Below are 71763 nucleotides of genomic sequence, written 5' to 3' on the forward strand. Positions count from 1 at the left end.
TAAATCTTCGGTCTTCATTCGAACGAAGCACCCTTGCCAACTTCGGTCGATCTTCATCGATGCTTGAAAAAGGGGCTTTGCTGGCTCGGCGATTGAGCTTTATTAGTCCTCCTCGGAAAATTCGGGGACTGTATATGCGGAGCAAGTGGTCGAGGGTGAACCGACAAGACTCAGTGTTATTCGGAAAGTAATGGAGGAGGATCACGATCCCCAAAGAGACGGGTGAATTTACCCAAGGCACACATCGTATCTCTTGCAAAAGTCCAAAACAACCGGGTTTAACAGGCTCAGTGTGAAGGGATAAGTGTAAATACTTAAATACCCCTTCACATGAGTGGTGATGTCGTCCTCAGGCCCGGGGACTACCACATCCTTACCTTCCCAGTTATAGTTCTCTCGGACAATGGGAAAGGTATCTTCGGTGACAGAGCATATATACCTCGATGCCCATTCACCTCGGTCGTGTTTGGACAAGGCCTTCTCGACTTTGAAGTCGTCTAAGGTCGAGCATCCCCCGAGAATGAAGCTCTTTATGGGGGGTTCTGGAGCCAATTCAGTGGCAACCACCTCAGGAGCAACCTCCTCGGGAGCAGACGTTTCGAGAACAACCACTTCAGGAGCGGCTGCCTCGGTACTTGTGGCGGGGTGAGAAGATGAAGAGGCAGTCTATTGAGGAACTGATTTGGAAGTTTTAGCCATTACCATCTGAGAAAGTTATGAAAATTTATAGAAAAGGTAAGAAGGTTTGAAGGAAAAAATTTGAAGGTTTAAGAGAAGAGTATGAAGATTTGAAGGTAGGATGAAGATATTGGTAAGAACATAAGAACAAATATGAAGATTTGAAGATAAAAGATGAAGATATGAAGGTTTGAAAGAGTTAGTAACAGCTAGAAAATCCGAAGGTGGAAGCTTAGATCGGAAAGTGGAAAAAGAGCAAAGGGTAGAAACTTTTGTAAGGGAAGTACGCGACGTTTCGCATTCAGGGGCAACCAGCCGATGGTTGACACGTGTCCGAAGCCAGAACGACATGACTAATGGGACGTTTCAGCTTATTTGTCATTTCGGTTGTAATGTACGAAGGAAGGAACTTGGGAACATCTATCATTTTCTATCATTTCGGCAAACCTACCCTCTGAGAAACGAGAGGACTATGTGTATACGGGTAAAATTGGGGTAACCTATACCCCGATTTTTTGGTGGGTCAAACGAAGCAAAAGAGTGATTATATGGGGTCGGAATCAAAGCCGGGACGCCTCGTACTAAGGCCCGAACAGAGTGGTCGCCACTGGGCTTGATAGGATATTACTTCTCTAATCCCGGAATGAGCTATGAGACCTCGAAAAATACGATAACGGTTACACACGACCAACAGAGGGTCGCGATATCCGCACCCATCGAATATCACAGCGCAAATCTCGGCCCGTATCGGCAGCGGATCAATGATTAACAAAAAAAGAAGATTTTTTACCTTCTTATAATTGTACTAGGGGTAAAACTCTCATACTATATAAATAGGGGTAATTTTTATTTAATGAACATATTGTAACACGCATATCAAGGCAATAAAATTTATTTTCTCCATCTTCTAGCTATTGAAAAGTTCTTATTTTAATCATAGTTCTTCATAAGCATCCGGCTTTGAATCGAGGGTCCGGTCGAGGGCGAAATCATTGTTAAGCTAAAATTTGAGTCTGGATTCAAAGTCACAACTGGTTTGGTTATTTACCTCATCTTTTATTCGTTTATCTAACATTCTTGATTACTTGTGTTGAATCAATCCACATATCCTTAAAATCGCGTACAAATTTACTTGTTATCCATTTTAAGGCTAAACAATTGTAACATCAAAAATTTCACCAAACATAAGAAATAAATTTACAATTTTGTAAAAACTGCACCAAACTCTAAAAATAGACCAAATATTATATTAAAAAAAACTACACCGCCAAATATAAGTACATGTTAAATCATTTTTTCAAGTTCCTGTTGTATCAGTGTTTATTAAATGTTTTATATAGACAGAAAATGCTCACTTTTAACAAATTTAATTAAATCTGTTTAAAGATATATTTAAGGAACAATTTTAAACCTACCCCAAAGGAATACTTTTTTCATTTTCTCCTTATGGATACGTCCCGCATGGATACCACGTCATTAAGAAATCAACTTTTTCAAAGTCATACCAAAACATTCCCTCAAATTTTTAAAGATTTGAGTTATAAGAGTATTATATTCCCTCAATGACTTGTTAATCGGTAATTGTGAGTTGTGATCTCCCTTTGATTTTAAATGGTCCGATAGCGATTAACTCAATTAGTCCCTCAAATTTTCTTTCTCCTTATTGCCAATTTGTACTCCACGACTTTTATACCCAGTCACTTCATATTTGCCAAAAGCAAAAATTGGATGCCAATTGTTCTCTTTATGAAGCGAACAAACTAAGAGCCTCTTTGGTCAAGTTTTTGGTAGGCCAAACATATTTTTTCTGTCAGAAAAAAGTATTTTTTTTACAAATTTGATGTGTTTGACTAAAATGGAAAAGTACTTTAGAGCAATAGTAGAAGCAATTTTTTAATTTTTGGGAAAAAACTACAAATTCTAGCTTTTTCCAAAAAACTGAAACTGAAGCAAAAGCAAAAAATTAATTGTTTTAAGACAAAAGTATTCTTAATATAAATTTATATTTTTCAAATTATCCTTCAATAATATTATTTTTTTCATTTCCTTTTTTGTTTTTACCATTCCTTTTTTTTCTAATAGCATTTTATTCTTTTTCTCCTATTCTTCTTTGAAATAGTCTCTCTACTATAAATAGATCTATTCTTTTATATAGGATTAATGGAGCAATTTTTAAATTTATATTGAATGATTATATTTTGATATATTTAAATCATCATGTAAACAGTAAGTAATACCGGATACCTAATATTATTGCTTTGGATAATTATTATATTAATAAAATATTTCATATATATTTTTACTTTATATTTTATATTCCAATTAAATAAAAAGAAAAATTAATTAATTTTTTATAATAAATATTTAAATTTATTTCTCTCTTTCAAATAATATACTACTTGTAAACTAAATATGTATAGTCTTTTTCGTAATTTGACACCAAAAGTACTTTTTAAAAAAATTGTCCAAACACAATTTGCTTATTAAAGTACTTTTCAAATGAACTGGCCAAACAAAAATTATAATTTTCCAAAAGTATTTTTTCTAAAATGTATTTTTGAGCAAAAGTCTTTCTCAAAATAAATAATTTTTGGCAACTTGATCAAACATGCTCCAAGAAAAATATAAAAATCATGACGTGCATGAGTGAAGCAGCGCAATTAGTTTAGATTGTTAACAGTTAGCTTGGTAACAACAATTACCAGAAGTACGCAGTTATTTAGTGGCTACATCTACTGAAATTAATTCTGCTAAGGCTGCTAGTACGTGTAATTTTTACTTCCACTAGCAACGAATGAGTACAACTTTGAATGCTTGTACTCCTTGACCACTTTTCTTTGTGACTTCATGTAATGAACTTCTCAAACAACACACTTACAAATAGGAATTGTCAATTGATCTTTCATTAACGGAAACTCAGTATATAGAATTAGAGAATAATGAGATAGACACTAACATAACAAGGATAGTAACAAAAAGAAAGTAGGGGGAGAGACACAGACATAGAGAGAAATAGACGTGGGAGAGAGATGAAGTTTCTACAATATTCAGTCTACCTACATAATGTACGTACTTTGCTATTTAACTAATTCCCTCAACCAGGGTCCCAACTTAGACTAATAGTCTTTGGGGATGCCTTGTTGTTCTCTTGCTTCTAGACTGGCCCAATACTTGTATTCTCAGTTGGCCCAACACCTATCTCAAGCCCAACTTTATTTTTTATCATAACATTACCCCCTCCTCAATAAGAACCTCGTCCTCAAGGTTCGAGTCAAGAACAATGTCAATAGTGTGCTCACCAACAATTGTCTCAATAACCAAGTTTTCTCTCTGGCCAAAAAATATATGTCACACAATATAGTTGTTGCATCAACAAGCATGTAAACATTAATTAGGCATTGTCCTTCGTTGAGGCATCCGAAGAAAACACAAAAAATTTCCCAACACAATGACAGCAGGTGCAGCTATCTTAACTTCAATCCATGTTACCTCAAACCTTCCATGTATTACGTTCTCAAGTACGGTAGTAGAAGTTAATGCAAGTTCTAGGTTCATAAGACCAATTTGATACCACAACCATCTCAGTTGTAGTGTCCTTATGTCCACAATGTCTAGCAAAACTTTAGCATGTGGTCCTGGATCATAGGGGCAAAGGTCGATAATAGAGTACGTTACATAGGTACCAAATGGTATGTCTTTGTGTTCCTCATAACCGTTGCCATCAAAGATGTATGTGAATGAGCTTGAATGGAGTACTGCACATGCTATCAACGACTTGCAACCTTGTTTTGTTTGGCTCTCAGTGGACATCGTCAGTATTAGTAAATTGAGCACACTTATAACCTGCTCGGGATGCATCAGACGTTTCATGTTGATTAACACATGATTTATCATATTGTTGGCGTAAGTGTGGATGTTGTCTAAAGTAGTATCAAGACCATTATATTCGCCCTTTGATGGCTTGCTTGATGTAATTACCGTAACAATAATTTTAGTGTTATTCGGAGCAGTCTTTGCACAGTAAACAGTGACCTCAAGTGCATCACTATTCTTAAGCATCCCGAAATCAAGCATTTTCTTTGCTTCACCTCCCGCATCGGCTGGCTGAAAAACCAAAAGTGTAGTCCATTGCAATTCATCATATTGTTCCTGAAGAGTCGTCGCAGCACCGAAAAGCATAGCAACATGGGTGTCGTTTCCACAAGCATGCCTAAATGAGAATTCTAGAGACTCTCGTATGATGTACAAAAAAGACTTTGAAAAGTATCACTGCTTTCAACACCCGATTAAACTCGGCCTACACAGTCACGATGATATAATCATGCAACTAAACACATGTTTCATTGCACAGCTCATTCAAACAGTTTACGGGCATCTGATGCAACTAAAAGACTAATATGATGATATGTGCAACTTGAATCATTCGTAAATCTATGTCCAGGGTCGACCCAATTGCAAGAATTCCTCAAGGTTGAAGTTGTGAACTTATCAGGCTCTAAGTCGCCCGAAGCATCACAAAATACACAATACTTTATGACATAAGGGATGTGGTAAGTAAATTAGAACCAGGATCAAATGGAAACACTAATCTGAATTGAGCATGTGGTAATAAGTTTAGCGTGATCATGTCCACTTAAATAATGAAATATACCTTTGTTGAGACGTTGGGCGTGACTGCAAGTAGAAGGCACAATTGGCCGCGCTAGTGGATTATCAAATATGATGTAGTTATTGTAATCACACTTGACTACGGAAACTGTTTGAAACATTTTGTCAAACACATGGGTTTCGGGTTTGGCTGAATGATTCTTCAGTGAATCGTCTTTTATATCAATCTTCCTATCGGGTATTTCAGCCAACACCTTGCAAGCATAGCTTTTTGAACTTTTCTCCTCGTCAATTTCAGTTTCCACCATCTCAATAAGTATGTCAGAATTATCCGCAAGGCTGGAGCGTCCATTGTCCAAATTAGAACCAATCTCTGTTGCTGATATCTCTTTCTGTTCATGCTTATTTTCCAAAGACACAACCACATTCTGATGTGCAGAAGCTTCGGGGATCGTCGTGGAAGAGGCAGACAACTTGTTCTCGAGTTTTTCGCAAAAAATATCCTTGAACTATGGCTCAAATTTAAGGTACATCCCTGTGTTACTAAAGTAAATAAAAAATATCCCTTAACTAATCTAGAAGTTGCAACAACTATTCTTCCATTTAATTTTTGTCAATAACTAACAATATCAACCAAAACATATGTCAAGCACGTGACTTTCCCCAAAATTTTCTTGTTCTATCCCTCCCTTTGTATTCAACCTTCAACGAAGCAAGGCTTTGAAAAATTAAAATATTTAATTTGTTCATTCTAAACTCCAACTCTTTCATAGTTTTATGTCATTAAAACTGAAATAGCTATTGTTTTGACACAATTTGCCTTTCTAAGCTCTAGTTACGTTTCATGAAAAAAGTAAAATTAAAGTCAAGTCCATAATATTTCTCTTCTTTTTTATTCCAACAGTGTTTTAATTGGTTAATGTAGTTGACTAGTGGGATTAGTTTAGTTTTTGTTCTCTACATATTCTTCATCTTGAAAGAGATTATTGTCTTTGTTGAGGAAATCTAGAAAATAACTATACAATAATTAGGATCTGCTAAGTCAGGGATGCCACTTACCTGTTTTGGTAAAATGCTTTATGCATGTTCTGTGTGAATTTCAAGTCACATTATTCAGTGAACTAAATTTAGCATATTTTAGTTCGTTTATGTAGTAGACTTCTAGTTGTATGATTTGACTCAAAAAAACCTTCATCTTATCATAATCTTTAAATTCTAAACATACCCATAAAGTTGAAGTACTGCAGAAAGTAATATAAAATTCACTGAGTTGTTTCCATGATAAATCAGCACCAACATGTGGTGATTAAAAGCTCTGGGCATTGCTTTTGACTAGGAGATTGAGGGGGAAGTCACATGTTTTAATTTGGTTTAGGAGAATAACCTGCTTTAATATCTTCTTCGTCAGACACTGCTTTATATTATTTTTTATCAAGTTCAAAATGAAAGAAAGTTTAGTTTTGAAGTCTTAGTTTCATGAAGCTGGAAGATGGTCGGGCTGAGGGTCACATTTGGGAGATTGAGGGTTGAAGTTAGGTGTGTTGGTTTATGTTGTTAGTTTCTTGACGGAAACTAAACGGAAGGATGGTTGTTGCAACTTCTGAAATAGTTAAGGGATGTTTTTTGTTCAATCTAGTAACATAAAGATGTACACTAGGTTTGAGCCATAGTTGAGGGATGTTTTTAGCCAAAAACTTGCTTGTTCTCAATGTTACCGAGAATTCTCAGCATACGATTGTTATTGTCCCTAATCGCCATCATTAGTCCCTGGATGACATCGAGGTGATAATTGATAATAGTAGAAGAGTAGAGAGCCATGGAGTCCAAATCAATGAAAGCACCAATGTAATGAACTTCCCAAACAATACACTTACAAATGAGAATTGTGAATTGATCTTTCATTAATGGAAACTTAATACATAAAATTAGAGAATAAAAAGATAGACATTAACATAACAAGGATAGTAACATAAAAAAAAGTAGGGGGAGAGACAGAGCCACAAAGAGAAATAGACGTGGAGGAGAGACCAGAGAGAGAGGAAGTTTCTACAATATTCAGCCTGCCTACATAATGCACGTACTCTGCTATTTAACTAATTCCCTCAATCAGGGTCCCAAACGTAGACTAATAGTCTTTGGGGAGGCCTTGTTGTTCTCTTACTTTCCCAGACTGGCCCAATACTTGCATTCTTAGCTGGCCCAACATTTATCTCAAGCCAGCTTCATTTTCTATCATAACATTTCAATTTTGCGGGGTTATCTTCCTTAATTTTCTGTAATTTTTATTTTTAAACTATAACCTTTTTTAACTCAAATGAAATGCCACGCTGTCCTAATTAAATCAAAATGAATCGGATTTACCTTATGCATAAGTGTATGATTTATTTTTGCCCTTATACTATGTGTATGATTTATTTTTCAGTTATATTATGCTACATATGTTAATTAAATCAAACTGGCTCATGTTTACCCCTACACATAAGGGTATGATTCAATTTTGGCCTTATAGTACGTGTAAATCTGATCCATTTTTATTGGTTCAATTAGGACAAATGACATATCATTCGGGCTATAAATACTAATTGAAAATTAATTAAAAATTAAAAATAAGATTCGTAAGACTAAAAAGACAATTTTGAGCCACTTTGATAACTACAGGGATATATCCGAGCCAAGTTTTAACATAGGGTAAAGTCATTCCATTTCGTATTGTTCATGAACACTTTGACTCTTGCCGTTGTTTGCTATGGGAGCTATTAGGATTACCTACTGTCTGAAACTCAAAGATTAAAGGGACTCTAAGACATTGTCAAGAAATTCGAGTCTTAGTTACAATCATTTGTAACTGAGATGAACAAGGCATTCTATAAGAATGACACATTGTTCAAATTATTCAATTCCAACTATCTAGTCATTTATAACAATTATGTACAATATTGAAATCGTTGAAAAAAGTTTCGCTCGGTTGGCCTTCCTACTTGCGATGGGACGAATGTGATTTCCCTCAGTTTGTATGGGTGGCATAGCCCGTTGCATAAGTCCTCCCCCCTCTTAAAGCGTTGAATAGAGAGATAGGATATTCTAAAGATAGTTGTTGAGGAAGCATCTAATTTCTAACTACGAGTCCATTTTCAAGCTAACTGAATGCCTATCTGTTGTTAGTTTTATTCAAGAGAGTAGCAAGTGTTGGCTTGGGGCTCAGAGCTCCTTAAGCTTGCGTTCGACCTTGGTTTCGGGGTTGGTTCCTAGGCCCAGCTAACAATAAACTACAACACTAGATCTCCATCGGATAATGCCCTAAAAGAAAGACTGGTGATTCATCGATGCCAAGGTTGAGGCTCCTTTACAAGCTCAAGAGAAGAACAAGAGGAATCCTTGCTTCATAACATAGGAACACGAGCTACAAGAGCGGGTTACTAAACCATTCGAGATGTAAAAAATGGATCCTCGCTCTCGACACCCTCCCCCTTGGGCATAGCACCTTGCGAACACCTCAGTACATATCACCAAACAAGATATGCTAGCATTGAAATCAGAAAAAAACATTGATTGGTTGAATCATGCTTCGATTAACTTCTAGCTCGGTAACAAGAGAGAGGCTAATCATAAAAAATAAGTAAGAAAAGGCTGAAAGAGGACTGGGGAGCCTCTCGAAGTCTCCGATCTTACATATGGTTAGGCTGCAATTCCTTCGCTTGTGAAGAAGCTTAGCTAGCCCAACATGATCACGAACGAAGACAGAGAATTGCGTAGATAAGAGGACGAAACGAACCACTTGTCCTGATCGTAACGATTGAAGAAAGACGTTTTGACTTTGTCTCCCGGGATCCATGTCCATTGAGAGCTTTTTTCCACGTTGACTTGCTTTGTCTTGCTTACCGGCTTTGAACTTTTCTCCAAAAAAAGGGACTGACTCTAAGGATGCATATATTTAAGTAATCAAACTAACATGAGGAAAGATCACAGCTGGTCTAGGAGCCGAAAAAGCTCAACTGACTTAGTGTTAAATACGTTCACGAATAATATTACTAATTTTGTCAGCTCGAATGTGTATCTCCAAAATATTTGGAGATAAATACCAATTAGAAAGTCTGAGACGACCCATAAAGCACTTGATCATATCATGATATGATTTGTAAACCTACTTGGGTCTTGTGTATTTACTTGTAAGAACAGAATTCTTTGTTTTGTAATGGATAGTTGCAACTCCGTAAAAAAGAATTCAGTCAAATTTTTCTTTAGATCCCTTGTTTCACTCCGATAGTAGTATTGATCGTGTCACTGCAGAGATTTTTATTAACGCCTTCCGCTTGTAGACAGACAGAAAGCAGAAAGGGAGCCCGAGATGCTGATCCGCAGCGAGGCAGGCCCATCTCAAAAGGTTATGTCCATTTTGGTATTCATGGTTCGGTTTGGATCAGTTTTTCCCTAAAAAGAAACCAAACCAAGTAAGTCAGTTTTTCAAATATTGGAACCAAACCAAACCAATTAAGCTGAATTTTTATTGATTCGGTTTTTGTTGGTTTTTCGTTTTTTTCGGTTATTTATTATTTTTTTCTTAAATATGAGACATACACTACCAAACACATATTCTGGCGACTACATTTTTAATGTAACATCTATCATTTATCAAGATATATTGATGATAATTAAATTAAATAGTGATGAATAATTTAATTACTCAATTAAAAATTGATTATTTTTAACATGAAATAAATTTTTATACTTAGCAAAAGAAAAATACCAATCAAACTAGAATGTAAAAGCAAAGAATTAGATTATTATAATAGCAAAGAACTATACTAAAAATAAAAACTACTAATATGTACCATAAAATTTTAGAAACTTTATATAAAAAAATTTAAAAACACACATATATATATATATATAAGTGTAATAATAAATTTAAATAATTACTTCTATAATTGGTTTGGTTCGTTTTTTTTCCGGCTATTTTTTGATAAAACCACAACCAAACCAAATTTGATCAGTTTTAAAAATTCAAAATTAAAACCAAATCAAACCTAAAACGATTTTTTTGGTCGGTTTGTTTTGATTTTTCGGATTTTTACAAACACACGTAGGAAAACCTATAAGTTTTTTCCTGAATGACTTAAGTAGCGGAGCTATATATAAGTGGAATCCCCAAAAGGTATTCAACTGTTACGCGTGTTGTACTTTCAGGCAAATAGGAAAAAAGCCTTAAAGCGCAGCAGCAGAGGCTTGAACAGTAAATAGGGAGCAGAGGCGGGAAAACGTGAGTAGAGCAAGACACAGAGATGAAGGAAGAGAGAGCGGCGAAAGGCGGAGAACAGCGGTCGGTGGACGAACGTTACACACAGTGGAAGTCACTGGTTCCTGTTCTCTACGATTGGCTTGCTAACCACAACCTCGTTTGGCCTTCCCTCTCCTGTCGGTTCGTATTTACGCACATTCCCACTCTTCTCTCTTTCTAGGGTTTCGTTACACCGTTTTTGTTAACCCGTACTCCCTTTTGTCTATGCATTATGCGTTTTGAACTGCCCATTGTTGGTTGACGCATTTGTTAATACTCTTGCTCTGTAGGTTTCTTAAAATTCTTTGCTCTGTGCAGGTGTGTGTGAGTTGGGGTAGGGGGTAGTGCTTCAGGAAGCTACTTCATGAATAATTCAATGTTTAAACTTTTCATGTAAGGCTGTAACCTAGAATTCCAAGTGAAAATCATTATTAAGGGTCTATAAATGACTTTACTAAATCATCTAAGTAGTCTTCTCTTAGTTCGAGGACAAGAGAGGATGTGGGTAGACGGAGAGGTGAAGTATACCTATGTTCTTGTGCAATGTTTGACGGTTGAAGTCTTCTCTTGGTTCATCTGTTGTTGGAATGCAGGTTGTCTGGCATATTTGATTGCTGATTCTTGCCGTTAGGTTTATATATTATTTCTCTCTTTGTTGATGTGTCCGTTTTGATCTCTCTTTAGAGATTCAATAGTTTTACTGAGATTGCAGCTTCTTCATGTAGATGGAATTGCTTCTTTGGTTGCTTATCTGTAGATACTAATAACTGAAAATTACTGCTTCTCTCTTTCAGGTGGGGTCCCCAGTTTGAGCAAGCAACTTACAAGAACCGCCAGCGCCTCTACCTTTCTGAGCAGGCAAGTTTATCATTTCACTTCATTTAATTAACTTGTCATTTATATGTTACATTTTAATGATGAAAATATGTTAGATTAGCCTTGATAAATATTCTTATAAATAAGGTTAGTAAGTAGCGAACAGGAAGCGTCAAGAATACTTATTTGTTCGGTTGTTGCTTTAGAATCCTTAGTTGGTGTGGTAGTTATTGTTATTATCCTTTCAGTTCAATCATCTCATTATTTTCTTACATCACTGCTAAATGTCATCTCTATTCTCATCATAATCTTTATTTGGATCCTATTATTCCTCTCCCCTGCAGACTGATGGCAGCGTTCCAAATACGCTTGTCATAGCTAATTGTGAAGTTGTCAAACCTAGGGTTGCAGCAGCACAACACATATCTCAGGTGTTCTCCATGTGCATAGATACATGCCCTTCCTATTTCTTCCTCCACCTCTTCACTTTTTATGATCTTGGTTGTCTATCTTTCAGTTCAACGAAGAAGCACGTTCGCCTTTTGTAAAGAAGTACAAAACTATTATTCATCCGGGTGAGGTACATCTTTCTTTGGCCTATCTTATTATAAGATTCAAACATGAAATTTTCTCTTTCTGGTTTATTTCATTATTAGATTATACTGTTAAGATTTTGTGTTACACTAGAATACAGGCAGTGCACTTGAGGACTTCTGCTGTTCAGTTAGTATAATTTCCTGAATGGTTATTTTCCGCTGGTAGCTTGTCTCATCACTAATGCAGCTGAGTGTTTAATGCATTTTGTTTTGTCATCTAGAATTATTACCAAAATATTTGAAATTAGGTGCTTTATATGGAAATTTCTCACATGGTTTTATACTTAATTCCTGTTTTAGATTCTGGATTAATGTTGACTGTTAATTACTCACTCTTGCATAGATATCTTTGGAGGAAAAATTGGTGAAACATATTGTAGCAAGCCAAAAAATAATTAAATTAGAAACATACAGCATAAACCAAACCAGGTGTTGTTTCCCAACACAGATAATCTGGCGTCATAAATTTTGAAGTGGACTTAGAAGAGTTTCAATTCAAAAGGATTATTAGTGCCTATAGGCCCCAAATTCTGGTTACATTATTTTAAACTTCTGATAATACATTTTTCCCGCTCATTTAGAGGGAAAAATTATTTTCCATATAGAATGTTTCCAATGTATTTGTGCAACTTTTTTGTTCTTAATGATTCTTTTGGTGTCAGTGGAACTTTCTCAAGATAAAATGAATTGATCACTGTATCTTGCTGAATCCTTACAATTATACTAATTGTTCTCCTTTCTTATACTCACTATAAGAATGGTAAATACTTGACCCTTGTTGCTTAAGAACATCAATTACAGAAGCACTCATAACATGGAATTATGTACTTGAAATACTATAATCTGCTTTAACAAATCTGGTAGCATTCTATAATATGATTTCAGGTGAATCGAATAAGGGAACTGCCTCAGGATAGCAAGATTGTGGCCACACACACTGACAGTCCTGATGTAAGCATCTGCTTCTGCATATTTCATTTTCCTTTTGTAGCCCTATTCATACAAGTTGGTTTCCACCCTTATGGCTGCTGTTTCTTTTTAGTAACCTTTGAAAACTTTAAGTTGACCTTGGAAATTTTGGAATCAGGTTCTTATTTGGGATGTTGAGTCTCAGCCTAACCGTCATGCTACCTTGGGCGTAAATAATTCTCGACCGGACTTGGTGGGTTTTTTAACGACAGGTTCAGTTTTCCAACTTTGTATCTTATAAGTAGTAACTGATAGTCTATATCTACCTGCAGATATTGACTGGACATCAAGACAATGCTGAATTTGCGCTCGCTATGTGCCCTTCTGAGCCTTTCGTGCTCTCTGGAGGTTGACCGACCAGTCATTGAATGTTCTCTTCTTTCAAGGATTTTGTGATTGCTTCTATTCCAATTAGCAGCTCATGGTTAACTGCATGTTTATTAACGGATAATGTGTCGTTTTATAATTGGTAACCAGTTGGTGGTCTTCAGATATTTTCTATTCTTTTTAGCTTATTTCCTAAGTGACATGTTCTGGTCGTTGGTGGCAGATGGTGATAAAGCCACCGAGTCATATGGTTTTTGCAACTTATTCCTTAGATAGCAATTTTCAGCTACCAAGGTAGTCCACATTATTCGTTATGAAACAATTCCTTCTTTTTGACGCCTGAGTTGATTTAGTGGTGTATTCCTTCTGGCTAGGTAAAGTGAGACCAGTATAGTGCGACACTTTCAACCCCATAATTTCGTTTCAAAGAGTAACAATGTATGACAGTACCTAGTTGGCACAAAATCTAATCAGGGTAGTTGTTGATAAGTTAGTTTGATGAAGAACATCATATTATGGTTTAAAGTTGAATTATAACTTTGTATGTTCTGAAAGATTTAAGAGTTTTATGGTATATTATTCTTTCTAGAAGTGTGTCGCATGAATTGTGTTGGAGGGGCTATAATACTTTTCCTTAATGGAGATCTATAGTTAACTTAGGGGAAAACTTTTGGACCACATCAGAGTTCAGCCTCTTACTGTCATTGATGCCTGCAGTCAATTAATATTACCTCCTTTAGTTCTTACCTCAGATATTTTTTTAACTTTTCGAGCTTGTGTATTATAAAGCTCATGCACTCATGGGTTAATTGTTGCAGGGAAGGACAAATCGGTTGTTCTCTGGAGCATTCATGACCATGTGTCAACATTAGCAGCAGACCAGGGAGCTACAAAGTCTCCTGGATCTGGAGCAAGTAACTCGAAACCTTCTGCAGAAGGCCCTACTGTTCAAGCTCGAGGTATTTTCCAAGGACATGATGATACCGTAGAAGATGTTCAGTTTTGCCCTTCCAGGTAGCTCATGTTTATCACATCTCACATATTGTATAAGATGTTGAGTTTAGCCCTTCAGTGTAGTTGTGAGACTTGATGTTGTTTGGGGTTAACACTGTCAAAACGTTTGTGTAATGTGACCTTGATTGAAGATGAGATAATACTTGTTTGAGCTGTCATGTCACATATCAAACTTCTTTTCTTCTGTATTATGTCTTATGAGTTTCAAAGTTAAGCCGTTCTATTCCTTTTTCCTCTTTTTTCCCATGGATGAAGTAGCTTTCTGACCACTTTTCAAATAAAAGATAAAGAGAAAAAAGAACAGGGAGGAAAGAAAAAAAAAGTTATTTGTTCATCTCTTATCCTGGCTTCACGTATCCTTACTGGATTCCTTTTTTTTAAATAAAGTGCACAGGAGTTTTGCAGTGTTGGAGATGATTCCTGCCTAATACTGTGGGATGCAAGAACTGGTTCTTCTCCTGCTGTCAAGGTTGTAATCATTGTTTTTGCTCAAGCACTTAGTAACTTATCTTGTTTTCTACATTTTCTCTTTGTGGATAAGTGGAGAACTTCTCTTGATTTGTGCTTATATTAAAAAATGACTTCTCCTTATTTCTAGTGAAATCATACTAAAGATCTCTGGCCTCTGTGCTTGTGTGTGGGGAGGTCAGGAGGGGGTTTCTGTCATATTGCCTGTTCTTCATATTGTAGTTTGTTATATCAGATAGGTAGGCAGTAAATATTTTAGTTTGCAACACATATAAAATTGAAATATTAGAGGTGGGGAGACAATGAGCCAGATATGGTTGTACAGATAAGGCATTTGTGATTGACCTTCCGGTGTCTTTTCGTCAACTGGATCCTATCTATCTATGTTGAAATGCTTTAGTAATCTGTTGTCTTTGCAGTTATTTTTGGTTGCTTCTGGTCATTGTTCCTTCAATATTTTTTTGTGGCACATTATATGAGAAAAACTTGTTTTCTGAAACGTGTTCTTGAGTTTAGTTAAGCTTGAGAGTAGTAAATCTTGGCGAAATGTGGTAGCAAGTAGCAGTAGGATTTAGGAAAAATGGTGATGGATAATTGTTATAAGGTGGTGATAATTCTTAGATATTGGTAAGTGCAAGTGAGTTTGACTAGTTAGAGGTTGCTGTAGAAAATGACTTATGGCCTTAATGGATGTAAAACATTTTTTCTTTGGCCCTATTTAAAGCTGATTAATCATTTCAAATAGGATTCCACCAAGTAAACTTCAGTTCTGTACGACATTTATATTACTTATTATTAGTCTTTCCATTAACATATCTGTTCTTTATGCATTCCTTGAAATGTCTCCTTTCTTTTTCTAATCATTATTATTACTATAATCGTTGCTATATTATTTCTGTTTCTTTGGTCATAGTCATGTCTCTGATTGGACTTTGGATCTGATAATTTTCCCTGCAGGTAGAGAAGGCTCATAACGCTGATCTTCATTGTGTTGATTGGAATCCTCACGATGTAAATTATATTTTGACTGGGTAATGATTGCAAATGTTCGTCCTGTTGAATTATGATGTTTAAGTAGGTTGATCCTGAGACAATACATTAATCTTTCTGCAATATTTATGTGGTGTCGATCCTTGTTTTTCCCCTTTATGTGAATGTATGGTTCCATGATTCCATGAATTTTTTTCAATTTCTGTGGAAGCCTTAAGATTATAGCTATGCCTCCTTCAGGTCGGCAGACAACACTGTTCGCATGTTTGATCGACGAAACCTCACTTCTGGGGGAGTGGGATCGCCTATACATATCTTTGAGGGCCATACTGCTGCTGTGCTTTGTGTACAGGTCTGAGAGTAACTGACATGCTTGCTTGCTTTTGCTGTCCACCCTTATTTATGTTGATAAGGTAACCTATTTGCATGAGACCTGCACTGGCGTTTGATAAACAATTTCTATTCCAGTGGTCCCCAGATAAATCATCAGTCTTTGGAAGTTCTGCAGAAGATGGTATCCTGAACATCTGGGATCATGAAAAGGTTAGAGATCCTTTCCTCTCTTGTGTTTCTTTTGGGTGTGTTGGGGGGTGGGGTGGGGGGGTCAAAGAGATGAAAAGGTGGGACTTTGCCGAAAGGCAGATAAATGTATCTTTTCCTCTATTTTTTTCTTCAAAATTTTGGCAGCTCAAAGAAATATCTTTTGAGGGGAAAAGCTAAAGATTGTTAGTTCTTTTTGTATTTCAATTTAATTGCTTATCTTCTTATATTTTTTTCCTTTTCCTCATGAACCATATGCTAAGGAAGTTCTTCTAGTTAATGACACAGATCAAGTTGATTTTGTCTTTGAAAATCACTTCTGTGACTTGCATAAAGTAATAAAAATATATTATCCAATGATTCAAATAAGTAGAGATAGTATGCATAAAACCAATTAGGGTCTAAGTTTGGCAATCAAGTTAGAAATGACTGCGATTTTTTGGGTACCATTTAAGCTCCTTTTTGTTTTCCTAGTAAGGCATCATTTCTACAAAGTAGTGGTTAGACTGACTGTGTTGTATGGGCAGAGTGCTGGCCAGTCAAGAACTCCCATGTCCAGAAGATGAAAGTAACTGAAATGAGGATGTTGAGATCTAAGTTGCTCGGACTCTTCACTTTCAGTGCCGCACCCGTGTCGACACGACGTGGGTGTGGGTATGGGTGTGGGATCCGTGTCGGATCTGGTCAACCGATTTTGGGTACTTTGACCAAAATCAACGGAGAAATTTGGGACAGATACTATGATTTTGGAAAACAAATCAAAAGCTAGGGTGATATGGAAGAAAATGGAATACCTTGTATATATAAATTTCTATGTCATTTCTTTTCCTTTTATCTCCTTCTAAAATTCTACTCTTGTTCAATATTTTCTCCTTCTCGGAATACCTTGTAAATTTTTCACATGTCTCATAATTTAGACATATTTTTATAACTCTATTTTTAAATAATTGAATTATTTTTAGCCGAATCTCCGCACCCGTATCCGTACTTGGATCCGTACCCCCAAATCTTTAAATTTAGATCATGAAGGATCTGACCTCTAGATCTGCACCCGTATCGGACACCCACACCCTAGTCCGAGCAACTTAGGTTGAGATGGATGTGTGGGCATGCTAGGTAAGATAAAATTAGGAATGAAGTTATTCGGGACAAGGTGAGAGCGGTCCTCGTGGAGGATAAGATGGTTCGGGCATGTTAAAGGGAGAAGCACATATGCCCCAGTCAGGAGGTGTGAGAGGTTGGCCATGGGATAAGAGGAAGAGTATAGGTAGGCCAAATAAATCTTGGGGAGAAGTGATCAGGCGGGATATGGCGCAACTTGAACTAACCGAGGACATGACCCTTGATATGAGGGTGTGGAGGTTGAGAATTAGGGTGAAAGGTTAATAGGTAGTCGAGCGTTTCCCTTTGTCTTCCTTAGTTCAATAGTATTAGTGTTAGTATTGTATCATTTTATCCTTAGATTGCTATTATTACATATCCTGTATTGTTATTACTTGCTCGGTACTTCTTTTATCTTTTCTTTTGCTATCTTGGTTTCAGTTTTCTAAATATCTTGTATTGTTGTTATTTGCTATCAGTGCTTCTTTCATCTTTTCTCTATTGGAAACAACCTCTCTGCCCTTACAGGGTAGGGGTAAGGCCGGATACATCCACCCTCCCCAGACCCCACTTGTGGGAATACACTGGGTTGTTGTAGTAAGGCATCATTATTTGTTAGGTTAACAATAGTAGTAAGCCTTTTCTTTTTGGAATTATCCATTGATTGACATCGTTAACAAGGTTATAGCTTATGATTTTCTTCATTCAGGTGGCAACATTGTTATGATTTAAGGATTTTGTTTCTATTTAACATTTAAAAGAAATTATACTTCATTGTTAGTAGTTTCAATGAAAATTATTTTCTCGCAGATTGGTAAGATGGAGGACTCTGCTGGTAGAAAAGCTTCAACATCTCCTCCTGGCTTATTTTTTCGTCACGCTGGACATAGGTATAAGTTTGCAGTTTGATTATTTTATATTAAATTTTGTTTGCATGGTTCTAGTTCTCTTTTCCTTCTATGTCCATGAGAAATTGAACAAAAGGCTGCTGAATTAGCCTATTTCTTGCGTGTACCAATTGAAGTATTTTGAGAAATTGAGATATCAGTATCAGGAAACAATATTCTGAATTTCTTCATTCGAAGTGAATTCTTAGCTTTTTTCTAGATTCAAAGACTAACCACAAAATCATAAAGAAACTTTTAGAGTTATAAAATATTTATTTTTGAATTTTCCATTTTATTTTCCGAGTTCCTTAATAATGGGCTCAAAAAAGGAAGGGCGTTTTCGGGGAGAACCAAAGTGAAGTTCAGCTTCCATTCCCCAAACTGTTAAAAAACAAAAATCATCTTTTTGTTTTTTCTTTTTCATTAGCTCTTCACGGGAGTACAATTTAGATATATGCCAAGGTTTCAGACAAAAAGGAAATAATATTTCGATCTGAATGCCCTCTCCTGCTTGCTCTTGGCCTTGGTTGCTTAGAGACATTCCTTTAGTTCGTCTTAGAGAATGGAATTCCTAATTCCGTTTTCGTCTGCTTTTCTCGAGAATGTGAGACTGCTCACCTCAGTAATCGTGTTGTCCGCTCTTTTCATTGATTGTACAGCTTTCTCTAAACAAGGAATTTCTAGGGAGTCCTCCCATTCGGCTGAAGGAGCAATGGCTTTTGGTTTTGAACTCGCTATACCAATAGTTCTGTGGTATTTACAAATCTTTTTTGTCGATAACCTCAGACCAATCAATCGAATATTGATTAATACGTAATCGATCGAACACTACTTGAAAACGGCTCCTATTAATCAAGGAGATACCTCCCTGACCCTATTCAGTTGCCAAAGATGACCCCTTGTCTTGAGCTATGTATAGGTTTTTGTATCATAAAAACCTTTGTTTTCTATTATAAAGAGACTGAAATCCTCTTCTACTTCTCTGCTGTGTTTTACGTAATCAATATTTGTTGTTTCTACCTCTAGTTTATACTAAAAAAGAGCTTGTTGAATCTTGGGGATGTGCTTTTGTTGGCAAATCTCTTTAAGAGACATCTCCGTTACTCACCTCAAGCTTCACCGATTAGTATGATTCTCCAACATAGGCTTTTTCATATAAATTGTAGATCTCACCATGTCCACGCGAAATTGCACTAGGCCGATGGTGGCTGGTCACTAGACTGTTTTTTGTTTGCTGTTGATGTAGAAACCAGAGCGACAGTATAGCTTCTCTCTCTAACTATCCAACTCTGAAGGTAAATAATAAAAATCTAATGGTGGATATAATTAAGAGCAGAGTCAATTCTCCTTTCTCTCTTTCGTTAGGGAAGTTCAGAGGGTTATCACTTTTATTTATGCCTGCTTATTAAAAATGAAAGAAAATCACGTATATTTATGCCTTTGAAGTTAAGCAGAGAGCATCTGAATTTCACTTATGCCATGTATCGGGTTCTGACTTTGTGGATGAAAATAGGGATAAGGTGGTTGACTTCCACTGGAATGCAGCAGATCCATGGACCATTGTTAGTGTCTCAGATGATGGTGAAAGTACTGGCGGAGGCGGTACATTACAGGTAACAGCCAAACTTGTTTATTATATTCATACTGAATCGACCAACAGATGCATTAAAAAATGCTCAGTATCTGATTAAACTAAAATCTGAACTACACTATTCCAGTTTCACCTAGGCTTCAATAGTTCTATGCTGTGTTTATTAAATTGTAAATGATGATTGGTCGTACAGTAGGTTCAGCCAAGCTTGACTTAAGCCTGAATCCTGATAAGGTTGAATGGTGCCTGCTTTTCTCTGTGAAAAGTTATGATTTTTGATAGTCTTTCGCCTAAAGGTCCTTCACGATCGCTACCAAAAGGCCATGATTTACCCGATGTTGATTTTGCCCTTTAAATGCCAAGCCCTAAATATATCCAAGAACCGGCAGCTATGATTTACCCTATGTTTATTTTGCCTTTTAATGCAAAGCCCTAAATATATCCAAGACACATGAAAAAACATAATGTGCAATAGTGCATTATCATCTTTCGTTGACATTTTTTAAGTCTCATGGTTCAACCTTTTGCAGATATGGCGAATGATTGATCTCATTTACAGACCCGAAGATGAGGTTCTCAATGAACTAGAGAAGTTCAAGTCTCACCTGCTCACTTGTTCTTAGTATCTTCACGTAGGCGAAGGCGCTGCTGTTGCAACCATGTTAACGAAAAAAACTAACGCCAACCTATGAATTTGCTGAGTCGCTCAAATGGCTAGGTTTTGTTAATTATGTATTGAATCCTTAATTATATCTGCTCATTGACTTAAAGATTATGACACACCTCCTTTGTATGGAAAGCTGAGTGACTTCTGGTAATGTTGATAAGACACCCATTCCAAAACTGGAATACTCCACTCTGGTGTTTGGTTTTTGAGAAAAAGAATTTCCATGGTCTTTCTTTCTAAAGTTCCAATCCAAACGCTAAGAGAAGTGTGAAATTTCAATGGCTAAAAAGAAAGTTGAGAACTAATTACCGCGACTCAGAAATAAAGTTGAATCTATAATGTAAGTGTTATAACTTAATTCATCTCTCTAATCCTTTTGTTAGATTTTCCAAAAGAGAACATAAGCTTTGGTAATATCAACTTGTAAAATTGCGTGTTATTTCAGAGATTAAATTTTATGTTTCATACATCTTAAGTTTTTACTGAATAAATTCTTTTAACCATTACCATATTGTTTTTTTGAAGAGTGAGGGCAAGTTACCCGCACTTGATAAGACATTTCCATTTTACGTTCTAGTTATCAGCTTAACAAAATGTCTAAGATAGTTGATTAATCAGGCTAGCTTGGTTGGGTTGAAATTCAATGTACATGTTTCCTTGTTTTGGAAACTCGGGTTCGAAATTATCATCAATATCTTGCAGGATTGAATAATGCAAATGTTATATATTGGTTCTTGGTACTCAAAATTTCACATAAAAATAATAAATGACGCATCTTATTTATTCATTTTTTTCTGACTTTGAGGGTGTATTGGTAAACTAACACAATTGATTTTGGTCAAACAATTATAAGGGACAAACCCCTTGTAAAATAAGTTAATACTCTCCCAGCTTTGTCTCATATGACAATATCTGTTAGAATATATAGTTTAAGATGTTAATTTGACTTGTATATTTTATTTGTTTAAAATATTACAAATATGGTTGAAAAACGTTAGCTCAACAAAACATCATATATTAAAATTAAAATTTAAGATTTGAGTAGTTAAAATTGTTTTTGAATTACTGAGAATTATGATACTTTAGTTATATATACTAGTATACTACTCCATTCGTTCACTTTTACTTGTTCAATATTTTAAAAATAGATTTTCACTTTTACTTGTCACTTTTAGCATATCAAAAGAAGACGATTTCTTTTTTTCTGTTATACCCATGATATTAATTACTCATTTTAAATTATTTTCTCAAATTTATTAAAAATATGTATCAATTAATATGAGTATTATTGTAAATTATGTACTTTATTTATTATTTTTTAAGGAATGTTCAAAGGGTACACCGGATAAGTAAAAGTAAATGGAGTGAATAATAAAATAATCAATGGAAAAACATTCAGATATTCCAAAAAAGAAAGTGTAATAATTTGAAAAAGGAAATAAAAGGGGCGGAATTATGAACAGAACCTGGAAATAGGAAATCGTTTTTCGTTGCATAAAAGCTTCTAATTTGTTCCCAGTTCAGTCTTCTCTCTCATTTGGCGTAACGAGAACTGAAGATGGGTAGACGAAGATCGGTGCAGATCAGTTCCATCTTCATTTCTCTTGTGTTCCTCATCTCCTCTGCTAATTCCTTCTATCTCCCCGGTGTTGCTCCTCGCGATTTTCAAACTGTATGCTCTATCTATACCTTCCTTTTTCTTCTTTCTCTATCTCTCTTTCCTACAAAATAATTGAATCTTTTTAGCTGGATTCTAGTTTTTATGAACATATATTGTGTGATTTAGAACCTTTATAAATCTTGGAGGTTTAGTAATTTCTGTAGTATTACATCCTTGTTCAGTTGTTGTGACTGAGAAGGGCTTGGATCTGTTGATTTTGACCCAATGGTGAAGTTTTAGGAGATAATATACCCTGTTTGATTTGGGTTTTTTTCTTTTTTCTCTCTCGTGTAATGGGTATTGATCAATGATGGATGATCTCTTTTTGTTGATAGGCCAATCTCATTTCTGGTAATCAAAGTGCTTTGAGTGAATGCATATAAACGTGAATAGAAATGATTGATTCCTTATCTGTATTTTTCAGCTTAGTTAGCTTGTGTGAACTTAACAGAGAAATGTAGAGTGTATGTTAGCTCTGGAGTTCTTATTTTAAGAGAGGAAGAGGCTGTGAAGACCTTAATCTTAATCAAAAGATCATTCATAGTGTTGTTGCCTTTCCATGTGTCTAAGCCTTGGCAGACAAAGTTACCCGGTACCTCTGCTAGTGAGAAATAGCAGGTACCCGGTGGTGGAGACGGATGCAATGTATTGTTACCGGGTTCAACTGAACCCAATACTTTTGACGCGAAGCATAAAATTATGTGTAAAAATTCACTAAAATTACAATAAATTGTAGGTATAAACCCATAATTTTAAAAATATAATGGTTCAATACTAAGAACCTTAAAGGCTGAACTTATAGAGCTTACATGTTGGATTCGCCTCTGTGCGGTAGAATAGTCATATGCACAAGCTGGCCTAGACCCCATCATCATAAAAAAGAAAAAGGTCATCCCTAGTGTTGCTTTCGCAGTTGAGCTACCTGACTCAAAAATTGAAGTTTTTTGACGAATTTCTAATGGTTTAAGCATAGAATATTATGAAATTGTATACAAGAAATTGTTGGGCTATCACTTTCTTAACACTTTGGACTGGCTGCTTGGAGTAGAATAACCAGAAAAGAAAATCAGCTGAAATGTACTGTTTTTGCTATGTTCTAGCGTTGGTTTTTGGGATTTCTTCTATTGTTTCAAAAATGAAATTGATCTGACAACTCTATGGATCCTGCTGCTACCTCTGTCATGTTTGATTGTTCTAACTAGCTTTCTTTTTCGACAGGGTGATCCCCTTAATATCAAAGTGAACAAGCTGTCATCTACAAAAACACAACTTCCCTATGATTACTACTTCTTGAAGTACTGCAGACCTACCAAGATTTTGAATAGTGCCGAGAATTTGGGGGAGGTTCTTCGAGGGGACCGCATAGAGAATTCAGTTTATACTGTAAGGAGATCTTCTCTTTCTGTCTAGTCTGATAACTGTCAAAGGATAAAAAAGAAAGAATTTTTTGTGTAATACGTGCTTATGTGTATACTTGCTGAGTATATCTGTATTTTTGAATTGTTTACAGTTCCAAATGAGACAAGAACAACCATGTCAGGTGGTTTGTAAGCAAAAGCTTGATGCTGAATCTGCAAAGAACTTCAAGGAAAAGATTGATGATGAATACAGAGTTAATATGTAAGATTAAATTGAATATACTCTTGTCCCCTAAGAATTTTGTTTGATCCTACCTTGCATGATTTTTGGGTCATGTTTTGCGCGTGTATTAAACCATAGAGCTAATATGTAAGACAACTTAGTCCTCCTGTACATGACTTCTTCCTCATATTTTTGCACCTGAATTAAGATTCAACACCGAATATTCATCTGATGCTGCAGGATTCTAGATAACCTTCCAGTTGCTGTTCTTAGACAAAGGCTGGATGGAATTCAATCTACCACTTACGAGCATGGTTTCCGTGTTGGGTTCAAGGGGAATTATGCTGGGGTTTGTGCAGTCTGTGAATTGCAATAGATTGATGGTTTAATCCTCACAAATTTAGTCTAACTGTTTTTGCATTCTCTTTCTGGTAGAGCAAAGAGGAGAAATATTTTATCAACAACCACTTGAGCTTCCGAGTCATGTACCACAAGGATCCTGAAACTGATACTGCGCGTATCGTTGGTTTTGAAGTGACGCCAAACAGGTTTCAGTGTTTTACACCAATGCCTTGTGTCTTTTTTTTTTTTTTTTCGTTCTCTTCTGACTTGATTTTATTGAACCAATCATGAGTACAAGGAGTCTTTTTCTTTATTTTTTCGCTCTCTTCTGACTTGATTTTATTGATAGCATCAATCATGAGTACAAGGAGTGGGATGACAAGAACCCTCAGGTGACGACGTGCAATGAGAATACAAAAAATTTAGTCCCAGGTAGCACTGTTCCCCAAGAAGTAGATGCAGATAAGGAGGTTGTATTCACCTATGCCGTTTCTTTCAAGGTATTCTCTTATTGAACATTTGTCCTTCCTATGCCAGGCTTGAGACAATTATTTTTTGTCTGTAGATATCTTAGTTACTATTATTATTCTTCCTTAGGAAAGCGAGGTAAAATGGGCTTCTCGTTGGGATACATACCTGCTCATGAATGATGATCAGATTCACTGGTTTTCCATCATAAATTCCCTGATGATTGTCCTATTCCTTTCTGGTATGGTTGCGATGATCATGATGAGAACTTTGTACAGAGATATTGCAAACTATAATCAATTGGAAACACAAGATGAGGCTCAGGAAGAAACAGGATGGAAACTTGTTCATGGGGATGTTTTCCGCGCTCCAATTAATTCTGGTTTATTGTGTGTTTATGTCGGAACTGGTGTCCAAATACTTGGAATGACACTTGTGACAATGATCTTTGCTCTGCTGGGTTTCTTATCACCCTCGAACCGCGGTGGGCTTATGACTGCTATGGTTCTACTATGGGTTTTCATGGGCTTGTTAGCTGGCTATTCTTCTGCCCGTTTCTACAAAATGTTTAAAGGAACAGAGTGGAAAAGGATTACTTTGAAAACTGCTTTCATGTTCCCTGGAATACTTTTTGCCGTCTTCTTCGTGCTGAATGCTCTCATCTGGGAAGAGCATTCTTCTGGAGCATTGCCATTTGGGACCATGTTGGCTCTAGTGTGTTTATGGTTTGGGATTTCGGTACCTTTAGTATTTGTCGGCAGTTACCTCGGTTACAAAAAACCAGCCATTGAAGACCCTGTTAAGACGAACAAAATCCCTAGGCAAGTACCAGAGCAAGCATGGTACATGAAACCAGCCTTTTCGATACTTATCGGGGGAATTCTTCCATTCGGAGCTGTTTTCATTGAGCTATTCTTCATCTTGACGTCCATATGGCTGAACCAGTTCTACTACATCTTTGGCTTTCTCTTTATAGTTTTCCTCATCTTGATAATCACATGTGCAGAAATAACTGTTGTGCTCTGCTACTTCCAGTTGTGCAGCGAAGACTATAACTGGTGGTGGAGAGCTTATCTTACAGCTGGATCCTCCGCTTTATACTTGTTTCTCTACTCCGTTTTCTATTTCTTCACCAAGTTGGAGATCACAAAGCTGGTGTCAGGCATATTGTATTTTGGTTATATGTTGATTGCATCGTATGCCTTCTTTGTGTTAACAGGAACAATTGGCTTCTATGCTTGCTTCTGGTTTGTTCGGAAGATCTACTCCTCAGTGAAGATTGATTGATCGACAGAAAGAACTCATAGTTTGTTATTAGAAGATTGACTGATGATGCTGAGATTAGGAAAAAAGCAGTAAAGATTCTGGCTTATAGCACAGTGGCCAAAGAGTGAGTTTTCGGCCTGATATGACAGTTCAGTCTTCTGGTATTAGCTTAGAGTGTGGCTTGTAACTTTCATACCATCGTTATATTTCTATATTTCTAATTGTACTTTTTAGAAATGCATCTGGTTGGTCCTAGTAAAAGAAGTTTTGGCAATTTCAATATCTATGATGGTGTATATATGAATTTGTGCGTGGCTGCTTCCCTTTGAAGCATAGAGATATATACCATAGCACTTTCTAATTTAGACAACTTGCTGTCCTCAGTATTATTACAGACATCAAGTAAAATTGCCTACAAGCCATGCAGTTATATGTGATGTTATTTACTGCGTCTATTTCCTGTTCAAAGAAAGGTGTCATCTTCCCTAACAGAATGCAAAGATGACACTTTTTTAGGCATTATAGGGTTTAAGATTTTTGTTATGTTCAAAGAAAAGTGAAATGGCATATTCTTATCTTAGGTAATCAAGCTTTTATAGAAGTAGCATATGCTCATTCCTAAAGATTTCCCCATAAAAACAGAATATGCCTTTATTAAATTAGTCTTTTGACATGATAGAGAAACTAATGTGAGTCAAGACGCTATGATCTGCGATGTAAAATTCTGGGACACATTCAAAGTTGGATAAACTAAAAAACTTAATTAATTATACCAGTCATCTCTTTGAAATATAATTGAATTACTCAATACTACTAAACGTGTTCTCTCTACTTCCTCAGTTGTTGAGTCAATTTGTTCAAAGTGCGTTGGGTAAAAACTAACTAAAATTATGATTTGCTATCGGAAAAAGTAAAGCATTTAGTTGGTAAGATGACAAAACAAGTTTGAATTTTAATTCTCATGCGAGAGATGTCGATCTTGATCCAAACCTTTGTATATGTTTATAGGAGAATTTCATGGTATAACATGTTTGGTTTCAAGAAAACTATTTTTTACTTTCTTGGGCAGGATTAGTGGTGGTTTAAAATCCTACTCATAGTTCACTGAAATGCAACTGGTACCTAAATGACTAGGACATATACACCACTTATTTGCATATATCTAATAAATACATAAAACATCCTTTACACCTACTCTTATCACTCAACCGCAGTTAATTAATACTATATATTTCCATCACTTAATTATGATCAACTAATATAGTTTAATATAAACACGTTAGTAAAAATTGTTTTCCATGACTAGGTGTTCAGTCCCATTGAATTCATAGCCCAACCATAGGAACAGGAGTGCAAAATGGAAGGAAAAGAACAAAGATGCAGCTATAACTGTTGTTAGCATATAGACTTTTCAAAAGCCAAAGCACTGTATATGCAGGGAGCATTGAATGTATACCTAGAAAAAACAAAAAATTGTTAATGGCTATTATTCAGTCCAAAATCAACCCAAGAAGCACAGGCACCTAATAAAAAATTTCCTGTACTAGGCATGATTTTGATATCAAGATGTACATACTGCCATTAGTGTATTCACCAAAACTAAAGCTAAAAATAAATCCTCAGCCGGCGTATGCTTTCGTTCTCCCATTCCTCTGCCTGCAAGTCAAAATGATATATCTAGTTAGCAATCTCAAGCAGTGTGGATACAACATATAGTTTACACAGAGCATAGATATAAGCGTGGAAAATCACTTATTTTTTTAAAAATAGTAAATTAAATGGATGCACATGTAAGAACCTAAATGTTAAACCCATCAAATTTAAATCTTGGATCCTTGTGGTCTCAAGAACATGGATGAAGAGGAGGTGGCACTGACCAGAAAGCGTCTTTCTTTTCTTGTGCTAATAACTCTTCAAAAGAAATATCAGGCAACTCAGCATCTGTGGTTTCGACTAGTTTATTGGATTTTGCTTTCATTTCCATGTCTGCACCAATTTCAAGCATCTTCAAGAAAAAAGAAAAAAAGAGGTTAACAGAAAGCAATAGAGTACTGGAGTCAATTATAGTAGCCTCAAGGAATCAACTTTTCAAGAAGAGATTTTAACACGACATAAGGGAAAAAAGAAAAAAGAAAATAGCGAGAGAATGAGACAAAATCTAGAAGAATTGATGATTCTCCATCCTTCCTGAAGCGTTGAGATCAAAAGTTTATCCATTTTATGGATGGAATGTTCATGTTGAATTTGCAACGTGATAGCTCAGTACTATTGTACCTTTTTGTATGCTGGCGAGAGCTTCAGCTGTTGTTGCAGCCAATTATATACAAAAGCATCCTCTTCCAGTCGCTTCTGTTCTGATTCTAGCTTGTATATCTTGAAAGTCATAAACCTTAGTTAATATTTTTTAATTCGGGATGAGTGAGAAACAGTTTTTCAACTCAAGCAAAAATTGATGAAAGGGAGATGCCCACTACCTGCTGCCGTAGTCTAACAAAGGAAGATCTGTCAGCCTTAAAGAGTAAGGCCTTTGTTATTGTGAATCTTCGTTGAATGATCTCTGACCTGTTCAGGAATAACAAATTTAGTTACTAATAGAGATGATACTCTCTCTGATCTCTGATCTTCGTTGAAAAGGCCATTTGGGAACTGAAAGGCACTTTTGGAAAAGATATTTCAAATTCATAACTTATAAGAGGGGATGAATCAAGCTATTGATCTTGGTAATACTCATTTAAATATTCAACATACTTGTACTTATCGCAAAAAGAAAATAAATATTCAACATACTTGTGTTGTAGCTCACTCCTTGCTTCAACCAAACAATTAACAAATTGACCAACCTGCATCATTAAGGCATAACATGATACAAGATTTAGGATTCTAAAAGATCTGAACGAGAAAAGCCAATCCAAACATTTAAAACGAAAGAATGAAAATTGTAACATGCATCGGAGAATTGCATTCACTTAGTCAAGCTGGCGTATATTCCATTATGTCTGCTTAGTGAAATAAAAATTTTAACTTTGCATTTGAATATTGATAGAAGTAGGAGAGCAATGGTGAATAAGGTTATGTCCTTCATACATATATATAGAGGACTATATGATCACATGCAACCAAGGATCCTTGACTAAAGTTTATTCTTCCAAATCAGTTAATTAACTACATAATGTATCTTCTGTTTCATTGATCATTTTCAAAACATAATTTTCCTCCAAATGGTGATAAGTCGTCGGATCCACACACATTGTACATGCTGATAGTTGACAGAAAACATGGCGAAACAAAGTGTTCTCACTGAGCACTAACTCAGTAGTTAGTTGACACATTTTCTGCATATCCTAACACTTCACTCAAATCAGCAACAAACTCACAAACTTCAGTGAAAAGCTAATACTCGACAAAGTATCGAGATCATTTTAAGTCAATTTCTTAAATCCTACATAAAGTGGATACTCGCTCAATGCACATACACCTGTAAAAAAATTTGAGTAATTTTTTTAATTGACAATCATTACCAAGGGGTTATTGAAAGATTACAAAAAAGTGTGGAGTAGACCCCTCCTATAGGTTAAAGGAGTCTAACAAGATCGTAGACCCCTCCTATAGGTTAAAGGAGTCTAACAAGATCGTAGACCCCTCCTATAGGTTAAAGGAGTCTAACAAGATCATTCTACGTGCTATATCAGTTACAATGCTTCGTCTACTCCAGAAGCATGGATTTTGGAGAACTTTACAAAAAATAAGGTGTTTCTTTTCCCACATATCAGATCAGTTCTTGTTCCTTTCTAACAAATTGTCCAGATAATACATAGTGGAGCTGTCCTCCAGCTTTGACTCTGGGGATCTTATTATCTGTTCTTTTTACCTGCTAGATGTTGATTAGTCCTTTCAAGTCTTCTTGAATCAACCACTTGACTACAAAATTTTTATTTTTATTTTTGATAACTAACTCCAAAAGTATTCATAAACATTGACTAAATATTCCAACTTCTTCTGCAATGTGATAGAAGATGGTTAATTGACTCAGTACACCTAAACAACATCTTTCACCTACTTTCTCAAATTAATATATTCCTTCCAACTAATCCTGTTATACGTGTCTACGTGAAACCAAACTGATCAGCCTCAAGAGACTATAAAATCTTTAGTTTTTTTTATTTTTGATGATGGCGGTGCCTGGACCAGTGTGCACCTCGATTATTCCACCGGGTACCTACTACCTCCACCAGCACAAGTACTAGGTAACGCGGCCCACCAAGGACTAAAAAGAATCTTTACTACCATGGAAAATGTTTAATTCTGTCTTAAGTACAAGAAAATAAAATGGTTAAAAACGCGAGCAATCTATTATCTACTTGCCAACAGCTTTTTCTTTGAAATCGGAGACTGTTCCAATTTCCTACTGAGATAGGCAAGCGGTCAGAAGCAGGAAGCATATGAAAGAGCAGTAAGAGCAAGATTAAAGTGTCCTCTTGGATAAGAAGACCTAAAATACCAGTCAAGGGCTAAAAAGGCGAGCAATCTATTATCTACTTGCTGGCAAAAAATCATTCTACTAACTCCACAATGTATGGCAAGTTTTAGCCTTATTGAAAGTTAAAATTAAGCTGCTTGGTCTTCAACCATAAAGAAAAACATATTCGCGTTAAAGTTTGAAATGCAGATATCCTCCAGGATGGAGATCTCCAACATCTCAAAAAGGACGCGGATATAGAACAAAAGGGAGGTCAAATTGCTGAACAATCAAAATCTCAATACAAACATCACACAGGAGCTATCTAAGTCTCCAAAATTTATAAAAATGGTACCTTTAGTCATGCATACGAAGCACAACATCCCAATTTAACAAACACCACATAAAGAAGCAATCTTTACTAAAACACAAAGATGCCATATACTACACAAAATTAATAACAAAAAAGAGATATGAATATAGAACAAAAGACACGTCAAATTGCTCAACAATCATAATATCAATACAAACATCACACAGGAGCTATCTAAGTCTTCAAAATTTATAAAAATGGCACCTTTAGTCATACATACAAAGGACAATATCCCAATTCAACAAAACCAAATCAAGAAGCAACCTTTACTAAATTTCAAATATGGCACACACTATACAGCATTAATAAATAAAAAGAGAAATGAAAAGAAATAAAACCTGAGCCAGAGTCAGTCCATTAGACTCGTGAGACTTAACAAGCTCATCGTAATGCTGCTTAATTTTTCTCTGAGTTGCACTACTCGACTTCGTAAAAGGGTATAAAAATACCAACTCCTCTTTCTCCTTAACAACCCCAGAATCTTTCTTCGTCTTCACCTCCTCTTCACTATTCGAATCGGGTCTCTTCTTCTTGACCCGTTTCTTTTTCTTCGTTCTCTCCTTATCATCCTTATCCGCATCAAGACCAGATTTATCAATCTTATTCGGGCTATCATCATTACCCAATTCATTGGAAAACAGTTTGGCCCATTTAGGTGAACTGGAAGGTAAGATCTCAAGAAGAATTGAATGGGTCAAATGGGTCGGGTCAGATTGATGGGTAACTTCATCTTCTTTAGATTCCTGTAAAGATAAGTTTTTTTGAACTAATTTAAGCTGTTGATGGGTTTCATTAATTCTTTTCTTAGTGAGTTTAGAGTAAAGAAAAAAAACGAGAATAGTAAGTGAACAAAAAGAGAAAGTGAAGAAAAACAAGAGAAAAGGAGATAACAGAGATTTAAAATGCTGTTGTTGATTATGACTGTGACAGCAGAGAGGAGAATTTTTTGGGAAAGAAGAAGAGATGAACAGAAAATTAGGAGTGGCCGCCATAGGAAGAAGGCGTCATTAACAGAAGAAAAAAACACAGTCACACAGTAGAACACCACCTGGAGTGAGTTTTTTGGATATAGCAGAGAGTCTTATAATAATATACGTAACCAGTTACTTCTAAAACACTGACTCCATCTTTTTAGTGAATCTATCTATATATCTATCTTGTTTTTGTTTTGTATTTAGCACTTTTACATATTCTATTCTAACTGCTTTACTTACTTATATCTTTTTTAAAGGTATTATTTGTAATTCTGTGACTACTTGACAATTCCACAAAATTTAATTTTAAAAAAAAGGTTTTTCCTGCAGCCTTTTTTTTCCTTATTCTGCAGCTTTTGTTTTTTAGGTCTAAGGTCCTTTTAAGTAATCCAAGGTCTTTTTTAACAGGAGAGGTATTTTGGGATCTAGGTTTTAGGTTTTTTTTTCTTTCTTTTTTCTATTTTTTGGGTTAAATTCTCAAAAATGTTTTGTTAACATAATTGAGAAGCAAAAGGCTGAACTTAGAATGCACTTTTTGACATAACGTTTATTGTTAAAAGGTTAATGGACTTCTGAGTTGTGATTTTACTCAACAGATTTTCTTAAGCTTCAAAATACTTAATCATAAGTGAGAGATTGCAAAATTAATATTTTTAAACTTCAATAGGAAGATTTTCTTTCAGAGAAGAAAGTAACCGAAAGCCCTCTTTGACCAAAACGTTCTCATATTCTTTTTTTTAGAATTCCTCAATAGATCACATAATTTTTTTTTATTTTTAAAATACGAAGTCAATGTTGTGTAGATTGCTATAACTGTCAAATTTGAAATTTGTAGGGTGAATTCAATGCCCAGTTGATGTCAATATGACATATGCTAACATTTAGAATCCTAGGAGTATTTATTTCTCCTACATCTTCTTCGTGACAATTGAGAAAGGGCCAAATTAGCATATTAATGTAACTTGCTCCCAACAATTAATTGATCTTTAAGAAAAGATTAGCTTTCAAGAAGTTAAAGCTTTTTTCTAAATTATCCGGTGTTTACATTAAACAAATAAATGCAAGACACGTTTTTCATTAAAAAATTTTTTTAACTTAACCATGGTCAAGTGATATATATTTTCATTTTAATTTTAGCTGCTTAGGTTAAATTGCTTAATTTGATATAGACACCAAAGAGCAACAGCAGGTCACGTGTTTTAATTTATTAATTTGTTTACATGTCAGCAAAAGAATGCAAGACAAGAAAGGTAAAGCAGTGAGCAAAATGCTGAGAACAATTGAGCAAGATATAGTAAACATCTATTCAAGAGACCTTGATGTTATTTTACATCATAATAGTAGTAGCATTTTGCAGCTACAAAGCGATGAAAGATTGCTTTTTTACATAGATAATAAAATGCTGAAATTCCTGAAACCATAAGACTTGCAAATTCTAACAATAGCAATATTTGCACATGGACTAATCAAGAATCAGTCTCGATGTGCCAGCTTGCGCGCACCTTGACTATTCCACCGGAATCTGCTGCCTCCAACCAGCACAGTCTAGACGTGCACTCGAACCAATGCCTATACACTTGTTTTACAGTTGCAGACAAACACCAACATATATGTACAGAATCTTGGGCCAACCATCTATGCAATTCATATGAGCTTCAAATGAAAAGGTGTGTTGCATATCTGTACAACTTCACCCCCATCAAAGCCAAATTCTTGGACTTGTATTGGCTCTTCAAAAATCTTTTCAAAAAGTGAATAACCTAAATTTCAAAAAGTTAATATTGCTATCATAGTACTTGAGAAAAATACTTGAGCCCCAATTTTATTTGTTTAATCCTCAGTTTCATCAACTGCAAACAACCTCAACTGAGAGTTTCTTCATAACATGTGGACATGGATCACCTCCAAAGATCTCTGGTGTCACAGGTACTGAGCACGAATTTTGCCCAATGCAATACTGGAAATAAGAGGAGAGTAGTTCAATTAGGTCTCTACAAAAGCTAACTACTCAAGAAATGAAAAGAAACAGTCTTCTAATATAGAGTAAGATTTGAAAATACCCTTTCAAAAGCATCATATGAGTGAAAAGCATGGCAGCTTCCTTCGCGGAAACTTCCACAGACCCCCTGTGGTGTTCCAAAACTTGCAAATTTGATTGAAGAAATCTTCTGACCAGAAGCGCACGAGAGGTGAGCTTTAGGCCTGAGTGGTCTGTCGACTTTACCAGATGCTTGCATTTGCCAATTAACCAACTGTGGTTGCCATTCATTTATATCTGCACAAACACTTGCTACTTCTCTTTTTACCAAAGAGATTCCATGAGGCTCTCCTCCCCATTCCTCAAATAAAACTAATAAATTTCCAGTAGGATACAGCCAAGACCGGGGAACATGATACCTGAATTATAATTCATAGTTAAGTTAGAGCTTCTTGTTACATCTGAGGAAACTTCTTGTTACATCTGAGGAAAATGCCACAAGGTTTGCCATTACTTACCATCGTTGTGAAGCCTCTCCGCAGTTACTTAGGCACTTTTTCTCATCAAACCAGCCTGCATAGTTACAGGCACCACAGTTGCCAGATGCTTTATATCCAGGCCAGTAGCGTCCAATGCTTTGACCATTTATCCATACTTGGCCTTTGCCCATGGTATTCAAGTCTAAAGCCAAAGGATCGTTTCCAGCTGGAGCATTGAAAGTAGTCTGTATACATAACACAGAGTCAATGGAAAGTTTACATACTCTTTTCAAGGCCAATAAATTTGAAAGGAAGAGTCAATTATTCTTATCTTGCAAAGGAATGGCTTTTAATGTGCAAATATACAATGAAGTTGGTATATAGGAAGATTGAAGTACGAGGTATGAGGTACGCACCTTGTACCATGTGAGCGGCTGTCTTTGAGCCACAAAAGAGCCCTCGACCCACTCAACTGACGAGCTACCACTAAGTGAATGAAGGCTCAAGGCTTCTCCTTTCAGACCAACCTGGTTAAGAAAAATGTGAGAGTTTAGATAAACATGCAATGAAGCATCCAAGTTATGTTTTAGAACATCTTATAAAGACAAACCTTGTAAGACCATTTCTGCCATGTTAAATCTCTTTTCCCCTCATTAAGACCACTAAGCGAAACTGGACCAAGTACACCAGCATTCCATGTCTCAAAATGTGGGCCGATATTCTGCATTTTGAGCACATGTAGAAGGAAGCCAAGTGAGCACATACTAAAATTAGCAGTCAAAATCAGTTTATATGTGTGCACTCTGTAGAGAAATGGAACAGGGGCACGTGTTCGACTTATATGCATATAAATAGAGAGAGAGAGAGAGAGAGAGAGAGAGAGAGAGAGAGAGAGAGAGAGAGAGAGAGGACAAACCGGAAGACCAACAGCAATGCTCAGCAAAGAAATCTTGTTAACTCCTGCTCTCAGATTTACAGCTTTACTGAAAGTTAGTTTTGGTTTTTCTAAACTTCCATATGCAGTTCCTGCAAGAAATTGGAGAGGAGAGATGTTAAATGACAAAAGCCACTATGTGCCACGGTGATGGGGGCTTTAGTTTCTTATTATTATGCAAACTGTTTAATTCATTATATGTTCTTGAACAGACCAAATAGCCCTCAGCTTTTTGAATTTTTGTACAAGAGAAACTCTACAGCAAAGATATAAACTGAAATAATGATTCAAAGTTGTAAATCACGTCAAATACAAATCGTCATGCCACATACCTGCTAATTGACCATTCACAAAAACATGCAATGCATGGCCAGCTGACATGATTGTAAGCCAGGGCCATTTTCCACTTCTCAAAAATCCTTCTCTTGAATCAATCTTGACACTGGGAACACAGACAAACAATCATAAACATGTGCCGGAGCCAACATAATTCCAGTGTACCTAAGTTTTTCAATTTAATATGTGAAGAGGCTGACAGAAGCTACATAAGCACTTACTCGGTTGAATACCACAAATAATCAGACACATCTCTTGTGGTATTTATCTGCTCCAATAACCCAACAACCGTAAAACTACTGTCTTCATAAGATGCTGTCTCTTCATTGAATGAATGCCAAGAAAATCCTCTGCTGACTGGTGTCATCTTCATCTGAGCGCTTTGAGCACCAATCTTCACATTGAAAAAATAGTGCTGTCACTATGTTGTTTCTGGTGGTAGATTAAAGGCAATCTCATTTTCATATTCTTTCTTCTTACCCTTGCTGTATTAAATACAGTGTTCTTGCAGTCGGGAAGAATGCTGATTGACCATGGTGGCAAGTTATAATGCCTGTTTGCAAATGCAACTGTAGCAAAAGAGTGTTGGTTGTAGTTTGCAAGGAATGCAGCACAACCGCCAGACTTAGACCTAAAAACATGGGCCTGTAAAGAAACAAAGAAACTCCAGTTACTTTCACTGCAAACTTTGTAATGGTGACTGGTTGAAGAATAATTAATTTAAATCTCACCTCCTGCTGGTGTCCAAGGGGCGTCACAGTTGGATCTCCAGAAACTAAAGCTGGCTCACAAAGCTTTATTGCTCTATGCAGATCTTTCAGGTGACCCCATTTAGGTTGTCGTAATAAACCTAAAGACCAAATGGAAAATTTTAAATAGGGCTAAACAATGCATTTCTTCAGCTTCACTTTTAGTCTCTCTTGAGCTTTCTTCCTAGTTCCAAATCATGGACTCGATCGTCAACAAGTCTTAACGGTAAGAATTTAGACTTAACAGCTATTGACTAACCAAAAAACATGATGAAAGTTGGACGAGGAATACATCAAGCAATCACATTTCATGGGATCGCTGAAATCAGCTAACCATCAAAAGTTATCAAACTTGTATTTCGGGAGAAACTGAAATCCGTAGTTTTCACTTCGGATGCAGCTGGCATGAACCTAGTATGCCATCATGTATTCATGGGAAAATTGAAAGGGACCCTAACACATGATGTTTACTGAAAAAGAAGATCGATGGCGACCCTTGCACGTGCTGTTAAATTAATACTAAGTAGTATGCTGACAAAGTTCGGAATTAGAACTCTAGAAATATAAAAAATGAAAACAAAGACAAACAAACAAGGAGTTGACCAAGAAAATTCTGCTTTGGCGCTTCTCACAATTCAAATTCAAGTGGTTATACAACAAAACAAAAATTCATTTTTAACCTTCTCCTAACGTGAAGAATCTGAACCAGATTTCAAGCAAAAGTGCATACCATATTCATCAAGAGGTGCATCATAGTCATAACTTGTAGCAATAAATGGGCCACCAGCGGTCCTGCCAAAGTTTGTTCCACCATGATACTGCACCAAAAAAAGGGTAAAGGAAATCATAAACAACATAATTTTCTTGGCAGGTCAGAATAAAAATTCTCTTTGAAAATAAGAGACGATAACCATACCATGTAATAATTGATGAAGGAACCTCCCTTCTGTATAAATCTTGCAACGGCAAATGCCAAGTCCTCTGCAGGACGGTAAGGAACTGGATCTCCAAATCCAGTAAACCTGCAAAACATTTGAACACAAAATTTAATCCCACCATGTCCAGTAGCAGACATAAGATACAAATTAGTATATTTTAATACTTTGGAAAGATATATGTACTCACCATGCAGTCCAGGCTTCAGTCCATATCTTTGGTTTATAAGCCTTATTTGGAGAAAAATAGTCACAGTAGAAACCATTGCAAGCATTAATCTGAACATGGGAAAAAGCTATATTAAAGTACGAAACTAAAGAAAAAGAATAAGGAAAAAGATTAAAAAAAATGTATCACCTAGATATTTTAACAATATTACCAAACTAGAGAATTCATATACAAATATCTCAATGTACTGAGCAAGATCAAACAAATTAAGACTATTATTAACAACTCTGCCTCAATCCCAAGCATGTTGGAGTCGACTCCTCACATAACATTTCGCTCCATTTAATCCATCTCGGACTAAGATTATACAAAATAAAAAATGAAAATAGAAAGAAACATGATAATGATACGAGAAAAATACTGAATTGTAACACTTACAATAGGATCAGGAGCATCGTCTTGTTTGCACATGATCCATGGGACACCAGTGTTAAGACCTACCGCCATTTTGGCAGCCCACTGTGTGTAAGCTTTACCAGGTGCTCCCAATTCCCACTCCATAGGTCCATATTCATTCTCAATCTGGTAAAAAAATAAAATAATAAAATAATAATAAATATATTTTCATCAATTTCCCCTTAAGTTTTACTGAAATGATAGGAAACAGAAAACGAGTATGAAAACTTTTGAACAACCTGAGACATAATTATTGGACCTCCTTGAGTTTCATACAAACGTTCTGCTTTCATCATATTAACAATCTTAGTAGTGAACTTTTGCATTGCAGCCTAAGATAAAAAAGGGGTGCAGAAAAAAATTAGAAACCAATCACATCAAAGGAAGAAATTTTCATAAGGAAATTTGTTTTGTCTAACCTTGAAAGGACCATTATCTGTTCTGAAACTGATACCAGGAACATACTTTAACCAAACAGGAAAACCCCTGAAATTGAAACAGAGTAAAGTGAGCAAGAATTTGACATAATGCCTAAGATTGGTATCATTCTTTTTATATATGATAAAACAACAATTTTTGAGCAATACCCAAAATTCCATTCGGCACAAGCATAAGGTCCAATCCTGAGATGGACATAAAGTCCTGCTTGATGTACCAGCTTAATAAACTTCACTAAATCATATCTCCCTTCAAAATAGTACTGGAAATCCAAACAAAAAAAAAATCAATCAAATATCCAAGTGATGGAAATTGGAAAACATAATTATTATTTTTTAAAAAAAAGGATTTTAGTTCAACTTACTTTTCCTTGTTGAGGCTCATGTCCATTCCAGAAAACATAAGTCTGAATCACATCAATTCCTCCTTCTTTAGCCTTTTGAATAATACCTGGCCACATCTGTGTAACCCCAAAATGAAAAGGAGCAAAAAGAATAACCTTTAGAAAAAATCCATTTTGCCAAGGAAAAAAGGACTCAGCTTTTAATATTTAACACACCCATTTAGCAACCAAAAAAAAAACCTTTTTTCAAGAAAACATGGGACATAATATATTAAGCCTGTAAGTACATTTCACATGAAAATACCTCAGGTGTGCTTCTTGGGTAATGAACAGAACCAGAAATAAGGATTCTTCTTTGTCCCTTCACAATAATAGCTTTGTGGTCATATGAAACAGAAGCTGTTCCACAAAAAACCCATGAACCCAATAACATTAACATCATCAGCAACATGTTCAACATTATTAACCTCGAACCCATGTTAATTTTCTTAGTCAAGCTTGTGCCTTTACAAGGCAAAATGAGCTATTTTTTCTTGTTTCTTGTTTGCACTTTATTCTATACTTGTTTCTTCAACCATTTAGATTGAGAGAGTGGAGAAGGGAGGGAAAAGCTGTTTTTGTTATATGAAAATGAATATTCTTCTTTTTGCCTCTTTTTTGGTTTTAATACCTCTTTTTCCCCTTCTTGTACAAAGAACAAAGAAGATAGAGAAAAATGCTGAATATAGAAACAGTAGCTGAGAGTGAGTAATTAGTGTGAATAAATGAGGACTTTGGACTTGCATAAATATTGCTACTTTGCAGCTGCTTTTAAACACCCAGAGTATGGATTGTTTGAAAGTGAGTGTGGGGTCCTTTCTCGAGCTTTGGTCCCACAAAATGGGACCCATTTTGCACTTATTTACACTTACGCTGAGCATCATCCAACAAATTAATTTTCCTCTGATTTTCAGTTTTCACGAAAAGAGACATTTTAATTATTGCGGTGATAAAAAAGTCTGACTGTAGCTAACAAGTGAATTATATTTCAAATTTTTATAATTTTATAATCTAAATAAGCCATAAATTATCTTATTAAAGGTAAAATATAAATCTAAATATTTATGATATTTCTAAATATAAAAAATATTATTTTTAAATATACAAAATAAAAATAAATATCATATAAATTGAGATAAAGGGAATAATTTTAACAGATTTTTCCAAGCTGATGAACAAAGATTCTTTGCGGTCGGTTCCGGTTTTTTGGGCAAGAGCGTTATGTTTGTTTCTCGTGGGTGAATTCTTAAGCGACTAAGCGCGCGTGCAGTGTATCGCGAGTATTGTCGCATATAATTGGTCGGTGAATTACACGGTGTTGGCGAGAGCGTATTGTAGAAGCTCTCTTGGTAATTACGTTCGTAATTGTAATTAATTTTTTGTTGGATCACTTTTCGACTCTGTATTTTTGGCCTGCGCAGCCTCACGGGTTAGGTTTAGCGTACCCCTAACTAACTCTTCAAATTTCAAATTATTTCTAGTTTTCTACAATTCTTTTTCTCATTTTTCTTTTCAGATATTCCGATGAAAGAAAAAAAATAAAAATAATTGTTTCCTCACTTTAATAACCAAAATACCCAAATGATTACACAGTAGTACCAAATTTACTTTTTTGGTGGAATTCTGTTAGTGGAATTCGGAAAAGAAAAATCACGTAGCCAATATATATCCGTTATACATACAAAATTTGGTATTGCTTATAATTAGGTGTTTAGTTGTTTCGTTAAAACTAATTATCATTCTTTTCTGGAAAAATGATCCCAATGAGGAATTAGTTATAAATCCTATATCCATCTCAGAATATTTTTTGGTTATAATACGATAGAGTTGTTATTTGATCAAACTTGTTTAATTAGTCGTAGTCCAAGTTTAACGATAAGAAGATGAAATTGTGTCAAAGTGAGATAGTGTATTCATCTCTAATCTAATTCTACATTCTTTAAAGCAAACATGATTAAGCTTAATCCAATATCCAAAGAACAAAATTAGGAAACATTCGAGTACGTGTAATGTTCTTACTTAGTTGTTTTTAGGAGTAGTGATCAGTAGTAAATTGAACAACCAACTGACAGTACCTTTTTACCTACGGAAGAAACTCAATCTCAATAAATTTCACATCTTAATCTAGCAAAATGGATGATTTTGACTTGAATTATACTCTTCTCCGCCTAAATATCATATGTATATTTATGAGCGAGTTTGAATATACGGCATGCGCCTAATTCACACATCACACATTGCACTATTTGTATTGATAAAAATAAATATTACACGTGGAATTAAATATGTGGCTGATATGGCAAGGCACGTGGATCACTAAAAAAACGATAGCTGGAGAGATGCATTAAAAGAGACACGAGTCATAACAGATACGAGCAAATCACCCACGAGGTGAAAGGATATGGTCGCTCGAGTCTAAATAGTTAAGGAAGAGGCACCGGCGGAATGAATCAAGACAGTAAAGAGGGAAGATTCATGAATCGTCAATTAATGAGCGTGAATGATAACAAACATTACGGAATCTTCATGAACAGTTACGATTACCAATTATAACGTCTCATTAATATCTTTAATGCTCATAACGATTCGGTCATAAAAGTGAAAAGACGTTGTACTTATAGACTCCTATATAAGGGAAGGAGATGTCACTTGTACAGACACGTTCTGATTATTATTGAAATATAATTACTTTCTTGTGCTTTCGATTGATTACTTTGTCATTTCTTATTCTAATTTCTTTCTTATTTCTAAGAGAATATTGAATTTCTTGATTATCAATAACCCGAGTACTTCTAAAAATAGGCTTTGACTGAGAATCTAATTCTTTGGTTAAACACTATTACCAATTAGAACAAAGATTCGATTGATGGCTTGACTCGAATTATACTGTATATAGTAAAATCTGTTTAAAGATTATAGTAGTATATATTTATTGTCGTAAAATAAGTAGTAAGCGCAATGATAAATTTTTATACCCCGTTAACTTAAAATTCAAGTTTTTCCTCTCTCTTTTTTCGGATAATGTTTGTTGTATGTGACACTATTATATATTGTTGTTACAAAGGAAAATACAAAGTATAGGATCGTTTATGCATGTCGAATGTTGGCGTGTGAAGGTAATCAAAGGAAAATGCGAAATCTTTCACTTTCAGTAATCAAAAAAAAAGAAAGAATATGGTTAGAATACGTAGTTTACTTGCCGGGAAGAGAAAGGAAAAGGGAAAACCCTAAGGAGGAAATTAGTTTTGCTTTCTGTTTTCTGTTAAGAGAGTTAGTTCCCTATAAACAAATAAAGCAATAGGTTACATGCACTTCTCCGCTGCTCACATTCACCGTCATGCATCATTGCACACACCAAACAACATTCCATTTTTTCTTTTAAATATATACATTTTCTGTTTGTTTCCTTCTTTTTAAATGTTATCTATACTAATAGATTATATATATAAAATGGTTTGAACAAAAGCTATTGAATTTTGATCGTAACATATCTGATTAAACAACAAGGTCAACATGCACCACTAGCTCGTTGTTCTGTTTCTCCCTTCACTAGTACCATTTGGTGTTCGTGCTACATTAATAAATACATTACATCTATAATTCGTTTGCATAGACATTGTCATCTTACCATGATTTAAGCTAAATAAAAACAATATCAGAAATATAAAGATTTTAAACTCGTATAAAACAGTCATGATTTAAAAATGAATATAATGTTATATCCATGACACAACAATAGGAATTTCGTCAGTATCAAACATAACCTATAGTACAAATTATTTTTTAAATTTTACAATATTATCTGCAGAAAACTTTCTTAAATATTAATTACTGACTTGAATATATAATCAAAGCCAACCAACCTCCCCGCCATGAACCTTCTTTCATTTGTGAAATGCCGCTCCTCATCGCAATTGGAAGAATAATAGAAGTGATGATGTTGATCAAATGATGCTAGAAACTGCTCGAATAGTGAAAAATAATAGGTGAAATGATTATTATTAACTTAGATGGATCGTGCGAAGCTAACGATTTTGTGATATTATGATACTAATCATAGAGTCCAATTAATCATGATATATATCACTGTAATGCACAGAGAGGAAGTGATTTGTTTATTGAAAATTGATGCTGGGATTTTAATATTCTGAAATTGAGCTACTTGAATGGGTCGTGCGATTTTTTTAGTTTTGTTATTCAGTAATTCAAAATGTTTGGTCACATTTTTCTTTATTTATTTCTCTTTATCCGTTGCAAGCAGTGATGAACGATGAGATTGAAGTCAACTTATTAGTTGATATGAGAATTATATATACTTATTTTATATAACGATTATGCAGTGTCGAAACTAGGAATTTCTCCAAGGGTGTTCAAATTTAAAAGAAGTGAAAAATATTTCCGACAAAGGGTGTTCAATATGTGTTATATACCTCTAAAACGTAATATTTTACCTATGTACACAATGCAATTTTTCAACGAAGGAAGATCAGTTGATCACCCTTATATCCATGTGGCTTCGCCATTGGCTGCAAGTTGGTGGCCTAAGTTGAAGAATTTGCACAAGACTTGTGGCATGTGAAAGAACAGCAGGTATTGAACCAGAAATATTGTTGTTACTAAGCATAAGTTCTTGTAACTCAACAAGACTACCAAAAGATAATGGTATACTCCCAGATAAATAGTTCAAAGACAAATCAATCATAGTCAACTTAGTACAATTCCCAATCTCTTGTGGAATAGGACTGCTCCTAGGCCCATCCAGCTAATTAAGTTGAAATTAGACTAAGATTTAATCATCAACATTAACTAATACACCTATATTATTTTTCTATATCTCACCGTCGCTTAATAAATAATTTACCTAGGCATTGGAAAAACTAGAAAGGTAAAGTACACAAATAAAAAAAGAAATTTAGCCTTGAGAACGACCATCGTAAGTTAATTCTCTTATCTTCGTGAAATTACGAGTGTTTACCCGAAAAACGGATATAGTTGAATTTATACGTAGTTCTAAAGAAACGTGATATAAATTGATATAATCGGAAAAAAATGTGTAAATGAATATCGAAATTAGTTATAAAAGAAATGAATGCAAACCGAATGGACTAGTTAGCTTAAACCTTCAAGTTTTATCACCTCCCAATTGAGTGAAGAACGATTGGTAGAAAAAAATAATATGACTAAATATCAAAAGCCAAAGAAGATAATATTTTCTCTCTTTTCGGTATATCTTAGAATGAATCTGTGAATGAAATCAATCTGCCCATTACAAATGGTAACCACTCTTAATATAGTGGGGGAATCCTATTTTGGATATAATTAAAAATACATAGTGGGGATCCCATAGATTAATTAATTAGTTTTTCCTTGATTCAAGCCGAGTTTCTCTCCCAAAATGCGGCTATAACGGTTTTTTGTTTCTTGGCTCGATCTCGATCTTGGCCGATCTCAACCTTGACCGGTCTCTGGGTCTCGAGCTCGACCTTGATTCAATCTCGATCTTGACCGGTCTCGGTATTGATCGGTCTGTGGGTCTCGAACTCGATCTTTACTCTATCGATATTGACCAGTCTCTGGGGCTCGAGCTCGATAACCTAACTTCGTATCATGGATCGATATTACAATGATGAACCTTGGACCATCATATTCCAATCTCGATTACTCATACGAAGGGCATACTCGGTTTTGACCATAAATAGATAATCCCTCCGTTTCTCGGAAAGAAGATGACGAGAAACAATATGAATTTCCGAACTTCGACTTAGTGGATAGTGATGTCAGCGACGAGCCCGATTGTGACGTATGTGACAAACGTCCCGTCGATCCAGTTACCAAGGCATTAAATGTGCGTCAGTCGATGGTCGGTCACTACCAGTTTTGAATCGTCGTTGTAAAACCTATAAATAACTCCTTTCTTCATCATTCCAAACTTTTACTTCCAAATCTTTTTCATTCCTATTTTCATAGTTTTTTGCCTTCTCCAAAGCTCCTTATTTCTAGGTTTTCAAATTTCTTTGCTTGTTCTTCTTAAAACACCAAATACTTCAATCTCCATTCTCCTTTGTTAACAAAAACTAAATGGCAAAAATATCTAAAACTGTTCTGCAGAAAGAGGATGTTTCCTCATCTCGGCTGGACAACGAGAAACCAGTGGTGGAGCCACGCGTTGAAGAACTTATTCCCGGGGTGTGTGTCATTGATTCCGACATTAAGGTCGAGAAATCCTCATCGGTTATTAGTCGATGCGAGCCGGTATCGAGATATATATGCTCGATACCCAAAAGTATTCTTGATCTGGTGAAGAAAGATTGCAATTGAAAAAATAAAGAGGTTGTGATACCGGCACCGGAGGAAGCGATCACCACCCACGTGGAAGGGTACCTGAGTGTTTACACTTATCCTTTCATGCTGGGTCCCCTCGATCCGGTCGTTGATTTTTGCAAGAAATACCAAGTGACCCTCGGCCAAATTCACCCTTCTTTTTGGAGGATCGTGATACTGCTCCTTGTGAGCAAAATCGACAGGCTTCCCTTCACCCTCGACCACCTCGTAAGATTATATAGCCCCTGACTCTATCGAGATGGGCTGATAAAGCTTCAACGCCGGGCCACCAAGGCGTTCACCTCGATATAGATGAAGACAAAGATCGGGGCTGGATGAGCCAGTTTATTCGGGTGAAGACCTCGGACCTAATCCCAGCTGAGAGTATGCCATTTCCTGAGAAATGGAATATGAAACATAAGTACGATCCCGTTTTTAGTTTTTGTTGTTTTTACTTCTTCATATTTTCTTATCAGTGTTTTTCTCAATGCAGTCATTGCTTGGATGCTCGGTGCGGTTCCCCACCTCGAGAACTGGGTCAGGAGCCTGGTTTTGACGTCAACATACGTCGAGCGCAAGTGGCGCGATTTGTCAAAGGGACGGTGAGAGGCTCGTACTCATGGTAAGCCTTCTTCTTGGCTTGCTGATTTTCCTATCGTTCTTACATTTTTCCTCAAGTATGAGTTTATTTACTTTCTCCTTTTGTAGGTCTCGGAAAGGATACGGCTATGAGACCCTTGTCCGGTGATGAAGAAGCTTTGTCGCCTATCTCGAAACCGGCAATGGTGATTAAGAGAAAAAGGGCCTCGGACTCTAAGGTTCAAAAATCCAAGAAAGGAGCGTCCCGTAAACCCAAGGGGAACATAATCCCACTGACTAAGGAGTCATTCCAAAGACTAGGGGATGAAGAAGAAGAAGAAAAAGAAGAAGGTGGTTCTGGGCTGGTGGCCCGTGCACGAGTTGGAACTGATATTCAGAAAACTTTGGGACCAGTGGGAGGTGATACTGCTCTGTCTAGGCTCGATGAGGTCGAAGAGGAGACTCCGGCCCAAATTCCCAGGCCGAGGAGAATCGAAGATGCTTTATCTCGGGGCGAAGGGACCATTGAGGAGGCGGTGCATGCCGATGTAGAAACCGGGCTTGAGGCTCATCAAGACGGAGGCGGTGGCCCAAAAAACCTACTTGGGGTAATAGAGATCGGGGATTCCCCCTCATTTTCTTCATTTTCCTAGTCGATGATACGTGATTCTCAGGCCGTAGAGACTTGTCATGGGGAGGGGGCCCATGGAGAGGAAGATCCTTTGTGTGGTTATTTTGTTGGGGGTAGAAGATGTCACTGGTCTTTGTTAAGTTTCATTCTTGTATTTTTCTTTCATTGTATAATTCCTTCTTTCTATTTTTGTAGGCCTTTGTGCTTCATCACGGGTTGTTTCTCCGATCCTGAGGGGAGCTGAGCCGGTACGAAACCAAAATCTGAAGGCTTATTGAGGTGATAGATGACCTCAAGCTTCTTAGTGCGCAGAGAGAAGGAGAAGCAAAAAGACTTCGGGTTGAGCTAGAAGCAACTCGGAAAGAACAAGACGATTTCTCCGAGTAGGTAAAAAGAATCTTTGAAGTTAATGACACTGACTCGGGCATGATGGCTAACAGTTCGGTCCCACAGGTCCAGCAAAAGCTCGATGTGATCAGGCAGCTTCGTGTTGAAGCGGACGCAGTGAAAGCTGAGGCCGAGGAGTGAAAAAAGAACATGGACCGCCTTGCCTCAGAAAAAGAGGATGCCCGAGCTCAACTGGCCTCGGCTGAGACCTGACTCCGAAGCTTGAAAGAGAATGCCTTGGTGCAAGCCAAGAAAATGGAGGAGTTCCAGTCTCGGTTGGGCTCAGAAACTTCTGATCGAGAGAGACTGGCCAAAGAACTTGCAGCGGCCAAATCGGAGGTCGAAATAGCCACAGCTAATGTTGATGCAATGGTGGTCGTCTACCGGTCCGATGTTGAAGATGCTCAGGTTCGAGCAAAGGAGGTTGTCGAAGCTGCTCATGCTCGAGCAAATTGGGTTGCCGAGCATGCTAAATGCCAGTCTCAGAGGGAGACTCTCGAGGAGATCTATGATCGTGGCTTCGATCTTACAGCCGAGATCGAGAATGCTAAGAAGCTTGAAGCCGAAGCCAGAGTGTTGGCCTTTCCTGATGATAATAATACCGGGACTATGAGCGGATCTGGAAGCGAAGGAGGCCTCGAGGGCGAAGATGCTGCTCCCGGAGAGGACTAAGTCCTTTAGTATTTTTTGTGTTTCTTTTAAGACCGTTTCGGTCTTTTGTAGAGAAACTTGATCGGGCCGTGCTGCCCTTGTAAAAATGTCTTTTGTAGAGAAACTTGATTGGGCTATGCTGCCCTTGTAAATGATTTTTGACATATATATAAAAACTTACTTCCTTTCCGCCTTATAAAATTATGAAGTTATATTCTAAGATCCGAAGTTTAGACAATTTGATTGAAACTGAATTAGTATAGCCCTTAGACTCTTTTTACCCCCCAAAAGATATATGCGTTTTATGGATTGTTGTGAGTTAAAGAGTTTTTCCAATTAAAGTGACAAACTTGAATATGGATTATTTTATTTACAGAGTCGCCACTTGGAATTGAGTTTTTGGGTATTCCAAGTCACCTTTTATTTGAATCCCTAGTCAAAGGAAGGTTTGACTATATTATTATTGGTCTGCGAAAATAAAGTCCGGTAAGAAATTTTATTGATCGGGGAGAAGGTGTAAGGCATTCCTCGAGTCCTGTGGTTCTAGCAAGGTCGCTTTTTTGACTATATTTGACTTATATTATTTTTGAATAACCTGTTTTTTATTGGTTGTCATGTTTTACCGATGTCCGCATTTATTGCTTGATTATTAGGATTACTAAAGAATGACTTGGAGAATATTACGTTATCATGACCACGCTACGCAAGCGAATGCGTGATCGAAAAATAAAATTAATTAATTTATCAGAATCGCGCCTCGCAAGCGAATCCGGAATCATGACAATCAAATAATTATAGTACTTTTGAGAAATTACTACATTTGTGATTAAGAAAATTAGTTTTGAAAATTATTAAATGTCACTATCGCGCTACGCAAGCGAATCCGCGATTAGAACAAGAGATTAATTAAATTAGGAAATAATTAAGCTATTGAGATTATAGAATTAATTTACTAAATATTAAACATCACACTACGCAAGTGCGTCCGTGAATAAAAAAAATGAAAGTGCGCCTACTAGTTGCCTAGCGATATTGTTAATTATTTTTCCTAAACTAATTTTGAGATTATTGTAAAGTCATGAGGTATGAAATTTATCGTGGAGGAAGTATATCACTTAGATATTATTGCAGTTGACAGGATTATCAACTTTACAAGTAATTAACGGACTAAAATTAAGGGAATCGTGGAGTTAGACCAGCTCTTTTACCTAATCTCACACATGCTTTCTTTTCCAAAAATTCAAATCAAACTCACAGCAAATAATAGTTCAAAAGCAAAACCCAATTCTTGTTATCATCACTTTATCAACTAAAACTCCCATGGCCCATTTCAATTACCTTTATACTTCAGTTGCCTTAAAATTAATATAATTATAGTACCACTCTAAACATGAATAATCAATTCCAAAGTAATACTAGAAAATAACGTGCATTATTACCCTGGTTAAACATAAGCAAGCATTTACATACATTAATAATATTGAAAAGCAAAAATAACATAATTCAAAAGCCATATATCATTCCTTACATGTATAATTTAGATACCAAAATATATCTTTACATTTCACCTACCAAACAAGAGAGAAGATCCAAATCATAAACATTTAAACCATTCCTAAATAAATATGAAAAATATTCAATAAATTAAAATCTAAAGATACCAATATTTCTAACCAAAGACCAAATCGACACATACAAGATTATGATTACGACAACAATTTATTCAAGCATAACTCAAGTTAATAAAAGCTAAGGTATGAATTTTCTTTTCTTTTTTTAAAAAACAAAACTTCAGATTTAAGAGTAAAAAGATGGACCTTAGTGAAGTGAGAGTGACTCCTAATGCTCAGACAGACCACGGACGAGACCCCAGCCGAAATTCCGGTAATCTCAACTCGACCCAGAAACTTTAGCTATTTATTGGTAGTGCTTTGGAGGTGAGAAGCTAGGTTTCAATGGTATTTTGTGCCATTTTTTAGATGGGTTTTAATGGAGAAAACTGTTGGAATTTAGGCTCGATCTCTTTGTGTTTTTGGAGGAGAAAGAAGTTGATTTTCAGGAGGTTTTCCAGCTGGGTTTGGGGTTGTTTTGGCTGATTTTCACGCTGGTTTGACGTGATTTTGGGGGTGTTTTAAGGTGGAAAAGAGTTGATTCTTAGCTGAGCTCTCAACTGGTTTTCGGCCTGAGGGAGGCCGTTTTTTCCGAAAAAGATAAGCAGCAGCTGCTGCATTTTTTGGCTCTTTTAATGGCCGAAAATTGCTGCCCGTTTTTTGAGCTTTTCTTGGCTGAAAATTGGATCGGAAGTGGCCAGCTTTTCATGAGCTTTAAAGACTGATTTTTGAGAGTGCAAGATGATTCCTTCCTCCTCTTTTCACACCCCTTTTCCCTCGTTGTCCCCCTCTTTCCTCCTCCCTTTTTTTGACTTTTTGTTAGGTGCTCACAGCATGCCCTTCTTTGCTTGCAAACATGAAGAGTTTTCAGGCAAAGAAAAGATGAGCGATATGACTAATTTTTTGCCATACCATTATTCAAAAGGGAAGAGATAAGAGAAAAGAGTGCAACCGAGTCTTGGTTTTAGATAGCCTACATATCCCGGGTTATAATTGAATCAGGTCTCGTGTAGTTCAAGGAGAGTGATGGAATGATGAGTTGGAGAGTCGAGTGAGGTTCCGTCGAGGCTCCGGTCTGTGGTCCTGTTATTACATCAAAATCAAAAGAAGCTAAACAAGCCTATCAGCTATGAGTTACTAGATTCCTATTTATAAGTCTTCTAAAACTTGATCTTGAATCTTGACGGGTTTTTCACGCAGACTCTGATCTAAACCTTGATGCTTGCTAGCTGCATGTGCCAGTTCATTCTTCTACGGCTTCTTCTGATGAAGACGGGAAATGTAATGCTCGTGACTTCGGTCATGTCTTGAGCAGTTCACTTCTTTTCATCTGCTTCTGCATTCTGGATTCACTTCTTTGTCTTTTTTTTCTTTATTCTGGATTAAGAATTCTTCTTTTGGTCATCTCGAACCTTGTGCCTCGAGGTAAAACCTGTTCAGACACCAAAACAAACAAATGAACGAAATTTTTCTCCCCTAGTTTTCACTAGAAAAATTTTGTGAGTTATTGTAACAAAATTCTAAACTACTTATTTATTAAAAGCACTAAAGTGTCGAGAATGGTGTACCATGGGAAAACATGAAGATGATTGTTTTTTTGGAATGGTGTACCCTTCTTGTCAAAATGATGTCTCAACTTAGGATTGGTATACCTTATGTTGGAGAAATGCGACTAAGGAATGGTGTACCATATATTAATATAGATGTCAGGGAGTGGTGTACCCTATATTTAAGCTCAAATCAACTAGGGAGTGGTGTACCCTGCATTTAAGCTCACATCAATTAGAGAGTGGAGACCCTATATTGGAAAATATAGGTAGGGATTGGTGTACGCTATACTGGTAAGGAGACTAGGGAGTGGTGACCCTAAGTCAGAAAATACAACTAGGGATTGGTGTACCCTGATACTGGTAAGGAAATGTAACCACGGGTTGGTACCCTGTATTAAGGAAAAGGAAATGTATCTAGGGGTTGGTGCCCTGTATTACTAGGAAGGAATGCAACCACGGGTTGGTACCCTGTATTACTGAAAAAGTAACCAGGGGTTGGTGCCCTGTATTACTGAAAAGGAAATATAATCAGGGGTTGGTGCCTTGTATTACCGAATAGGAATGTAACCAGGGGTTGGTGCTTATTGAAAAGAAAATATAACCAAGGATTGGCACCTTGTATTACTGAAAATGAAATGTAACCAGGGATTGGTTCCCTGTATTACTGAAAAATGCTGAATCCCCCTAGGAGAAAAGGTTTTACCTGGGTTAAGCTACGTAAAACAACTTGAACGAAGAGTACTTCTACCCGGAAATATGAGCTGGATCCCCCTAGGAGAAAAGGTTATACCTCGGTTAAACTACATAAAACAAGTCTGGGTGAAGATTACCTTTACCCAAAAATATGAGCTAGATCCCCTTAGCCGAAAAGGTTCTACCTGGGTTAAGCTACGAAACAACCTGAGCGAAGAGTACTTCTACCCGGAACTATGAGTTGGATCCCCCTCGGCAAAAAGGTTCTACCTAAGTTAGGCTACGTAAAACAACATGAGCGAAGAGTACTTCTACCTGGAAACTATGAGCTAGATCCTCCTAGGCAAAAAGGTTCTACCTGGGTTAAGCTACGAAAAATAGCTTGGGCGAAGAGTACTTCTACCCGGAACTATGAGCTGAATCCCCCCATGCGAAAAGGTTCTACCCGGGTTAAGCTACAAAAATAATCTATAATAGTGATGCATGTTGAAAATAAAAAAAAAATAGAGATTTTGCGAAACTCACCTTTGGTGACATTCGTTCTTTAGGAATCGCCATTCTGCACTGCTTTGTTCCTGCTACAAACAAAGAAATATTGTGAGTTTTAAGAAGTGGTAGTCGGTTTGTGGCCTTTATGTCTTTGGCAGCTTGGCTTTGTGCCCATCTTCTTTTGATGATGATTTCAACCTGCCACTAGATGTTTCGTGAATACCACTTGCATTTCTGGCCTTGGAGAGCCTTTGCCTTTTCAAACTTTTACATGATTGGTCGCGTGGGACTTAACCTTTTCAACTTTATTTTTGCCTTTGTGACATTTCACTTTCGACTTCTTTCCTCCAAAACTTTCAATTTCAGAGCATTGGGGAACCTTTGGCTTTTCAAACTTTGCCAAAACAGTTATCCACTTGGGACTTAACCTATTCAACTTCATTTTTCCGTGTAGGCACTTTCAATTTGATTTCCTTCTTACAAAAGTTTTTGATTTCTAAGCATCGGCCGCCATGGCTAGTCTGGGTACCTTTTTTGCATATTAGCTTGTATCAAACGAGAGCCCTGTAAATTAGTCTTGCCATCACTTTTTTGCCTTAGTTTTGGAACAGAGTTAGACCGAAAGGGATTAAAAGAACAACAAACAATGGAATGGACAATGAATATAGACAAGAGGTATCCCTTTCGGGGAAAGTAAAAGACTTATCTGAAGTACATGCGGACTTCAATGAACATGACATGCCTTTTGGACAGGATGCTTGATATGTGTAAACCGTACGACTCTTAGAAATTCTTCACAACTTTTGCCTCGAAATCGAGAAACCTTGTCCAGGATTGTGTCGATGCCAATGGTTGTGAGGATCCTCTTTTCGATCAGTGGCGCTCTTTGTGGGTTTTCACCCGTTGACCTCTCTCTTCTCACCATCGCCTTATAGTGCTCTTTGCGAGTTTTCACTAACAAGGCTCTCTCATTTTAATTTCTCTGCTTACCATCGCCTTACGGTGCCCGTGAGGGTTTTTCACCAATAAGACCCTCTCATTTTATTTCTCTGATTTGATTTCATCATATCCAAGTAGCTGTATCTTCCATTTTGAACCTCTTTGCCGATTGAACAGAAGGACTTGAACAGGATTTGGGGTAAAAAGAATTTGGATTGAATTATAACTTTGGAACCTTTTAGGCGAAACCATCGCCGAACCATTATAACATCTTCCCCAGTTTCAATTTTGGGAGAATTTGGATTTTTGTTTTGGTGTGACTGAACCCCAAAGAGAGGCTGACTACGTATCCTTTCGGAATCAAGTCAAACGTAGTTCAAGATAACTACTTTTTTTTGCTTTTCTTCTGTTTTGTTTTGTTTTCTCTCTCTTTTTTTTCTTTTTTTTTTTTACATTTTCATTCATTTTTTTCTCAATAATAACTTCCAAGTTCCAAAGAGGGTAATCAAAGAAAAGGGAACCGGCTCAAAAGGTTTGCAAAAGGTTGATAGTACTTGGATAGTGAGAAAGAAAGCCTTTTTCATCCCAACCAGAGAACGTTAATGTTATATAGAGGATCAAATATAGTACCTTTTGACTTCACCCGTGTTGACATTATTTGAGGGATATTTCCTTCGATGTTTCTCGAGTCCAACACTCTCTTTTGGCAGTACTCCTGTTACAATGTATGGAACTTTTGACATTTTCGATTCTTTATTTTATTTTCTTAAAATTATCTTCATTGCATTCTGATTTTTAATTCATTATTTCAAAGTATGACAGCGTTTTAGGATTTGGGCCTGAAGTCCGCAGGCATGTCATGTCATCAAAATCTGCATTTAACAGAACTGAAAAGAGAATAAGAAAAGTGACAAGACTAAGAAAGGAGACATTCCTAGACAATGAAATATTAATTTTATTTGATTTTATTTATTTATTATTATTATTATTATTATTATTATTATTTTTATTTAAAATTTTAAAGATAGAAGGGTTTACATCGAAAAGTAAGACAACAAAGTTAAACATCCGGATTACACCCAGAAATAGCCCGAACGCGGAAAGGATAGCAAGACCGGCTACTGAGACTCCTGTCTGATAGGGGACTTTCAGGTTTGGCGACCGTTTTTTGGCTTTTCTTCTGTCTCGACAACGGCTGCAATGACTTTCAATGCCGGATCAAATTCCTCATTTTCACAAATCATTCTGACTACTGGCCCAGTGTTATGAGCAGGCATGGGATTGTTTGTCACATCATGAGCCTCCTCGTCCTGAAGAACTATTGCCTTGGCCTCGATGAAGTCTTCCACTACTCTTTTGAGAGTCCAACAATCTTCAGTATCATGTCCCACTACTCCGCAGTGGTATTCACATCTAGTATCAGCTCGGTGCGAGGAGGAATCGGGGTTTGGCCGGTTCGGGGGCACTGGCTGTAGCAGACCTAGCCTGACTAACTTTTGGAACAAGTTAGAGTATGATTTACCAATAGGGGTGAACGGATTCCTTCTGAGGGGCTCTCTTGGGTGAGGATTGTATTGGGGAACATTTGGTTGGGGATTATCTGGAGCTTGCTAGGGACGAGTATTTTTGGGAGGTGGAGCTCGGTTTTGTGTATAATGTTGTGGCCGCGTGTAAGATTGTGCGTTCATCATCGCATAGGGATGCGATGCCACGACATAAGAAGCATCTTGATGGTGATAATAGTATTGTGGGATCTCACGAAGCCTATATGATTGGTTGAATGCCATGCGGGCCCCCTCGAGCTGGAAGCCATTATGGCTCTCTCTTCCCTCCAATTTCTGTTTACTGAACCCCATAACCATTCTGAACGGCCTATGATGCAGCCTTAAAAGCAACTTGACTCAAGATTCGGCCCGTTTTCAAACCATTTTCGACCATCTCTCTAATTTTGATAGCCTCAGCGAATGGTCTACCCATAACAGACATCATGTTCTGGAAATAATGAGGCTCTTGAGCCTCTAGAAAAATAGTGATCAACTCATGATTATTCATGGGTGGCTTAACTCTAGCCGCTTGCTCCCTCCACTTGATGGCATACTCCCTAAATCTTTCCGTCAGCTTTTTCTTCATATTGGACAGGGAATTGCGATATGGTGCAATATCAATGCTGTACTGGAATTGTTTGACGAAGGCTTGGGCCATGTCGTCCCAAATATGCCAGTGAGAGATATCTTGGTCAATGAGTCATTCAGAGGCTACCCCCACAAGACTTTCCCCAAAATAAGCCATCAACAATTCTTCTTTTCCACCAGCACCCCTCAGCTGGTTGCAATACCTTTTCAAGTGGGCGATAGGGTCGCCGTGTCCATCATACCTCTCAAATTTTGGGGTCTTGAACAATGGTGGCAAATGGATGTGAGGGAACATGCATAGATCACTGAACGAAACACTTTTGTGACCACCTAGTCCTTGTATGTTCTTTATGTTTTGTTCAAGATTTTTCATTTTCCTAGTCATCTCATCTGTCTCACCTGTCTTGGCAGGCCTTTTATTTTCCACTGATTGTATGGAGCCGAGACCCTGAAATCCATATTTGGAGAGTTGTATTGGCCATCATAAGCCTGAGGTGGTGGCTCGTTATTTGGCCTCGTCACAGGAGGTGGTGGCGGGATTGTATATACAGGTGCGCCAGACACGGCGAGCTGGGTGTTCCTCACCGGTGCGATTGGAGGTCGTATATTAGATGTACGATGGACAGCATGGAGGCAGTAGTTTGGCATATACCCTGGTGGTAGAATGTGATCGCTCACTGCATAGAGCGGTGGTTGAGTAGCTTGGGGTACGGTGGAAGTTCCCTCCGAGGGACCCTGGGGTGGAGGCTGACCGGAAACTTAAGCTTGATATACATCAGACAGTTGTTTTCTCAATTTTCTTATTTCCTCCGATTCTTGCTCAACTGACGGACCCTGGGGATTGTCACTGAGCAACTCGATTTCATCACTGTTATCCATTACTATCGTTCCCTTTGATCTGATGAAGTAATGATGTGTTGCCAGTTTCACCACAAACGAACCACCTTAAGCTTACTATATAAGAGACAACAAACGTGTTAGGGTCAGGCATTTTATAGATATGAATCGCACGTAATATGCCACGCTCCTAACATTATCACCATTTTTTTCTTTTCCTTCACACCTCCTTTTGATCCATCATCTTATTATCGTTGAAAAATATTTTGATCGAACCTTTTGTGGGTTGCCTACGTATCATGTCACAGTATGAATTAGATCATTACGTAGTTTAGGGAGATCGGGAATAGACTAACCCATTTTTCTTTTTTCTTTTTATATAAAGACATTTAAAAAAAATTGAGTTTTTTTTTCTTTTTATGAAAATTTGAATTTAAAAAAAAAGGAATTCTAAAGAAGAAAGAAAATATTTTGGATTTTGATTTGAAATATTTTTTGTTAATGAAAGACTTTAGAAAAGCACGAAAATATTTTTGGATTTGAATTCTGAAGAGAGAATCAAGGAAAGGGAAAATATTTTTGAATTTAATTTTTGAAAATTGGGCCCGGAACTGATGAGGTTTTGCCTACGTATCTCACATCCGGTGAGAATCACACCTGCGTAGTTCGGTTAAAACCGGCTATGTTCTTCTTCTTTTTTTTATGAAAATTAATCTTTAAAAACTATTCGCACTAGACCACATCATTTTTTCTTTTCTTTTTTATGTTTATTCAATTGATTTATGCTAAAGTTGATCAACATGCAAGCCTCCCAAATAATGCAACAAATAGCACATAACATGATATAATGGTCTCAACAAGATACGTGTCCTAAAACAAAAATCGGCTCATGTGCCGACCCTTGCCAAGTCAAATGCACGTGATTCAAATAAAGCGAACCTACTAGGAGTATCTGGCATGAGGTTTATTCTTCTAGGTTTAAATCCTGATGGAGAAGATATCTAGACTGGCTTACTCGAGCGGACAACTCGAGCCGAGGAAGGTCAGCGTACCGGTAGTATTGCTTTCTGGCTTAGCTGGTGGTGCTCCCTGCCTAAAATATGTGTGACCTAAATCCTTCACCGGGTGACAAGCACCTCGGCTATCTCAAAGAAAGCGGGCTATGTCAATCAAATGCGCAATTAATTTCAAGAAGACTCAGAAGGGTGCGTGAGAAGACAATTTATATGCACAGTTCATAAATCACAGTATATACAAAATTAATAAAGCTAAATAAAAGTCAATATGTACAAGCTTGAATTCTAGTTAAGGTCCCCAACGGAGTCGCCAGAGTTGTCACACCCTTTTTTTAACCCCCAAAAAGATATATGTGTTTTATGGATTGTTGTTGGTTAAAGAGTTTTTTCAATTAAACTGACAAACTTAAATAGGGATTATTTTATTTACAGAGTTGCCACTTGGAATTGAGTTTTTGGGTGTTCCAAGTCACCTTTTATTTGAATCCCTGGTCAAAGGAAAGTTTGACTCTATTATTATTGGTCTGCAAAAATAAAGTCCGGTAAGGAATTCTGTTGACCGGGGAGAAGGTGTAAGGTATTCTCCGAGTCCCGTAGTTCTAGCACGGTCTCTTTATTGACTACATTTGGCTTATATTATTTTTGGATAACCTGTGTTTTATTGGTTCTCATGTTTTACCTATGTCCGCTTTTATTGGTTGATTATTAGGATTACTAAAGAATGACTAGGAGAATATTACGTCTTCATGACCACGCTACGCAAGCGAATGCGTGATCGAAAACGAAATTATTAACTTATCAAAATCGCGCATCGCAAGCGAATCCGGAATCATGACAATCAAATAATTATAGTACTTTTGAAAAATTACTACATTTGTGATTAAGGAAATTAGTTTAGGAAATTATTAAATGCAACTATCGCGCTACGCAAGCGAATCCGCGATTAGAACAAGAGATTAATTAAATTAGGAAATAATTAAGCTATTGAGATTATCAAATTAATTTACTAAATATTAAACATCACGCTATGTAAGCGAGTCCGTGAATAAAACAAATTAAAGTGCGCCTACTAGTTGCCTAGCGATATTGTTAATTATTTTTTCTAAACTAATTTTGAGATTATTGTAAAGTCATGAGGTATGAAATTTATTGTGGAGGAAGTATATCACTTAGATATTATTGCAGTTGACGGGATTATCAACTTTACAAGTAATTAACGAACTAAAATTAAGAGAATCTTGGAGTTAGAACAACTCTTTTACCTAATCTCACACATGCTTTCTGTTCCAAAAATTCAAATCAAACCCACAACAAATAATAGGTCAAAAGAAAATCCAATTCTTGTTATCATCACTTTATCAACTAAAACTCCCATGGCCCATTTCAATTACCTTTATACTTCAGCTGCCTTAAAATTAATATAATTATAGTAGCACTCTAAACATGAATAATTAATTCTAAAGTAATGCTAGATAATAACGTGCATTCTTACCCTGGTTAAACATAAGTAAGCATCTACATGCACTGATAATATTCAAAAGCAAAATAACACAATTCAAAAGCCATATATCATTCCTAACATGTATCATTTAGATACCACAATTTATCTTTACATTTCACCTATCAAACAAGAGAGAAGATCCAAATCATAAACATTTAAACCATTCCTAAACAAATATGCAAAATATTCAATAACTTAAAATCTAAAGATGCAAATATTTCTAACCAAAGACCAAATCGACACATACAAGATTATGATTACGACCACAATTTATTCAAGCATAACTCAAGCTAATATAAACTAAGCTATGAATTATCTTTTTTTTTTTTAAAAAAAAAACTTTAAATTTAAGAGTAAAAAGATGGACCTTAGTGAAGTGAGAGTGACTTCTAATGCTCAGACAGACCACGGACGAGACCTCAACCGAAACTCCGGCAACCTCAACTCGACCAAAAAACTTTAGCTATTTATTGGTAGTGCTTTGGAGGTGAGGAGCTGGGTTTCAATGGTATTTTGTGCCATTTTTTAGATGGGTTTTAATGTAGAAACTGTTGGAATTTAGGCTCGATCTCTTTGTGTTTTTGGAGGAGAAAGAAGCTGATTTTCCGGAGGTTTTCCAGCTGGGTTTGGGGTTATTTTGGTTGATTTTCACGCTGGTTTGACGTGATTTTGGGGGTGTTTTAAGGTGGAAAAGAGCTGATTCTTAGCTGAGCTCTCAACTGGTTTTCGGCCTGAGGGAGACCGTTTTTTCCGAAAAAGATAAGCAGTAGCTACTGCGTTTTTTGGCTCTTTTAATGACCGAAAATTGCTGCCCGTTTTTTGAGCTTTTCTTGGCTGAAAATTGGATCGGAAGTGGCCAGCTTTTCATGAGCTTTAAAGACTGATTTTTGAGGGTGCAAGATGATTCCTTCCTCCTCTTTTCACGCCCCTTTTCCCTCGTTGTCCCCCTCTTTCCTCCTCCTTTTTTTTTGACTTTTTGTTATATGTGTAAGAGAGAGTGAGAGTGTCAGTTGTAAAGAGTAAGAGTGGTGGAAGTGAGAAGTTAGGTATTGGGGAGGTGAGTGTAGAAAATTCAAGCATGGTCAAAAATTAGATGCTCACACCATGCCCCTCTTTGCTTGCAAATATGAAAAGTTTTCAGGCAAAGAAAAGATGAGCGATATGACTAATTTTTGGCTATACCATTATTCAAAAGGGAAGAGATAAGAGAAAAGAGTGCAACCAAGTCTTTGTTTTAGACAGCCTACATATCCTGGGTTATAAGAGAATCAAGTCGTGTGTAGTTCAAGGAGAGTGATGGAATGATGAGTTGGAGAGTAGAGTGAGGTTCCGTCGAGGCTCCGATCTGTGGTCTTGTTATTACATCAAAATCAAAAGAAGCTAAACAAGCCTATCAGCTATGAGTTACAAGATTCCTATTTATAAGTATTCTAAAACTTGATCTTGAATCTTGACGGGTTCTTCACGCAGACTCTGATCTGAAACTTGATGCTTGCTAGATGCAGGTGCCAGTTCATTCTTCTACGACCTCTTCTGATGAAGACGGGAAATGCAATGCTCGTGACTTCGGTCATGTCTTGAGCAGTTCACACCTTTTCATCCGCTTCTGCATTCTGGATTCACTTCTTTTTCTTTTCTTTTCTTTATTCTAGATTGAGAATTCTTCTTTTGGTCAACTCGAACCTTGTGCCTCGAGGTAAAACCTACTCAGACACCAAAACAAACAAACAAACGAAATTTTTCTACCCTAGTTTTCACTAAGAAAATTTCATGAGTTATTGTAACAAAATTCTAAACTACTTATTTATTAAAAGCACTAAAGTGTCGGGAATGGTGTACCCTAGGAAAACATGAAGATGATTTTTTTTGGTTTGGAATGGTGTACCATTCTTGTCAAAATGATGTCTCAACTAAGGATTGGTGTACCTTATGTTGGAGAAATGCGACTAAGGAATGTTGTACCATATATTAATAAAGATGCCATGGAGTGGTGTACCTTGTATTTAAGATTAAATCAACTAGGGAGTGGTGTGCCATGAATTTAAGCTCACATCAATTAGAGAGTGAAGACCCTATGTTGGAAAATATTGTTACGCCCCAAAATCGAGGAGCGCGATCGGCGCTCAACCGAGTGAACCCGACCGAGCAAGCATGTTAGATTTCATTATACCCAAACTCCTCCATAAATGGTGATAATACATATTTTCATTAATTAGACAAAATGGTGTTCACGTCTACAATACCAATTCTTTTCCAATAGCTTCATCATTTTTAAAGTCTCAATGGACAAGTAATACAACCACAACATAACATATTTCGTCTTTTCCAGCACTAATACACAACCCACACTATATCTACAGAGCCTCTATAGATAAAGAAGAGTACAAAGATAATGCCGGCAATAAGGCCCCGACTATACCTCAACCATAATACATAAAGAACAAAAGATACATGACCCCGGGATGAAGTGGGGCTCACAAAGTCAGCTAGGAAGAAGGTGTACTGCTATCACTGATCAATGTCTCATGCTGTGGAACCACCTGTATCCATTTAAAGATGCAGCACCCCCGACAAAAGGGACGTTAGTACCGTCGAATAGTACTAGTATGAAAACTAAACACCAATTTAAGAATTTAAAAATACAAGATAATTATGATGAACCAATGCGACAATAGAATAATATTGATAACCGTCTCAACCATAGCCAGCTTATTAAAAGTTATCAACAACATTTATAGGATTTAAGATGAGATCCTCTAAAACCATCTTCACACAAAGTGGCCCCGCCGCCTCACCCGATGTATACAGGTGTACGTATAATACCACAACTCTAATCAAGCTGCCTTGACGCCTCACCTCAATGTATGCGGGTGGATGTATAACCTTAGTACCAAGAACCTACACAAAGCGGCTATGTCGCCTCACCCCAATGTATGCGGGTGAAAATGCATCAACGATACCAATACAACACAAAGCGGCTATGCCGCCTCACTCCAATGTATGCGGGTGGTGGTGCCACAACAATACCAAAACCATACACAAAGCAGTCGTACCGCCTCGCCCCAATGTAAGCGGGTGGAGGTGCAGTCCCACAATATCATAATCCCTACACAAAGCGGTCATGCCGCCTCACCCCAATATATATGCGGGTGGAGGTGTGTCACAATCACAATCTCTATACCATAATCCCCACACAAAGCGGTCATGCCGCCTCACCCCAATGTATTCGGGTGGAGGTGTATCATAATCGCAATCTCTACACAACTTGGCATAATAACTTTCACATAAATCATGACTAGAAGTTATAACATGTGGATACGTAATCCATAGTTTGGGACACATCCTCAATTTATAATACAATATTATAAGATCATTTGAAATATGAATTGAACATATATCTTCATCACAAAACTTATTGGAATACCCGATTTATAATCAACATCTCAGAACTTACAAGGATAATGAGAATTCCAATTCTTAGAGAAGAGTTTAGCCAACATACCTCACTTGAGCTTCCTTACACTCTAAATATTCCGAAATTCTTAGCAACTTCAATCTATTTTAGAAATATAACAAATTGAATCAAAATTAGGAAGATGATCATGGTTCTAGCTCATTTGAGTATTTTATCAAACACTAGGTGTGCACAAGGTTTCAAGGTCTTTTTATGGAGGATTCCATCATCTCACAACCCACTCTTTACCATGCTTAGTTCAACAATCTTCCTACACCCCTTGATATCACATGCGTGTAAAATAATCAACTCTCATGCCCAAAATTTATCTTGCTAATTACCCATTTTCAGATGATTTCGAAATTAAGGTTTAGGGTGTAGAATCTTACCTCTAGGATGAAGACCTAGTGAGCTTCCCTTCTTAATCTTCCAAAACTTGAGCAAGAATTGAAGAATAATTATTGAAGAATACCTTCTCACTCTAGGGCACTCTCTCTCACTCTAAAATGTCAGATTATAGCTCAAAAATGGCCCAAAGAGTGTATTTAACGAAATAGGGTCGGGTTTTAAAAACCCAAAAATAGAGCTCCGGAACAAGGTATGCGATCGCATAACCGATATGCGGACCGCATATCGGTCGCATAGTTGGTTACAAAATAGCCAAAAGAACTATCTGTGTATGCGGTCATTATGCGAACCACATAACTGTTATGCGGTCGCATAATGCACCGCATAACAGTTATGCGGTCGCATAGTCGACCGCATAGTTGCTTCCAACTAACCCAATTAACTGCCTCACTCTGCGGCCATTATGCGGTCCGCAAAGTGGTTTTGCGGTCGTATAATGGACCGCAAAAATGCACTTTTCCGCCAAATTTTTTTTTTTTCATTCCCGTGCATTATTCAACCCTGCCTAAAATAAGTGCGACTTAAATCCTTCACCGGGTGACAAGCACCTCGGCTATCTCAAAGAAAGCGGGCTATGTCAATCAAATTTCCAATTAATTTCAAGAAGACTCATAGGGGTGCGTGAGAAAATAATTTATATGCACAGTTCAGCAATATAAAAGCGGTAAAAAGCGGTGAAGTAGCACATTAGGCACCAATAAATCACAATATATACAAAATTAATAAAGCTAAATAAAAGTCAATATGTACAAGCTCGAATTCTAGTTGAGGTCCCTCACGGAATCGCCAGAGCTGTCACACCCCTTTTTTAACCCCCAAAAAGATATATGCGTTTTATGGATTGTTGTTGGTTAAAGAATTTTTCCAATTAAAGTGACAAACTTGAATATGGATTATTTTATTTACAGAGTCGCCACTTGGAATTGAGTTTTTGGGTGTTCCAAGTCACCTTTTATTTGAATCCCTAGTCAAAGGAAGGTTTGACTCTATTATTATTGGTCTGCGAAAATAAAGTTCGGGTAAAGAATTATGTTGACCGGGGAGAAGGTGTAAGGTATTGTCCGAGTACCGTGGTTCTAGCACGCTCGCTTTATTGACTACATTTGGCTTATATTATTTTTGGATATCCTGTATTTTATTGGTTCTCATGTTTTACCTATGTCCGCTTTTATTGCTTGATTATTAGGATTACTAAAGAATGACTTGGAGAATATTACGTTGTCATGACCACGCTATGCAATCGAATGCGTGATCAAAAATAAAATTATTAACTTATCAAAATCGCGCCTCGCAAGCTAATCGAGAATCATGACAATCAAATAATTATAGTACTTTTGAGAAATTACTACATTTGTGATTAAGGAAATTAGTTTAGGAAATTATTGAATGCCACTATCGCGCTAAGGTAGCGAATCCGCGATTAGAATAAGAGATTAATTAAATTAGAAAATAATTAAGCTATTGAGATTATCGAATTAATTTACTAAATATTAAATATCACGCTACGCAAGCGAGTCCGTGAATAAAACATTTTAAAGTGCGCTTACTAGTTGCCTAGCGATATTGTTAATTATTTTTCCTAAATTAATTTTGAGATTATTGTAAAGTCATGAGGTATGAAATTTATCGTGGAGGAAGTATATCACTTAGATATTATTGCAGTTGACGGGATTATCAACTTTACAAGTAATTAACGAACTAAAATTAAGAGAATCTTGGAGTTAGAACAACTCTTTTACCTAATCTCACACATGCTTTCTGTTCCAAAAATTCAAATCAAACCCACAACAAATAATAGGTCAAAAGCAAAATCCAATTCTTGTTATCATCACTTTATCAACTAAAACTCCCATGGCCCATTTCAATTACCTTTATACTTCAGCTGCCTTAAAATTAATATAATTATAGTACCACTCTAAACATGAATAATCAATTCTAAAGTAATACTAGAAAATAACGTGCATTCTTACCCTGGTTAAACATAAGTAAGCATCTACATGCACTGATAATATTCAAAATCCAAATAACACAATTCAAAAGCCATATATCATTCCTAACATGTATCATTTAGATACCACAATTTATCTTTACATTTCACCTACCAAACAAGAGAGAAGATCCAAATCATAAATATTTAAACCATTCCTAAACAAATATGCAAAATATTCAATAACTTAAAGTCTAAAGATGCCAATATTTCTAACCAAAGACCAAATCGACACATACAAGATTATGATTACGACCACAATTTATTCAATCATAACTCAAGCTAATATAAACTAAGCTATGAATTTTCTTTTTAAAAAAAAACAAAACTTCATATTTAAGAGTAAAAAGATGGACCTTAGTGAAGTGAGAGTGACTCCTAATGCTCAGACAGACCACGGACGAGACCTCAACCGAAACTCCGGTAACGTCAACTCGACCCAGAAACTTTAGCTATTTCTTGGTAGTGCTTTGGAGGTGAGGAGCTGGGTTTCAATGGTATGGAGAAAACTACTGGAATTTAGGTTCGATCTCTTCGTGTTTTTGGAGGATAAAGAAGCTGATTTTCAAGAGGTTTTCTAGCTGGGGTTTGGGGTTGTTTTGGCTGATTTTCACACTGGTTTGACGTGATTTTGGGGGTGTTTTGAGGTGGAAAAGAGCTGATTCTTAGTTAAGCTCTCAACTGGTTTTCGGGCTGAGGGAGGCCCTTTTTTCCAGGAAAAGATAAGAAGCAACTGATGTGTTTTTTGGCTCTTTTAATGGCCGAAAATTGCTGCCCGCTTTTTGAGCTTTTCTTGGCTGAAAATTGTATCGAAAGTGGCCAGCTTTTTATGAGCTTTAATCACTGATTTTTGAGGGTGCAAGATGATTCCTTCCTCCTCTTTTCACGTCCCTTTTCCCTCATTGTCCCCCTCTTTCCTCCTCCCATTTTTTGACTTTTTGTTGTATGTGTAAGAGAGAGTGGGAGTGTGAGTTGTAAAGCGTAAGAGTGGAGTAAGTGGGAAGTTAGGTATTGGGAGATGAGTGCAGAAATTTCAAGCATGGTCAAAAATTAGGTGCTCACAGTATAGCCCTTAGACTTTATGGTCGAGTGAGTGCTTGCTCGAACTCGAAGTACATTAACCCTTAGGTTTTTTATTTGAGCGAGGACGGTCTCTCGAACTAAAGACAAAAAACATCCCTTAGGATATTGTAAAAAAGATTGTTTATGGATTTGTCCCCTTTTCGGGTTGAAAGAGTTTCTTATCATTTGTATTTGCGAAACTTGTAATGCCTTGGCATAAAATAAGGAATTGTTAGACAGTTCGAACAATTTTGTACTCATTAGAGTTTTTGAGGCTTGATATTATCGAAACCTTTTATGATTTTGCCGGGGGTAGCTTTTAAACCGATTTATGAAAGATTATGAAGGCTTGTTTTGTTACAGAATTCGAACGTCTCCGATCCGTGTTAATTTGGTCGTAGCCTCTTTAGTTCGGGATTTGCCTCTTGGGCTTATTTTTCCGTTTTACTTCTAGCTTTCCCGAAGTGTCAGTCCCCAAGTGGGGTGGCCGTGGCCTATAAAAATCCCTTTTTAGTTCAGGATTTGCCTCTTGGGCTTATTTTCCCGTTTAACTTCGAGCTTGCCTGAAGTGTCAGTCCCCGAGTGCGGTGGCCGTAGCCTATAAAATCGAGGGTTGCCTGAGAGGTCTTATAATCTTCGGAGTTTATATCATTTGATCTCGTTGATTTTTTGGACGACAGTCCCCAATTTGTGGGGGTAATCATCCGAACTCCGGTCATGGTTAGGAATTGTTCAAGAGTTCGAACAATTTTTAACTCATTAGAGTTTTTGAGGCTTGATATTATCGAAACCTTTTATGATTTTGCCGGGGGTAGCCTTTTTAACCTGTTTATAAAAGATTTTGAAGGCCTATTTTGTTACGGAATTCGGACGTCTCCGATCCATGTTAATTTGGTCGTAGCCTCTTTAGTTCGGAATTTGCCTATTTGGCTTATTTTCTCGTTTTACTTCGAGCTTGTCCGAAGTGTCAGTCCCTGCGTGGGGTGGCCGTGGCCTATAAAAATCCCTCTTTAGTTCGGGATTTGCCTCTTGGGCTTATTTTCCAATTTAACTTTGAACTTTCCCGAAGTGTCAGTCCCCGAGTGGGGTGGCCGTAGCCTATAAAATTGAGGGTTGCCTAAGAGGTCTTATGATCTTCGGAGTTTATATAATTCGATCTCATTGATTTTTTGGACGACAGTCCTCGATTTGTGGGGTAATCATCCGAACTCCGATCATGGTTGGTCCTTAGGCCTGTTTACACAATAGATCAAGAATACGAAGTAGAAAAGCTTTTCTAAGGTACAAGATAATGGTAAAGAAGAATACTTCTCTTTATAAATCATTATACATGCGTGCATGTTTTGTGTGCTAGGGCTCGAGCAAACTACACGGGCATGGTTCGTTTGGCCCTTACAAATACTTCCTATCGAGACCCTGCTGTCATGAAGTAGCTTCCTTGCATTCGAGGGTAATGCCCCCCAGTATTTGAGGTTGATTGTAAAGAGGCCTCGGATACTGTTGAATTGTTCTATGTTAGCACGATCAATGATTGCCTCATTAAAAACCTCACCAAAAAACCTATTTGGGACAAAACCGGTTTAAGGGAAAAATAGTGCAACGCGTGCTTTCAGACCTAAAGGTTTCATGTTGAAGAATCCATCGTTGTTTCTGGTCGAACACCTGCAAGGGTTAGTTTTGAAATATAAATGAAAATGGGAGGGGTCGTACCTTAGCATTAGTATCGTTTTAGGTGCGATACGTTCCAATTGCTCGGTAGTTGTTTGTCGTTTATCATGCCGAGCTTGTAGGATCCTTTTTTCGATAACCTCGAGAATTTGGTACGGTTCTTCCCAATTCGGACCCAATTTCCCTTTATTCGGATTTCGGGTGTTGAGGGTGACTTTTATAAGCACTAAGTCCCCGATGTTTAAATATCAAAGATTGGTTCTTCGATTGTAGTATCTTTCGATCCGCTATTTTTGGGTGGCCAATCGGACGAGAGCGGCTTCTCATCTTTCGTCCAACAATTCTAGGCTCGTATTCATGCTCTCGTTATTCGATTCCTCTGTTGCATATCAAAACCTGATGCTAGGTCCTCCAACCTCGACCGGAATCAAAGCTTCGGCGCCATAAACCAACGCGAACGGTGTTGCTTCGGTACTGGATTTCGATGTTGTGCCGTATGCCCATAGGACCTAGGGTAGTATTTCTCTCCATTTTCCTTTGGCGTCGGTCAATCTCTTCTTAAGATTTTGGATGATGGTTTTGTTGGTCGATTCGGTTTTTCTGTTCCCGCTGGGATGATAAGGTGTTGATAGGATCTTGTGATCCTCGAGAAATTTAGTTACTTTGCTACCGATGAATTATTTTCCATTATCACATACAATCTCGGATGGCATCCCGAATCGACATATGATGTGGTCCCAAACGAAGTCTATGACTTCTTTATCTATGACTTTCCCAAAAGCATGTGCTTCAACCCATTTAGAGAAATAATCAGTTATAAACAAAATAAACTGAGCCTTACCTGGGGCCGATGAGAGGGGGCCAACAATGTCCATTCCCCATTTCATGAAGGGCCATGGGTATAGGACCGAGTAGAGTAGTTCCTCGGGTTGATGAATCATGGGCGCATGCCTTTGGTATTTGTCGCATTTTCGAATGAACTCCCTTGCATCCTTGCCCATATCGGTCTAATAATACCCTGCTCTGATTACTTTGTGGACCAGCGAATCGACACCGGAATGATTTCTACAAGTTCCCTTGTGAATTTCCTGTAGGATGTAGCCGGTATCTCCCGGTCCCAAACATATTGCCAATGGTCCATCGAACGTCCTTCTAAACAACATTCCATATTCAAACAAGGTGAACCGCGCTGCCTTTGTGTGCAGAGCTCTCGATTCCTTTAGATCTGATGGAAGCTTCCCGTTCTTTAAGTACTCTATGTATTTGTTTCTCCAATCCCAGGTTAAACTTGTGGAGTTTATCTCAGCGTGACCTTCTTCGATTACCGATCTCATGAGTTGTATGACAGTCCCCGAGTTGAGTTCGTCATCTTCGATCGATGAACCTAAATTTGCAAGAGCGTCGGCCTTACTGTTCCATTCTCGGGGTACATGTTGCAAGGTCTATTCCTAAAAACCGATGTAGAATCACCGGTAGTTTATCCAAGTATATCTGCATTCGATCTTCTCGAAATTCAAAAGTCCCGTTAACTTGGTTTACCACGAGGAGGGAATCACACTTAGCCTCTACGACTTCCGTTCCCAAGCTTCTAGCTAGTTCTAGACCTGCAATCATGCCCTCATACTCGACCTCATTGTTAGTCAATTTTGTAGTTATGATAGAATGTCTAACAACATTACCCATGGGTGATTTTAGTACGATGTCTAGTCCGGACCTCTTCGCATTCGAAGCACCGTCCGTAAAGATGGTCCAGACTCCCGAAGATGTACCTGATTTTATCATTAGTTCTTGTTCAATCTCGGGTATGAAGGCCGGCGTAAAGTCGGCCACGAAATTCGCCAAGATTTGAGATTTGATGGCAGTCCGGGGTCGATACTCAATATCGTACCCACTGATTTCTATGGCCCATTTGGGTAATTGACCCGAAAGCTCGGGTTTGTGTAAAATATTTGGAAGAGGATAAGTTGTTACAACAAATATCGGATGACATTGGAAATATGGTTTTAATTTTCTAGAGGCGCTTATTAAAGCAAGCGCTAATTTTTCTATGTGTGGATATCTAGTTTCGGCCTCGCCTAAGGTCCGACTGACATAATAAATAGGGAACTGCGTACATTGTTTTTCTCGAACCAGGACTCCACTTAACGCTATCTCCGAGACAGCTAGCTACAGGTAAAGCTGTTCGTCCACTTTCGGGGTATGAAGTAGCAGCGGGCTCGATAAATATCGCTTTAGTTCCTCCAAGGCCTGCTGGCATTCCGGAGTCCATGCAAAGTTGCTCTTCTTCTTAAGTAGTGAAAAAAATTGGTTGCTCCTATCTGAGGATCTCGAAATGAACCGTCCTAGGGCGGCTATTCGTTCCGTTAGCCTCTACACGAACTTTACCTTATCCACTACCGTGACATCCTTGATAGCTTTGATTTTATCGGGGTTGATCTCGATTCCCCGATTGGACTCCATGAAACAAAGAAACTTGCCCGAGCCAACCCCGAATGCACACTTTTCAGGGTTGAGCTTCATATTGTACTCCCTCACTATATCGAAAGTTTCCTGCAAATGCTTTAAATGGTCCTCTACTCGCAGGGACTTAACTAACATGTCATCAATATAAACTTCCATTAATTTTCTTTTTTGTTCTTCGAACATCCGGTTTACTAGGCGTTGATAACTTGCACCAGCATTTTTTAGACCGAATGGAATTACGCTATAACAATAGGTACCGTACTTAGTGATAAACGAGGTCTTTTCTTGATCCTCCGGGTTCATCTGTATCTGGTTGTACCCGGAATAGGCATCGAGGAAACTGAGAGCCTCGTGGCCGACCGTTGCATCAATCATACGATCGATATTAGGCAAAGAAAAAGAGTCTTTGGGGCATGCTTTATTCAGGTCTTTATAATATATACACATTCTAAGTTTGTTTCCCTTCTTAGGGACTACCACCACGTTTTCTAACCATTTGGGGTACTTTACTTCTCGAATGGATCCTATTTTGAGAATTTTGGCTACCTTTCCCTTGATGAAGGCATGTTTGACTTTGGACTGGGGCCTACTTTTTTGCTTCACCGGATTGAATTTCGGATCCAAGCTTAGTCTATGAGTGGTGATTTCAAGTGGGATCCATGTCATGTCAAAATGGGACCAAGCGAAACAGTCCATGTTAGCTATAAGAAATTGAATAAGCTTTTTCCTGAGCTCGGGACTTAACCCCGTGCCCAGTTATACCTTTCGTTCGGGAAGATGTTAGATTAATTTAATTTGCTCTAGTTCTTCGACCATTGTTTTGGTAGCGTCGGAATCATCGGGGACCACGAAGAATCGTGGGATCCCATAATCATCATCTTCGCTAGTTTTTTGCTTCCCTAGTTGGGTCGAGGTCGACGTTTGTGATTGCTATTTGGTATCCTATTTTTCCTTCAAATTTGATCCCTTTGTCGATGAGAGTGTTAATATCAGAATTACTTCATCGACGACAAACATTTTCTTTGCGGCCGGTTGCTCTCCGTAGATTGTTTTGATTCACTCTGGTGTTGGGAATTTTAGAACCTTGTTAAGGGTCGAGGGTACTACTTTCATGTTGTGGATCCACGACCTCCCGAACAGGGCGTTATACCTCATGTTGTCCTCGATCACGTGGAACTTCATTTATTGGATGGTCCCAGCCACGTTTACTGGCAGAATTATCTCGCCCTTAGTAGTTTCACATGCCATATTGAATTCATTTAGTACCAGGGTTGCGGGCACGACCAGGTCCTGTAGACCGAGTTGCTCTTCGACCTTCGATCGAATGATATTAGCCGAACTACCTGGATCAATTAGCACACGCTTAACTTGAGTTTTATTCATAAGTACAGATATTACTAGTGCATCGTTATGAGGCTGCATGATTTCTTCTGCGTCTTCATCATCAAAGGACAAAGTTCCTTTAGGTATGTAATCCTGAGCTCGAGATCGCTTCTCTCTTACAATTGACACCTTAGTGCATTTAAGCACTGGCCCCTAGGGGACATCAATCCCTCCGATGATCATGTGGATAATGTGTTGTGGTTCTTCTTGTTCGTTTTGTCGATTGAACTCTCTGTTTTTGAAAAGATTCTTGGCCCGGTCACTTAAAAACTCTCGAAGGTGCCCTTCATTGAATAACCTGGCTACCTCCTCTCTCAACTGCCTGCAATCTTTCGTTCTATGGCCACGAGTGCCATGGTACTTGCACATTTGATTGGGATTTCTCTAGGCTGAATCGGACTGCAGAGGTCGAGGCCATTTAGTATCTTTGATGTGTCCGATAGCCGACACGATGGCGGATGCATCAGTGTTTAAGTTATACTCTCATAACTGCGGTGCTTCCTTAGGTCGGGTATGCCTGTCGAAACCATTCTTGTTCATCATCCCTCGAGACCTTTGACCTCGATCACTTCTCTTTTAGCCTTGTACGGAGTTGCGTCCTGGTTCGCTACCCATACGATCTCCATTATACGGCCAGTATCGGTCCCTGTTTGACCTCGGTTCTCGATCGATGTCCCCTTTAATAACGAACACAGAACCCAACTAGTCGTCTTTGACTCTAATATTCTATTGATATCGATTGTGTACATCGGCTCAGGTAACAACCAAGTACTCAATCAAGTTCAGCTTCAACTGCCGTGAAGCCATTGAGCTTTGTTCGTTTAGTCCTTGGGTGAAAGCTTGAACGGCCCAATCGTCCATGATCGGTGGTAGATCCATTCGTTCAATTTGGAAACGAGATACGAACTCTCTTAGCATCTCGTTAACTTTTTGCCTTACCTTGAAAAGGTCCGACTTCTTGTTCTCGACCTTTATGGCTCCGGCGTGTGCTTTTACAAAAGATTCTGCAAGCATGGCAAAAGAATCGATAGAGTAAGGCGGTAAATTATGATTCCATATCATTGCTCTCTTTGACAGGGTTTCCCCCAATTTCTTCAATAATACGGATTCAATCACATCGTCCTCTAGATCGTGCCCTTTAATGGCACATGTGTAAGAGGTGACATGTTCATTGGGGTCGGTCGTTCCATTATATTTAAGAATTTCGGGCATGCAGAATTTCTTGGGGATCGGTTTGGGAGCTGCGCTCGGGGGGAAGGGCTTTTGTACGAACTTTTTGGAATCCAAACCCTTCAATATAGGTGGTGCTCCCGCGATCTGATCAACCCTGGAGTTATAAGTTTCTACTTATTTATCGTTTGCTTCAATCATCTTTTCTCCTGACTGTATCCGTTTTTTCAGTTACTTGAGCATCTTTATAATTTCGGGGTTAGTCCCCGATTCTTGTTCATTTGACCTTACTACAGCTGGCCCCATTTTATAGGTGACTTCTCGGGGTG

At 37.2% G+C, this 71763-nt stretch overlaps 4 protein-coding genes across 4 annotated transcripts; 2 read left to right on the forward strand and 2 right to left on the reverse strand.

Moving 5' to 3' along the window:
- The first annotated feature begins 10434 nt into the window (after nt 1-10434).
- On the forward strand, nt 10435-20768 carry LOC107814868 (WD-40 repeat-containing protein MSI4). Its single transcript, XM_075251282.1, has 15 exons — nt 10435-10702; nt 11356-11419; nt 11722-11808; nt 11895-11957; nt 12859-12924; nt 13061-13135; nt 13215-13290; nt 14088-14283; nt 14671-14752; nt 15709-15782; nt 15982-16093; nt 16210-16284; nt 18193-18272; nt 19783-19882; nt 20391-20768. Exons 1-15 carry the CDS (start codon nt 10566-10568, stop codon nt 20481-20483), a joined length of 1380 nt encoding a protein of 459 aa, XP_075107383.1. The 5' UTR covers nt 10435-10565; the 3' UTR covers nt 20484-20768.
- A 1225-nt stretch (nt 20769-21993) lies between these two features.
- Nucleotides 21994-26128, forward strand: LOC107762982 (transmembrane 9 superfamily member 7). Its single transcript, XM_016581383.2, has 7 exons — nt 21994-22199; nt 23406-23570; nt 23698-23807; nt 24009-24117; nt 24204-24316; nt 24460-24610; nt 24708-26128. Exons 1-7 carry the CDS (start codon nt 22086-22088, stop codon nt 25863-25865), a joined length of 1920 nt encoding a protein of 639 aa, XP_016436869.2. The 5' UTR covers nt 21994-22085; the 3' UTR covers nt 25866-26128.
- Nucleotides 26129-27222: 1094 nt separating this feature from the next.
- Nucleotides 27223-31795, reverse strand: LOC107762981 (uncharacterized). Its single transcript, XM_016581382.2, has 6 exons — nt 31012-31795; nt 28632-28684; nt 28319-28406; nt 28119-28217; nt 27722-27849; nt 27223-27500 (listed from the first exon to the last, which is right to left on the reverse strand). The coding sequence occupies exons 1-6, from the start codon at nt 31663-31665 to the stop codon at nt 27464-27466; spliced, it is 1059 nt and encodes a 352-aa protein (XP_016436868.1). The 5' UTR covers nt 31666-31795; the 3' UTR covers nt 27223-27463.
- Nucleotides 31796-32927: 1132 nt separating this feature from the next.
- Nucleotides 32928-39250, reverse strand: LOC107762980 (beta-galactosidase). Its single transcript, XM_016581381.2, has 19 exons — nt 38769-39250; nt 38486-38581; nt 38271-38383; nt 38103-38169; nt 37923-38015; nt 37666-37809; nt 37249-37337; nt 37040-37145; nt 36854-36941; nt 36106-36224; nt 35855-36019; nt 35596-35768; nt 35371-35480; nt 35021-35130; nt 34715-34825; nt 34521-34631; nt 34144-34349; nt 33708-34044; nt 32928-33604 (listed from the first exon to the last, which is right to left on the reverse strand). Exons 1-19 carry the CDS (start codon nt 38940-38942, stop codon nt 33494-33496), a joined length of 2523 nt encoding a protein of 840 aa, XP_016436867.1. The 5' UTR covers nt 38943-39250; the 3' UTR covers nt 32928-33493.
- Nucleotides 39251-71763: the final 32513 nt, after the last annotated feature.

Source organism: Nicotiana tabacum, chromosome 4, assembly GCF_000715075.1.
Source record: "Nicotiana tabacum cultivar K326 chromosome 4, ASM71507v2, whole genome shotgun sequence".
NCBI classification, from domain to species: domain Eukaryota; kingdom Viridiplantae; phylum Streptophyta; class Magnoliopsida; order Solanales; family Solanaceae; genus Nicotiana; species Nicotiana tabacum.

Excerpts from the sequence above, each read along its gene's own strand:
- LOC107814868 (XM_075251282.1), top strand. The coding sequence starts at position 10,566 with ATGAAGGAAGAGAGAGCGGCGAAAGGCGGAGAACAGCGGTCGGTGGAC. Across the intron at positions 11,958-12,858 it reads CTATTATTCATCCGGGTGAG|GTGAATCGAATAAGGGAACT; the intron begins GTACATCTTTCT and ends ATATGATTTCAG. Across the intron at positions 13,291-14,087 it reads GCCTTTCGTGCTCTCTGGAG|GGAAGGACAAATCGGTTGTT; the intron begins GTTGACCGACCA and ends TAATTGTTGCAG.
- LOC107762982 (XM_016581383.2), top strand. The coding sequence starts at position 22,086 with ATGGGTAGACGAAGATCGGTGCAGATCAGTTCCATCTTCATTTCTCTT. Across the intron at positions 23,571-23,697 it reads TAGAGAATTCAGTTTATACT|TTCCAAATGAGACAAGAACA; the intron begins GTAAGGAGATCT and ends AATTGTTTACAG. Across the intron at positions 24,317-24,459 it reads TTTGAAGTGACGCCAAACAG|CATCAATCATGAGTACAAGG; the intron begins GTTTCAGTGTTT and ends TTTTATTGATAG.
- LOC107762981 (XM_016581382.2), bottom strand. The coding sequence starts at position 31,665 with ATGGCGGCCACTCCTAATTTTCTGTTCATCTCTTCTTCTTTCCCAAAA. Across the intron at positions 28,685-31,011 it reads ATGGACTGACTCTGGCTCAG|GTTGGTCAATTTGTTAATTG; the intron begins GTTTTATTTCTT and ends TTAATGATGCAG. Across the intron at positions 28,218-28,318 it reads TTGTTAGACTACGGCAGCAG|ATATACAAGCTAGAATCAGA; the intron begins GTAGTGGGCATC and ends ATGACTTTCAAG.
- LOC107762980 (XM_016581381.2), bottom strand. The coding sequence starts at position 38,942 with ATGGGTTCGAGGTTAATAATGTTGAACATGTTGCTGATGATGTTAATG. Across the intron at positions 34,826-35,020 it reads GCATTGCTGTTGGTCTTCCG|AATATCGGCCCACATTTTGA; the intron begins GTTTGTCCTCTC and ends CTCAAAATGCAG. Across the intron at positions 34,632-34,714 it reads GGCAGAAATGGTCTTACAAG|GTTGGTCTGAAAGGAGAAGC; the intron begins GTTTGTCTTTAT and ends TTTCTTAACCAG.